Raw genomic sequence first — 72,089 nt, forward strand, 5'->3', positions numbered from 1 at the left:
TAGTATTTTTCTCAGCCTCAAGTAGTTTTATAACATGCATGAGCTGATCAATATTTAGGTGAAGAATTGAGCGGAAACTTTCCCATATCTCCTTAGCTCTCTTGGTGCAACTATCTCCTCTCTTGCGTTATATCCTACAAAATTAAGCTGCCTTATCCTCCAGGAGACACCCAGATCTTGGTACAGGCAAATGTGGCTGTTGCCTTTATGTTGAAGCCAATGCACATTTACCATTTCAAATATACTAGGACCCTTAATAATGATGCTAAATCTACTCTACCTGTGCTCTATATAAATGGAAAATCAAAGTCTGGATGACAGCATACTATTAATATCATGGTTTACTGAATATTTTTATTCCACTCTTAAGATCTATTGCTAAGAAAAAAAAAAAAAAAAGATTTCTTTCAAAATAGTACTGCTCATTAACAAAATACCCAGTCACTCAAGCACTCTGGTGGACATCTATAAAAACATTAATGTTATTTTAATGGCTGTTAACACAATATCCATTTCTCAGACCAAGAATCAAGAAATAAATTCAATTTTCAATTCTAAGTATTTAAGTAATTCATTTTGTAAGGCCATAGCTAGGATAGATAGTAATTTGTCTGATGGATATGGGTTAAGTAAATTCAAACCTTCTGAAAAAGACTCTTTGTCCACTGATTCTCTGTTTTCTCTACCAAGTTATCAACTTATGGAATTATAAAACAAATTAACTAAGACATAATATTTAGATGATGCAATGTTAATAAAATGCAATTTCAACTTACTAATTGAAATTCTCAGATATGGAGAGAAACATTTAATAATCTTTATAATATATTACTTATAATTTCACATTATTAAATAAGATATTTGGGGTTGGTGTTTTAATATGTGAGAGTCAAATTAAAATCTAAAGTACATTGTTCTGAAGATGGATTTTCATAGTTTCATTTTTTATATTTATTATGAGTTCTATAATAGTAGTACACTGTTGTTAATTTAAAATCAATGATACATGATATATAAGCTTTGTTTTTTTGAGACAGAGTCTTGCTTTGTTGCCCAGGCTAGAGTGAATGCTGTGGCGTCAGCCTAGTACACAACAATCTCAAACTCCTTGGCTCAAGCAATTCTTCTGCCTCAGCCTCCCGAGTAGCTGGGACTACAGGCATGCACCACCATGCCCAGCTAATTTTTTCTCTATATATTAGTTGGCCAATTAATTTCTTTCTATTTATAGTAGAGATGGGGTCTCGCTCTTGCTCAGGCTGGTTTCGAACTCCTGACCTAGAGCAATCCCCCCCTCGGCCTCCCAGAGTGCTAGGATTATAGGCGTGAGCCACCGCTTCCGGCCGATACATAAGCTTTTTGATAAATTTTTGGAATAAGGCCTTCTACCCATTTAGGATCTCTGAGAATAATGTACTAAGTCATACATCATTTTAAAAATTAACCTAGAATGGAAAAGTTTATGAAGAGAATATATTAGAGAGCTGAGCACAAGTAAACAGGTGTATTCTGTACCACATGCAGCTGATTTTGACTCATATTTGTGACAGGCAAAGATTTGTTGAACAGTGCAATGAAAATGGAAGAGCATGAAATTGTTGACAATTCTTTTATTAGGGAACTTGATATTTTATGTACTCACTGCATAGCTTGGTGTTGTCCCATATTTTGTGATGAAATCTTCAACTACTCTTTTAGTTAAGAGTTTTATTGCCCTGGGGGTATTTTTCATTTTTCCAATTTAGTTTAGAAAAATTCTGACTTAGTTCAACACAAATCGAAAGAAATCGAAAAGAAAAACTCAAATCGAAAGAAAAACTTGCTGACTTTTACTTTGCATTTGGGGATTCAGTACAACCACATTTTCAAACAAAATGTAAGAATTGCAAACTTAGCCAAACTGAAACAATGTCACAATAGTTCAAAAGCAATGAATAATCTGGGACAGAAAAAATGTTGAATTTCGTCCATCCTTGCACAAGCTAAAAATTGACAAGTAAACATAAGAACAAAGAAATTCCCCTAGGCTTCTGTGATAGAATTTAAAATCATATAATAAATGGCCATCATAGTGGTTACACTGTTACTCTTTAGTGAAATATATTTTGGAAATGTCAATAAATGGAATGCAAGTATAATTATCCATCCTTTTCTGTACTATTTGACTATAAAAGACCTCATGTCCTTTAACCTCAGAGATTAAAATATTACCTACGTGATCTTTGGATCTTTGTTTTCAATAATTTAATAATTATGACATAGATTTTAATGATTTTTCAGACTATATAATTAAATGCTATCAGTTTATTCAGAAATTAATTACTAAATTGCATAGACAAAAATTTATAACTATGCTTAGAATAATTATGCATAGTATTACACTAACTTTAGAGTAAATATGATATATAAGTTTCACCTTGGGTTGGGGACATAGAGGAAACAAAGCTTTAGAGTCTCAGCAATTTGATGCACACTAGCAACATTATTTTTCAGATTTGGCTTTCAATAATGACAAATGCTTTGTTGTTCTTTTGCAAATAATTGTATGACACATGAACTGGGTCCATTTTTAAATAATATAGTTACACACAACCTTTTCTATCCTGAAAACATAACTAGTTAAATATGCAGCAAAATTATTATTAGAGGTCCATGTCCTTTTGGATTGTGACTATGGAAAGATAAAGTGATAATACTGAACTCATGATGATCAACTGGTAAATATTGTTAAATGAAGAATAGAGGGCTTCTACTGCTGACATCTCCTCAAGACCACACAGAAGGCTGCAGGGCCAGGATATGGGCTTTTTTTAGGCTGTGGCACTGGGACAATTCCTCCCTCCTCATACTGAGATCCTGGAACAACAGCAATTTATTTTTAAAAACATAGGCAGGAGGTAATGACAGTTTTTCTGTTGTTTTTTTAACCAGAGATGCAAGGAAGATTCAAAATATGCAAATCAATGCAAGTAATACATCACATAAACAGAATTAAAGACAAAAAATATCATGTCAATAGATGCAGGAAAAGCATTTAATATAATAATAATCCTCAACAAACTCAACATAGAATGAATATAACTCAAAATAATAAAAGCCATATATCAAACACACAGCAGACATAATACTAAAAAAGAAAAGGTTAAATCATTATCTCTAAGAACTATAATAAGACAAGGATGCCACTTTCACTACTTTTATTCAACCTAGTACTGGAACTCCTAGCCAGAGAAATTAAGCAAGAGAAATAAATAAAAGGCATCCAAATTTCAAAAGAGGAAGTCGAATTATTTCTGTTTGCTGATAATATGATCTTATATTTAGAAAATCTTAAAGACTCTACCGAAAAATAAAATAAAATAAATAAAAACACTTAGATTTGATAAATGAATTAAGTCAAGTTTTAGGGTACAAAATCAATGTACAAATATTGATAGTATTTCTATACACCAATAATGATCAAGATGAGAATCAAATCAAGAAGGCAATCCTATTTATAGTAGCTACAGGAAAAATAAGATACCTAAGAATATATTTAACTAAGTAGGTGAAAGATCTCTACAAGGAATACTACAAAATACTTGATGAAAGAAATTTAGATGACACAAGCAAATGGAATGACATTTTATCTTCATGAATCAGAAAAGTTAATATTGTTAAAATGATCACATTGCCCCAAAAAATCTACAGATTCAATGCATACTCTATCAAATTGTAATTTATGGCCACTCTGAATGAGCCCGATCGCATCTGACCTTGGAAGCTAAGAAGGGTCAGGCCTAGTTAGTACTTGGATGGGATTCCACCTGGGAATATCAGGTATTAAAGGCTTATTTTTTACTTCATATTTTTAAAATTATTATATAATATTTCTAAATTTATATTTATTATTAATTTATATATAAAAATCAACATTATTTTTCACAGAATTATAAAATAAAATGTCTAAAATTCATTTGGAACCAAAAAAGAGCCCTAGTAGTCAAAGCAATCCTAAGCAAAAATCTGAAGTGATTACATTATCTGACTTCATATTATACTACAAAACTATAGTAACCAAAACTGCATGGTATTCCTATAAAATCAGATACATAAATCAGTGGAACAGACTATAGAACCTAGAAATAAAGCCACAGACTTCCAGCAAACTGATCTTTGACAAAGTTGACAAGATAATACAGTGTAGAAATAAGCCCTTTTCAATAAATGTTTCTAGGAATATTGGACTGCCATATGCAGAAGATTGAAACTGTTCCTCTATCTCTCGCCATGTAGAAGGCAGATCTCTACACTATAATTTCATGATTTCATATAATGTTTTAAATGTAGCCATTTGCCCAATGATAAGAAAATTAAAAAAAAAAACTATACAGTAATTTTCATTATTGAAATTTCATTGGGGAACTTTAAGATAATTATAATCAGAAAATGTATGCTTTAAAGATAAATTAAAAAATTGTTATAAGTTATGACATTTCTCTTCATAATTTTGTTCTTAGTTTGAGGATGTAATTTCCTTTCCCATATATTTCTCTGTATATTTCTATAACATGATTTAAGCAATTAACTGTATTTCATTTTTTTATTTTCCTATGATTGATAGCTAAATAACTACTCAATATAATTTTTAAAAATCATACTTCCATAGGCTTACCATTGTTACTTTTCAATAATGAAATAATAATTTTAAAATTAGAAATTATAGTACTATGTGGTATTGATATTAATGTACCCTATGCTAATTAAGTTTCAATAAGCTGAAACAATGACCCTTTAAGAAGGTTCTTGTTGCTATTTTCTCATTAAAATCAGTAAATAATCAAGTGAAAGAATTATTTACATTTCTCTGAATTATATCTGGTTGATATCAATGTGTGGAAGAACCTGGATGGCTACCATTCACCCAGTCCTATAAAGAGCATGTAGAAACAAAGTTATGATGTATAATAAGCAGCAATTCCATAAGTAGATGCTTGAGATATGATTTTAGTGACAATAATGTGATATAAAATTGTGTCTACAGTATGATTAAAATAAATTAATATGCATGATATATAATAATATGAGAAGAAATAAACCAAAAGGGTAATAATAGTGCAATGGTAGAAATTTAAGAACTAAAAAATTGGTCCTAGTAGATTATATTTTATCAAGTATAATACAGTTGAAGAATTCCTAATTTTCCTAAAAGATAGAATACTTGGACAAGATATGTGAAAATATCAGTACAAATTAATCTACTTTTCTTGTTTTTCAAATGGCAAAATATCATCTACAACCATACCATAATGAATGTGCCTGATCTCATCAAATGACAAAAAATAACATAACCAAGAATGAAAGAATGAGAGGTATTAGATCTTGCACAAATCCCAATAACTGAAGTCACATAAAACCAAAAATTTTAGTAAATGATTGCAATTGCTTGTCCATATTCTTCATAAAGTTCAAGCTCATCAATTACACAAAGTGGTCCTCATTGTCAAAGTAGAGACACCCATAATGGTAGAAAATGACCAAACAACATGGAAATGAAGGAAGTATCTAGACACAGTACCTTCCTGATAACAAAACACACAAAGCCACTGATTTTACTTTGATAAGATGAAGCCATTGTACCTCAATGATTATTCTGCTATCTCAGAATCCCAAAGGACAAAGCAAAGTGAATAAGCTCTGCTATTCCCTCAGTTTCTCTAATTTATCTCTACTCTCTGAAACTTTAGGACAGCTATAAGATAATACACAAGGTCTCATAGACTGTTTTTCATACATTCTTCAAAATATTCTTACAATCTGAACCAGTAATAGATATCACACTTTTCTATTGCCTTCTTACTTTGAAATATTTCCTTCTATTATCATTTTCTTTTCTTCTTAAAGCTATAAGTTCATAATAAATGTCCTAGGGAAATTATGGAGGGGTTCAGGAATAAACATCCATCAACAAAATAATTTCCAAGTATTTCCATCATATGAAATCAGGGTTTACATGTATTCATGACAACAAGAATAATTGAGGGTTTTGGGAATAGGTATGGAAGGAAAATTGCTGTATTATTCTTTAGCAATGTCAATAAAATATTTGAGGATTGGTTGTGAAACAAGTTTTGGTTTTTTTTTTCCAGGAAACGAAGTCAATATAATATACAATCTTTCATTGTAATGGCTTCAACAGTACAGAAAGGACCTTGTATATTAAAGCCCAAGTTATCTTAAAAATATATCTGGAAAAATAATTAGGTCAATCTAAAACAAGAACACTAACTCTTATATAAAGCTTTCAAAAAACCTAAATTTAGTTTTTCTTTGTTTTAGACAGAAAACATAGGTTTATCCATTGCTACTCAAGGATCCACTGACATTTTGGGAGATATCAACAGAATAGCAGTGTTAATGGTATTGATTCCTATTTGTTGTTTATAAACTATAACCATGAAAAATAAATATGATTGACTTGCAGGTCTGTTTATACTGCCCATTATATATGAATTAATTCATTCTAGGCAAAAGTGAAAAAATAAAGAAATTGTTAAGCCTAAAGTAGATATTATTACTTCAACCTCATGCCAATATACAATGTCTTATAGAAGAATGAGCTCTAAAATCACCAACACAAACTGTATACCAGGTAAAAATGTCAACATGGATAACAGGTAAAGCAATATAGACTAACAAATATTTGGTTTACTGGCATTGGCTGTTACTAAAATGACAGGATAGCAAAATGCATGTGGTTTACACAGATACACTCTTTAGTAGGCTGGTATATTTTATTTCTTTAATGTAAGAGTCTATTTTCTCTGTCAAGATCTCAAAATGCTCACCCTAACTTTCTTGGTCTACAGAGTGGAGGCAATACATTTAGGTAGAAGTCTCTATTCTTGTTAATGATCTTTGTTAAAAATGAAGGCCTGCCATACACCCAGTCTTTTACATAGGTCATTGGTTCTCTAAATGTTTTCCCGGGACCAGCCGCAGCAGAATCTGGAAGCTTGTAAATGGCAAATCTTGGAGATCGTCTCAAAACCAACTAAATCAGAAACTCTGGTATTAAGCTCAGCAACAATTTATGATTCATCAAGTTACTCAGATGCTGATGTATGTTATGACTTGAGAACCAGACACATAGGCTATTTGGATGATGATTTCTCAACTAGCTATGTTTTCTTTGGTAGCACCTGTATCTGTGTGTATAGAATCTCTCTTTAGAATGCAGGACCATTTATCATATTTTATTCTCAGCTTTGTTACTGAAGCCAAAATTCTGAATTCATAGAAAACACACACTCAGTATTTTATTGAATACATTTGGGGCCACATTTCTTTTACACTGAATAAGAAAGATTATACTTATGTTTCTTTTTACTAATTTGATTTTCTGCATCAAATAAATATTTAAATGAAAACAACATTTTTGTTGTTTTCCCAGGTATCAAATGTATTTTGGAAAAATACAATACCTTGAACACAGTGCATTTAAAATTATTTGTTTGAATAAAAAAAGCAATGAATAAATGTAAAACAATGACTAGGGAAGTTAAAATGTTATCTTTCTTTTCTGTAGATTAGTATTTTATAAACAAAAAATATTAAATGGAGATAATTTAATAGTCTTTTAAATATCAGCCACTGTAACATCTATGCATTTAAGAGTATTCTAAAGGATTACTAATATAAATCACTAACATTTTTGAGCACGTACTTTGTGCAAATGCAGACCTTTGGAATTTACTTAACTCTGTGTTAAGTTTCTTTCTTTGTAAATATTATCTAACTTTATATATCTAAGACATGCAAAGGGCTTTTGTCTGACAATGTATGAGTGTTGGCTAACTATTACCCTGATGTGTAAACTTGGGCTTAAAGGTTAAATAAATTATCTCACACATTGTAACACACAGATGTAGATGATTCTATAAATGGCATTAATTTATTATTAACAATATACAGGGTAAACTTATGGGGGGAAATGTTAAAATATGATAATTTGGGCATAAAAGTGAAAAAGTCTCATTACTGTTCTTGATGGGAGTGGGGGATATTTTTTATGTTGAATATTTTTACCTTAGCCTTAAACATTTTAATGCAATTTGAAAAGTCCCACTTTTCTTTTTTTTAAGGTTATCTCCTCACCATATAAATGATGAGTCCCAGCTGTAGAAAATACAAACTGAGTGATGATAGACTTTGAAAATGAACTATCAAGATTAAGTAACTAAATATTGCATGGACAAAGTAGTGAAATGAAAAGCATTGAAAAATAAGGATGACATATTTATTATGAAGACCTTTCACATTGCAAGTTTCTTCCTACTCTCAATTAGAGTAGGGGTGAATATTAAATATATTTTTGTGCTACTTTATGTTTCTCTTCATAATCACCAAGTATTTTCCTTTGTATTTTTCATTACATTCTTTTTTTTATCTAAAGGAAAAATAAATCTGTTTTTCAGATAGTTTCAAAATAAAATGAAGCCTTTTCTCAAGCCACATACTCAACAGAGACCCATTATACCAAGTTCATTCTACCAAATTCACTGATACAATTGCATCATGACATATTTGAATTATATATATATTTAAATACCCTTCCTTCCTTCCCTACTTCCTCTTTCCTGTCCTCCCTCCCCGCCTCCCTTCCTCTCTTCTTCTCTTCCTCTCTTCTTTCCCTTCCCTTCCTCTTTCTTTCTTTTTCTTTCTTCCTTCCTTCCTTCCTTCCTTCCTTCCTTCCTTCCTTCCTTCCTTCCTTCCTTCCTTCCTTCCTTCCTTCCTTCCTTCCCTTCCTTCCTTCCTTCCCTTCCTTCCTTCCTTCCTTCCTTCCTTCCTTCCTTCCTTCCTTCCTTCCTTCCTTCCTTCCTTCCTTCCTTCCTTCCTTCCTTTCTTTCTTTCTTTCTTTCTTTCTTTCTTTCTTTCTTTCTTTCTTTCTTTCTTTCTTTTCTTTCTCATTATTCTCAGTGAAGGTAAGAAAATTAGTTCAATTATCTTGTTAATTCAGTCTGCTACCTAGAAGAAAATTTTATTTCATTCTTCCTTCTTCCTCCTTCTCTCCTTTCCTCCCTTCCTGCCTTTCTCCTTCTCTCCCTTCCCTCACCCTGTTCTCTCCCTTCCCTCACCCTGTTGGATTCCCTTAATAAATGTATTGCTACATACTTTTAGAAAACTGAAGTGGACAAAAAGTAGGTGAAAAAGATAATAGCTTCTAGAAATTTTATGCAATACTTTTATGAGATACCATAGAAGAATAAATGCTATAGATGGTTAATATGTAGATGATCTCTATCATGTTGAGTGCTCTGTAATAAACAAAATTAGAAAATATGACCTAATATGCTCTTTTATCACACACAGAATAAATCTATTTTGCCTTTTTTTAGTCTTTTTTGTTGGTTTATATGTATTTTTCATTTTCATATTCTCAAGTGTCTTGATGTTGGATTAGTGTAAACATCCAGATTGTTTTCCCAGATTGCTGCTGTTTTACCTTATATATTTATTTTTAACAAGTTCTAAGTATTTTACTTGCAGCTACTTTTTAAATCTAATTATTAATTCCATTTTTTAAGAGGGGGAGGTTCCATTCTCTTCGTCTCAGAAATATCTCTCAAATTGACTTTTTTTTTTTATTCCGGCATATTATGGGGGTACATTTTTGATAATATCATAATCTTCATGTCATTTAAAACCTCTTTGCTCCATGGATATTTAGGGGAACTTACATTGAATATACTATTTCCATGATCTGCTTTTTTTATGGTACTATGATCTCAAGACCCTTTAATCTTATGTCAAATTGTCCCATGACACCATAATTTTTTTTTTATTTTTGTTATTTAAAAAAAATAAATATCAGAATGGGGAGGAGGAGACATTGTAGAGTAGAAGATTAAGAGAACTCTCCATATGGATAATATTCGGCTGGGTCAGTCACATTTTACATAGAGCAGAGAAAGCTATGATTGGGGTAATTAATAAAAATGTGGTAAGGCCATAGGAAAAACTGGAAGGTAGGGACACAGGTGGTATTAGCATAATATGCTTGGGAGGAGATAGCACTGGCACTATGTTTTATGATTTTAGAGCCACTTCTGACTCTCCTCAAAGGCTCTCCCTCCATAATATTTACTTCCCCTCCCAGAACCCTTTCTGATAATGTGTTTTACTCTCAAGGATTTTTGTCTTTAAGATAAATCATTGAAAATATCTTTAGAGAGAGGCACTTTAAGATTCATCCTAGGACTGATTAAGATGTAAAACTGAATAGAGATTCAAACTAAAATATCTGCTCTGCATATTGAACAGGTTAATTTTCAAATTAGATGTATATTTTAATTGTGGAACAAAATTTAAGTAGAATGGAAGTGAAAATTGTATAATCGGCTATCTGAATAATACTATTGGTAACAACATCCTGAATAATAGTATTTATATTCTTCCTCACTACTTAGCTTTTAGTCCTCATGTTCTGTCAAAACAACATCAAAATAACATTTTGATGAAAAATTAATTTTAGTGCTCACAGAGCATGAATTTTCTCACTTTATTCTCTTCATACAGAATTGGAAGTAAAAAAAAAAATGGAAATGACCTTGTCGATTGAACCCATACTCAAAATGATGATATGAGTATTAACTGCAACTGAGAACATAAACATAAAAAATACAGCATACTTTTAAAAACCAATATAATATCAATATTGATATGTCAATAAATGACTAACTTTATAATACTTTTGCTTAAAATGAATCAATTGTATTGAAATGTACTTATAATACTGAATCTAAAATATTTTTAAAAGATTTGAATATTTTACTCATAGAAATTCATGTAATAGTAAAGAATGTTTTATATTCCACTGAATTTCATATTTATAAACAGAATGCCCATTTATTTCTATATCTGAGAAATCAATTTTCAAAATTTTCTGGCTCTGTAACTTATTCTAAAGTTTAAAATATACTTCAGATATAAATGAAAAGATCTGTGAAAATATTGCTCAGTGGATTAAGTTCACTAAGCTCATATGTCTTTGGTTTCCACAGGGTGAAATGTTGTTCAAGGATGTGGAAAAATCTATTATTATTTTTTTCAGTGTTAGGAAAAGCTTCATGATACATAAAAGTTTCATCTGATAAATGTTATATAACTCTCAGCACACTCACAAAAATGTCCTATTGAATTTATTTTTAAAACAATAGTATTAAGTTGATTTATGCATATAATGCAATTACACATAGTTCTTCTTTCATTGCTTTATGCTGTTTAAATTACACACATCAATTTGTTCCATTCTGCCAAGTAAAATTTTCCCCAGAGTTGAAGGCACACTGGAAAGAGATTTGCATTGGAAGTCAGAAATCACTGGATATCAGGGACCATAGTGTAGTTTTAACTCTCCAGCCTTATCCCACCATTAGAGTTACTCAGACCAACCACAAAGAGGTCAAGAATGACAATGACTGGTCTAGGATTGGAAATTGACATGGGTTATTTTAGGAGAGAAAATTGGGACAATAACTCTAGGACCAAAAAGTTAACTTTAAATTTGGAAGTGGCACATAATTATTGAAAATTATAAAAAATAGATGCAAAATTCCAAGTGAGTAAATATATCTCACTGTGTCTCTCAATTTCTCTAACTTCATTTTAAGTTCTTGAACTTCTTTGAAGTTTTTATTCATTGTCATCTTTAATAATAAGAAATGTTCACTCCAAGATTCCAGAGCCATAATTTATTTTATTTTGAACTAGTCAGTTGGGAACAAAATTCATATTCTACTCAATTGCTCAATATCTAGCCATCACATAAGTATTTGTTTTTTTTTGTTGTTTCACAATAATGAACTCCTGTTTTCTGATTCTCCTGTTGTTATACAGCATAAAGCAAATCCTGACCATAACTTTCTGTATAATCTATAAAGTAAATTACATGAATGTATTTAGTTATGATTTTATAGTTGACTCATAAGTATACTGTGAATTAGGATGTCGGCATTTAGTGTACTTTTCTAATACAAACAAATCTAACTTTATTCATATGTACTAGGTTTTTCATTAAGTGGGGAAAAAAAGACTTCTTTCAACTAAATGATTGCTAGTTGGATACTGTGGAAATAATAATAATTAAAAAAAAGACCACTTAAATGAGACAAGCAAAAACTATTTATTCAAATCTTGCTATGGCAAGAGAGTCAGTCACCATCAATTATGTTTACCAGAGACTCAATTGCAAGCAGGGAAGTATGAAAAATTTATCATGGAAAAAGACTTGAGGTATGCTCTAATTGGAGGTTGTTGGCATGAAGAAGTTGAAGACAGGGTAAATAGAAGTAGGACATTTCATGAGATTGGTTAAAAAGCATATTTGTTTTTCTCTAGTTGGTTTAGTGTCTATGGTAAAGGAAAAATTAGAAAAGCAAGAGGTTATTGACCAAGTCCTGGTCCTTTTGGGTTCTTTGTTGAAGAAGTACTGATTTGGCTCCCAGGGCATTTGCTGCAGACGTTGTTGGTTAGAATTATACTTTTATATAGGATCTGGCCATTTTAATTTGTATATTTACTCTCTTAGTCCTCTCTTGCTATCATTTTCTCACTGATGAGAGATTGAACAATTCAGGGAAGCCTGGAAATCCAGGACTCACTGCTGAGAGATTGTTCAGTCATCTACATAGTGACTGTACTGCCAGATTTTCTTGACCTTTTTGTTGTTGTATCATGATGGCAATCATCTGATGAGGAAACAACTGCAGAAAAACATGTAAGATTTTGCTTAGAATACAATGGACTAGCATTATAAGCACTATAATAAAAAACAAATGAACAAAAGTAATAAATAGTCCCTGTAAGATGCTTCAGAACCAGGAATCCCAGTGGCCCAACCCATGTCAAAAGAATAAGTCCTATAGGTTATGAGGATGAATGTTAGAGAAATAATAAAAAGCTTTTACCTTAAGGTGATGTATAACCTGTTCCACCTTACCTTGTATTAATCCAAGTACAGCAAGAAGCATTATCAATGGCACAGATGCCACCATGACTAGCCAATGAGAAATGTAGCACAGTGCGATTGTCCTTCTCTACTTGTGGAAATGAATTAAGATTAATCTGTATTCCATTTAGGGCAGAGGTGATATCATTAATAACTTCTGTCATTTAGTGGTATGTTTCGTATAGTCTTTTCTATTTGTATGATTCACACCAATGCCAACACTGCTTTGATTTTTTAAAATAAACAATGAGTCAGTAACACAGGTAGTGTGCCTGAATAATCAAGGGTGGCCTTGATTTTGGAGTTCACAAACTGAATCAGAATTTCCAGGTTTGGTTTTTTATTTCATTAAGTTGCTGAGTACAGAGAAGTTTCAGAATACTATTATTTTTGTGCATGAGGAGTTAGTCCCAGGCAAACATAACCAATTGTTATGACCACAAAGAAGTATCTGGCCATTAAGGATAGAAAGAGATCAGGGTGTGTGGGGGCAAGATAAAAAAAAAAATCTGTTCACAGCATGAGATAAGATGCTACCTGGACTACATATTTGAATCCATTTGTCTCTTCCAGGTGGCAAGTATTTTGCCCATCACCCTAAAAGATTGCTGAATTTAAGCTATAACTCTTATAGTCTCTAAAAAGTTACTTGATTTTGTGTTTTCAACATGAGACATACAGTTTTTATATCAATTGATGAAGATACACGCCTAATTAGAGTCATCATAAAAAAACTCTGTACTAAAAAACTACACTGCTGACCTCCTTAAATTAAAATTAGAAAAACTCCCGGAAACTCTTGAGGTCCCTTGGCTGAAGGTACTCCCACTAGCACTTACAGGTCTCCTCTTAGGGACACATCCATTTTCTCCCTATGAACTAGTAAAAAGAAGCCCCATGTGTTTAAATATTTCACCTCCAGTACTAAAAATGCTTGTCCAAACCATCCTTAGAATACACATATAATAGCTACAACATATTCAAATTCCAGGGAGGGCAGAAGCTATATAAAATTCAACTGAAGGTAGTCCAAGGGACCTTGGCATTTGGTTCCTGGCCATGCCCCACCTTTACAGTTTTTTAAGGATTATGTTATTGACAGGTAATACATGACCTGAAAATAACCTCAGCTGCGATTTTACAGGTTTTCTACTAATGTTAATTTAAAATAGTAATCATTTTTCTCTAAGTCCTGAGTAGTAGTTTCATGGAGAAATTTAGCCAAAAATTCATTTGAAATCATCTGATGCCACTAAGCAGCTGTCTTCAGTGCCAAAGATGATCTTAGTAAAGTTTATAATAAGATTTTTCTCACATCTTCTTTTTCAAAATCAGGGGCTAAATGTGGAAGTTGTAGCATGGCCTCCTTGAATTCCTTCAGATAATTTTCCTTTGAAGATTTCGATAAGATCTTAATCTAAATTAAGACTGACTTATTTTTGGCATAATGATCTGCCAGAGCATCTCCTTTAGCTGCTGTACTATATATTTTTTGTATTGTTCTCAACCATTATAATAGTTACCTCTCTAGGTAGTAGAAGTGCATCTAAGAGTTCCTTAACTTGCTGTCCATTTGTGATGTAGGTTCCAGAGAGGTGAGACACCTTTTATTTCCAAAGCATCTCAACATCATGTATTAATTCTGAAAGTATACGTTCTATCTGCATATATGTTTAATCTCTGGTCTCTGGCTGGTTGACAAGGTCTAGTAAATGCAACAAGTTTGGCCATCTGGGCTGATATTACCTTAGTTAGAAAATTACTATAATCTAACAGTAAGCTTAAATTAGTGATAGCATATTCTACTTAATAATCTCCAGTTTCAGTTTTGAGGTAAAATTGAATAATACTAGGTCACGATTACCAACTGATGTTCCTATTATTCTAGTAGGGGCAGGAGAGTGGCAGTGTTTAGAGTGTTGCAGCAGTGAATAATAATGTGAGTGGGAGAGAATAATAGAGTCTTACTGTGTGTGAGAGAGAGCAGTAGAGTCTAATAAGTGGTTAATTGACTGGCTGAAAATTGTTGCATGTTCTTGATCAAAAGTAATGTCTGTACTGCATAAGGAAGTATCAGGCAAGCAGGGGACTTAGGAGTAGTTCTTCAGAAACACAGCATCAACAAGTTTTATAGGGACAGCTACTACCCTAAAACAAGTGAAATAAACCTTCGCAACTAGGGCAAGGGGAATTTATAGCAAACAATGGGTGCTTTTATGTTTTCTATGAAGTTGAGTTAAAACCCCGAGGACTTGCCCTGATCTCTAATGTACAAATAGAAAAAAATGGCTTTTTATAGTTAGTGATGCCTAGGGAAGGATGCTGTTGAAAACCTTCTTAATGTTAGAGAGGCTTTCTCATCTTTGGCCTCCCAAAGTAGACAGTGTGTTACCAAGTGCTTAGTTCATAAAGAGATATTGCAATCCCATAAAAAATTTGGTACCCCTTATACGAAATATCCAGTTAAACCTGGAAATCTTCTACTATCATTTTTTAGGGATATAGGATAAGATTAAACAGTCTTCCATCTATCAGGAGAGAATATTTTGTTTCTATGTTTTCTGACAAGACATGTCATGTTCTAAATAATGAACACTGTCTTGGGAAAATTGTGGTTATCTTTTGAAACTTTATGCTACTTATCTGCTAAAGCTGAGAGAAAAAAAAATGTAATAATTTTAAAAGATTTACTTGTTTTCTGAAAAAAACACTACATGTTTTCCCATAAATGAATCACAAAAGAAATTGAAATCAATGAAGTCTTGATTTAGGACTTTGGAAAACTAGGAGGAGTATTTGATGAATCCCTAGAGCATGACTGTCCAGATATATTGTGTTTCTTCCAGGAGAAGGCAAAAAGATGTTGATTTTCCTAATTTAGAGGCACATTGAAAAAGTTAGAGCAAAGATATATTATAGTGAGTCAAGTTTCTTTTAATGACAGGATATTCTTTGTGTTAGTTACTACCAGGAAAAGATGGATAACAATTTGTTAATGGTCCTGATATCTTGAACAAATTCTTATCTTCAACCATTTGGTTTCTTTCCTGGTACAAAGGGAGTGTTACAAGGGTATGAGCAGATCTTTGGATATAAGGTTTTCAACTATAAGTTTAGATCCTTCTTTTGACTCTGGATTTAAGGGATGTTGGGGATATAAGGATATATTGGTTAGCAATTTGGAAGACTCTCTCTAAATTTTATTATGTTCTGTTATAACTCTAATCCCTATGTCATGGGGAAATCCAATGCAACTTGACAGTGGCTGTCTCTCAATGCAAATCTGAAAATCTGATCTCCTCTGTCAGGTGGAAACAATGATCTCTGTGGATCACTTCAAAGTTCTGAGAACAAAAGCAATAAAATCAAGACAGAACTTCATTCAGTTTTATTAATAACCCACAATAAACTTTATCCAAATGGTCCAGGGAGAACTTTAAACTCAACATACTGTGAGGCTGACTCAAAACATGGGTTTACAGGCCTGTGCCTCTGTTCTATTCTGTGATTCATGTTTTTAAAAGACAAACAACACTTTTAGACAGCACAACACAAAACAGTAACACAAAAGACTGCAAAAAGAAATTTTAAAAAATGGCCCGAGTCTAACAGTGATACCAAACAGATGGGAACCGATAACTAAAAACCAGAACAAAACTGAGAATAAATAGCCAAAGAACTCAGTGCGAAGAGAGCACAGTTCAGGCCAGGTGCTGACTCACCACAAGGCACAAGGAGCCTTTGTGAGTACTGCACCTAGCTGAGGGTTGGGTTCCATGACAGTAGGCAATATGGACCGTGTCTAGGAATCTTCAGAAAAACTGGGAAAATGAATGAAGACAACCCAAATGAAAGCAAACAAAATTTATTTATTCAGAAGTTCCTATAGAAAGGAAGTCAGCTGCTATCACTTGCATTTGACAGACACTCAAAGGCAGGCAGGAAAATGTGAGAACTTCATGGTGGAAAACATTTGCCCTAATTGCAGGCTGTTGACATGGGGAAACTGTATGCTGGTTATTATAAAAGCAGGGATGTGTATGTGATTGGTTAGAGGTATATATTTTGCTTTCTATGGTTGCTCCTAAGTTGAAAGCAGAGGCAAAAATTAGGGAAGCAAGCTGTCAGTTATTGACCAACTGCTGGCTGTATTAGATTGACTTCTGTAGAAGTTGTGGTTTGGACTCTTGGGCTGGTTGCAGTAGAAGAAGTTGGGGGTCTAAATATAAACATGTGGGGTAGGAAAATTAGGATATAGATCTTTTTTGTCCTTTGCCTATTTGTATTTTCAATCTCTCAAGACCTTTTTGGATGACTAAAATGTATGTTGTAATTGTTTTGTTGTTGTTGCATAGCCTATTGTTCATAATAGATTATGAGAAACAAAATATACAATGGAACAATTTTTCTCCTGTTCTCTGTATGATATACTAACTTTCAAAGAAGGAGAAACCCAGTGACATATTTCCCTCTGTTTTGTGGGACTATCCTGTTCCTAATTGGAGTCATTGTCAAGGTAAAAATGAAAGGATTACATGTTTTCTCCAGAGTATGAGAGGACTAGAAAACAAAATCTTCTAAAATATCATGTGAGTTGGATCTCAGCATTTAGTTTGTACCTTATGCAAAATAAAATTTACAAAAAAACAAAACAAAACAAACCAAGAAGCTGCTGAAAGTAAACAGAATGAACGATAACAGAGTACCCATACAGGGTGCATTAAAAATTGTTGTAACATCAAAGGGCAAGTTCTTGAATGGGGAAAAGTGTAGAGAGAAAAGAAAGATGATAGAGTGGTTATCTTGACATTCAGGAGAGAATGTGATTTCTAATTGTTATCTGTTGGTGGTGCTTAGATGCAATAGGAAATAAAATCCAACTTTTAAGTGAGTATATTTAAAATTAAGAAAACTATTCCCTGAGATTAATCTACAGAAGAGATTATGGTGCCTAAACTTTAGAGCATATTAATTGGAAATGCATTGCATGTACTAAATGCACCAAGCATCAATTTAGTGTGATGACTGTTCTAGTTAGAGGAATAATAACTTGAAACTGGATAGTAGATCAACTAAACAATAATAGAATTTTTTACTGTTCCTTGTGTTGATTCAGTTTTACTAATTTTAAGTACATTCTAATATATCCAATAAAATATTGTTAAATACATTTTATGAATGTGTGTTTCTTGATATTACAAAGAATATCACATGAAAATATAGTTTGTTTAATATTCCATATTTAATAGTTTTTAAAAATGTCCTTATTTCATTTCATTTTTTTGAACTTTTCTCTGTAGCAAAATTCCTGGAATCATTTTAAAGAAGGTAAAAATTTTCTATTCCCATTAATTACCAACACACTCCTCCCAAACACATACTATTTTCTTTAGCTTTCTGTTTAAATTTCATTACAGAAAATCCATTTAACTTTATCCCACAAAAATATTATCATAATACTTTTAATGTAATTTTATGTTTTTGCTCTTAGTTAATTGTGTAATTTATAGCACTCTGAATGATTATTAAAAAGGTTTAAATATTGTTCTTCATTGCATGAGGAAAACTGTTTAGCATTTTTAAAAGCAATTTTTGTATGCAAGATTCCTCAGATTCAAAGAGAACAAATGGTTTAGATAATGATAACACCATTTTTTAAGCAAAGTTACATTGTGTACTATAAAATTCAATTTATTAGTTTAAAAATGACTCCTATCTTCAATAAAAACTGTGACCAACATATATTGAGCCACAAGAAAATGTATTACTTTATATTCAAACATGTAAATTTTGCTTGATAAGAGCTATGGGCTAATCCTGAACTCTAGAGGGCAGCATCAAGTACACACTGAAAAGTGGTGGAATATTGGACCACACACAAGGGAGAGTTTCCAGTTTTGCCTTACTATTGCTGGCGATTAGGTATCCTATTCTACTTTTTGAGGAGATTAGGTGTCTGTTTCTATTATCTCTAAATCATGTTTTAATAGAACCATACCACTGTGAATACATTTACAAATAATGTAACCAAAATGTGATAAATACATTTTTTATTTTAAAATATGGATTAGTATCTAATACAACAAATACTTCAGAAGTAAGGCAACAAACAGCAAATTGGAAGTCCATGTACAAGCTCCATGAAATAGAGATGATCAATTCCCAAGCTTCTCTAAATCCTAACAGCAAAGCATGCTATTTTTTGAAAGATGGCTGAGCTTATACTAAAAAGCAAAGTACACAAATTTATTTCACTACTGTACTACATTAATTAGGAAGGAACAACTAGAGTACATATAAAAAGTACTTGTTTATCAATAAGTATGTTGAGTTAACTATCTAGATATAAACAAAGCTGGTATTTCATGTTGGGTAGGACAATTAGGATATAGATCTGTTGGACTTTAGGAATGAAAAGGCTCTTTTACAAGTTGGATTTGCACCCAAAGTATTTGGAGATACCGTTTTTTTAAAAAAGACTGGTAAAATGATAGCTCATCATGGAGGTGGAGGGAGTCAGGGAATGTTGGGTTACTGAGAAAAAAAGCCTTTGAAATCACATCACATTTCATTGAAGTTATTCACAATTGTCAAGACATGCAATCAACCTAAGTGTCCATCAATGGATGAATGGATCAAGAAACTGGATCAATATATTTTGTTCTATATGCAAAATAGAATATAGTTCAGCACTACAAAGGAAATCCTGTTATTTGCAACAATGTTGATGAACCTGGAGGGCATTATATTAAGTAAAATAAACACAGATAGACAAATACAGGATGATCTTACTTACATGTAAAATATAAAAAAGTTGTACTCAGAAGAATAGAATGGTGGTTACCAGGGGCTTTGGAGGGGTTTGGTTGAGAAGATGTTGTTCAAAGGCCACGAAATTTCATTTAGATAAGAGGAATAAATCTGAGACAGCTATTGTACAATATAGACCACATAATTAATAACAATGTATTCTGAAAAATTGCTAACAGTAGATTTTAAGAATTCTCACCACAAAAAATAATAAATGTGTGAAGTAATACATATGGTAATAGCTTGATTTAGGCCCTCCACAATGCATCCATATTTTAAAACATCATATTTTTCATGGCTAATAAATGTAACTTTTATTTATAAATTAAAAGAAATAAATAAATGAAAGAAATTATACCACATGAGGACATCGTTAACTTTTCCACTTAATACTAAGTTATTTTGAAGAATTTAGTTTTTTTTTTTTTTCGTTTTTTGAAGCTTCATTCTCTTCTATGGAAAATGGGAGCTAATGATACTCTCCACCTCATAGGGCTTATTTTAAAAAATATTAATATTATTATCTCAGTGTTGGCACCTAAGTACTTAGATTCCTGATCCTACTTATATGACATATTTTATTAGAATCGAATTTTAATAGATGAGTTAGGGACAGGTGCAGGTTGGCAGCACTAACCACAGGAAAAATGGAAGAGGGCAAAAATGATGAGGCCAATGAGCATTTAGAATCAAACCTGCAACAGCAGGAACTTGCAGTTAGGGACTTTTCTCTGCAGGAGCATGCACAGAAACTAGGAGCTCATGTCCAAAGGTAATCTTTTCTCCATTAATATACATTAACAAAGTAAAAATCACACTCATCAGCCCAAGGACCTTTTACAATTGTCATGGCAACCCCTGGAAGTTACCATATAAGGATAAAAATGGGGAGGACCCTTAGCTCTAAGCACTCTCCCGCCTTTTCCTAGAGAAATAATGAATATTCCACCCACCATTTAGCACAACAAAAAGTATAGACATAAGAGTAGAAATGTAGTAAGACACTAACTAGGGTCTTCTTCACTCATGGAGATAGACCCGTTTCCTCTCAGGAAACATGCTTTCACTTTCTATTTTTGTACTAAAAAGCCTGCAATAAAAGCTGCTTGTGTGGCAGTGCTTGTGTCTGTCACCACTCTGTGCCTCTGGCCTAGCTTGTGAGTCTTTCAAACCAGGAGCCAAAGAACCAGGGCAACACCCCTCAAAAAGTCAACCGTGACAAAGAGACTAATATAAAACAGTGTAAATTAAAAAATAATGCAGTAATATATATGTACATTCATATATGTATAATATTTTTGCGTGTATAAACACACACACACACACCCCTAACCCTGAACATAATCTTCTCTCTGGCATTCTATGTCTAAATTTCAATGAAATGAAATTTATTAAATATTACTTCATGTGTTAGTTTCACGTAGCCCTGCAACAAAATTCTACTACTTGGGTAGCTCTTTCTTACACAAGAGAAACTCACTGTCTTATGATTCTGGAGGCTGAAAGTCTGAAATCAAACTTTCAGTGGGGCATTGATTTCCTCTGAAGAATCTGCAAGTGAGAGTCCATGCCTCTCTCCTATTTTCTGGTATCCTTAGGTGTTCCTTCACTTGTAGATAGCATTCTTCCTACTTCTTCACATCACACTCCCACTGCCCTTGTCTGTCTCTTGTCTGAGTTTCCCATTAATGACATCAGTCATATTGGATTAGGACTCATTCTCATGAGCTCATCTTAACTTGAATACCTGCAAAGATCCTATTTCTAAGTATGCTCATACTCACAGTTACAGAATGTTAGTAAAATATCTTTTGTGACGACACAATTCAACTCATAACACTTCATCAATACATTTAACCAATTATGTACATGATGAAGACACAAGAATTTGGTTATATTTACATTTAAAAATTATTTCTTCCTCTACATCTCCATTTAAATTTGAATATTCAAAAATGATTTACTATAATTATGCAGTTACATTTAGATGAAAGAAAAATGTGTAGACATATATAATAATACATATGCTTATTTATTTTTTAGCATTAAATTAAGTTTCTCTAAGGTTCTTAATTATTGTTAACATAGTTAAGAAATGTCAAATGTAGCAAAGGATTAATTCTTTGTCCATTACTGAAGCAACTGTTTACATTCTATCCCATATATTGTACCGCCATAGCTTGGAATTCAAGGAAAAGTGTCTGACATCTACTTTAAGATATAAAGTTCATGTTAGCTGAGTTGCAAGTAGTACAAACAAAAATAAAGTCAGTTAGGTTGAAGGGTTGTAATAAGATTCAGGAGATCATGTTATTGCTGAAAGCAAAGACCTGGAAGGGGCAGCAGAGGCTATGAATTCCATGGACCATAAATACAATATCCTATATAGTTAGGTCCCTATCTTTCTTAAGATCAAATTTTTTTCTTTAGTTTTGAGGAAAAAATCAAGGTCCTGAATAATTCAATTTTATCAGTGACCTGATCCGAAATAATTACAAAATGAAAGAGAACTCTGAGAATTCAGAGAGAAGAAAGTTACACATCTCCAGTGGAGCCTAAGGATTATCTTTCAATATCATACAAATAAACTACATCTGCCTTTCTGGGAAATAAAGGAAAGACATTTTTTCTAAAATTCTATATGTATTTCGCATGTGAGAGTAATAAAGAGATATCAATGGGAAAAATTTTATTTAAAGAGGTAAATTTTATAAAACTTCTATATGAATATGAAATATAAAAAAGTTTATATGGACACAAAATGGAAAAAGAACAGTGGTTACCTGTGTGTGTTGTTATTTTTATATTAAAGAACTTCAAATAAAGACATATACAATATACAATAACATACTGTATATTTTAAAATTACTGAAAGTAAATTTCAAATATATCATCTCAAAAACATAATGGGTAAGTGAGGTGCTGGATATTCTAATTAGCTGGATTTAATCATTTCATATCACTTATATATATCAAAACATCAAATTGTATCTTATAAATATGTATAATTATAATTTGTCAATTAAAATAATTTTAATAAAAAGAAATGGGCTCATGAGCTTCTCTTGTGTATTTATTAGTAATAAAGCACCTACATTGTGCCAGCCATAGAGTTAAAAAAACAAAACTCAATTGCCAACTAGTTCAAATTAATCAACAATAATGTTTTATGCACTTCGGTGTATCATTTTTATTCTACTCAATCTCATCTTTAAAACACTTCTGCAGAAGCAGTTTTAGAACGCCTTATATAGTATGGTCAGAAATATCTACTTTTCGATAGGCAATTTGGTAAGCCTGAAATGTAGAGTGCAGAGGTATAATTTCAGAAATATGGCAGTTCTGGGCTATGAGGAAAGTAAGGCGTGGTTGTGTGCATTGGTGCATGCGGCAAACTATGTTAACAAGACCATTGAAATTTATTGTTTGCTCACACTCTCTATATATTTTAATATAAATTACTTGCAGTGTGTATGTATACATATGTAGTAAAAACAATAAATTTCAGCATATTGAATAATGATATATTATATAATCTGTAATGTATAATTAATAATTATCAATGCATTATATAATATATACACACATATATGTGTTTAACTCACCATAATACAACAGATAGTGATATCAATATCAGGAATTTAGTATGGATTTTGGTATGTGAAATATGTACCTTAGATATATCTATGTTATCTAATGAAGTGTGCTTTACTGGAAGTTCTGTGGTTGCTTTGAAACTAGAGTGGAGGAAGACAATTTTTTTTTTCAAAAATCATATAGTTATGATTTAGGATTTGTGGTACAAATGGCAAAATCTAGATTAATATGTTAGGTTCTTATAAAATTATTTAAAATGCCACCATTTACAAATCTAAAAGAAAAAATCAAATCATGGCTATAGAAAACAGGAACCAAGTCAAATCTAGTTAGCAGTCTATAGTTTTCCAATTCTTGATCTAAACCACAAAAAGTTGACTATATCAATAAAAATCATTGATATTAAATATATGTACAGTTCCTCAATTATAGAAATCTCCATTTTTTATTGCTAGGCTTTCATCAAAGATTTTTCTCCTCTGCTTATATGTTTGAAAAGTATATATTAGTCCCCCATATAATTAAAGTGACAATATAACCTAGATTTTCTGGATCCCTGTCAGTCTATGATGGTCATACATCATTTTTATTAATAGTAGCATTTCTTACTCTCAAATGTGACCAGGTTTGGGTGATAAATTATACATAACTTATTTATGTATAATTACATAATTATACATATGTGTCATTTTGTTGCAGTTATTTTTATACACCTCATGTATGTTTTGCTTTGATGCTTCATTGTTACAATCTAAAATTATTATCAATGTCTTAAAAGATATAATTTAATAGATTTCAACCCCCTGTTCCATGTCATGTTTGACATAGCTTCACTCCTGTCAAGTGACCTACTCTTTTGTGCTGTCTGCTGTGTCTTGACCCCTGTCAAACCCACTAGCCACATTGCACATGATTTTTCACTCTCTATGTTGCAGACAGTTATCCCACCTCTCAGAATTTTCCACACAGATGATGGTTGATTCTTCCCTTACTATCATAAAGTCCTCTGCACCTAGCCAATAGATGACTAAGGAAAGCATAGACAATCCCCATCCATACCATTTAAAGATGACCCTGAGGAAAGAATATGGGTACAAGTACTTTGGTGAAGTGAATTCAGGGAGTACTGTGCAAAAGTGAAAAAAACAGTGAAGGGAGACAAGCTAATAAAAAGTATTAGGTTGATGCAAAAGTAATTGTGGTTTGGGACCCTGAATTTTAAATCATCATAACTAGGCTCAAACATATCTTTATTAATCAAAATAGGAATCATTACAATCAGCATATTTTTGCCAATAAAAAATAAGTTTGTTTATTTCTGTAGAGTAAATGCCCTTGCTTTGGGATTCACTGAACTCTTGGAAAGCATTTTCTGCATCCTGCTGGTTGTGGAAGGATTTTGCCTGTAAAAAGTTGTTAAGATGCTTAAAGAAGTGGTAGTCAGTTGGCAAGAGTTCAGGTGAATATGGCAGATGAGACAAAACTTCGTAGCCCAATTCATTCAACTTAGGAAGTGTTGGTTGTATGATGTCATGGAGAAGAAATGGACCCTTTCTGTTGACCAATGCCAGCTGCAGGCATGGCAGTTTTTAGTTCATCTCATCGATTTGCTGAGCATACTTCTCAAATGTAATGGTTTTGTTGGGATCCAGAGAGCTATAGTGAATTAGACTGACAGCAGACCACCAAACAGTGACCATGACATTTTTTTTTAATTTTTTTTTTATTATTTTGGTTCAAGTTTGGCTTTGGGAAGTGCTTTGGAACTTCTTCTCAGTCCAACCACTGAGCTGGTTGTTGCCATATAAAATCCACTTTTCCTCACACATCACAATCCGATCGAGACATGACTCGTTCTTGCTGTGAACAAGAAGAGAAGACGACACCTCAAAACGACAATTATTTTGACTTTTGCTAGGCTCACAAGGCATCCACTTATTGAGCTTTTTCACCTTTCCAATTTGCTTCAAATGCTGAATGACCATAGAATGGTTGAATTTGAGTTCCTTGGCTTCTCACCTTCAAGGCTCTCGTTCGCTTTGCAAAACTTTCAAGTTGTCTCCGCTGCTTTATGACCACAGTTTGAATTCTAATAAGAAAATCACTCGAATTTGCTTTTTGTCTAATATCATTTCTGTAGTCTAGAATAAATATTAAAATAAACAGTAAATAATAATACATTTAGCAAAAAAACTTAATGTAAGAAATTCTTGCTAAAATAATGTATAACATAACCACATTTGTCTAGGAATGTATTCCAATATCAAATGGCAAATTTCAACACTGCTAAAACTGCAATTACTTTTGCACCAACCCAACACATATCCATAAAAATTAAAAATTAATAAAAAAGAGATTTTTTTAAAAAAGATTTAATGACAGTGTTGACACTATTGTTAATTTGGCTCAATGACACTAGAGACCTTATGAGAAACTTCTTGAAACATATTTCAGACTTGTGCCCCTGAAGAGTGAAGAAGCGAAAATTATTTACCAACTCATTTCCCTTCTTTATTAACCCCCAAAACATTAATTATCTTGCACTCTCTGCCTGCCCTACCTGTAGGCTAAGTTGCTTCCCTAGCTGGAAAACTCTTAGAAGGACACAGGAGCCATTTTTCATATATGAAAAGTATCTGAAAATGACATCTGGAGGGCATGTGGGCACTCAGTTGACACAGTTTATGATAGTATGGAAGTTATCTGTTAATTACCATGGGGGATTAAAAATTAAATTACCAGGACACAAATTTTAACTCTATATTTTTCTAACAGCATTTGCAATTTTATTGTAGAAATTTTGAAAACTTAGAATAGGGAATATGGTATACAAAATAAAATAAATTTTACCACCTTGAAATACAGACTATATGTCTATTCACATGTTAATATTACTATAAACGTGTGCAATCACACGATCCTTCTATTTTACAATACTATTTTTTTCTATTTTACTTCATTTTAGTTTTCTATTATGCAAAGTCATTTGCAACCACATACAGTTATTTTGTATTTAAGACGGTGTTTTGATAAACCCACACCTAATGTTTATAAGTATTGAATTGAAATCTTTGTCCAAATATTTGTGTAAGTTCTCTCTGTTCTCTTTACCCTGTATTATGAAAGTTATCAATCACTTGGAAACAAATTAAAATTATTTGAACAGAGATGTTTCTAACTTCTGGAAAAAATTGTATATGTAATGCAAGTTAATTGTAGCCATTATGACAGACTCAGTATATGTGAACCATCAAAATAATGTAAAACTCAACTACCTAGAAATAACCACTTATACCACAAACATGCAATTCTATAAAGGGTAGAATAATAATTATTACTGTTTGTTTTATTTTAATCTATTATTACACAAATATCCAAATATGCATTCTCATTTTAATTTATAACGTGATTTCTTAAAAAATCTTGCATTCAATATTTCATGTTTTTAATAATTATGTTTGTCAGAAATATTTTATAAATCTTATTTACATTAATTATCCAACTTTTAGAGTCCATAATTATATACTTTCACACACATACACATACACACCCCTATCATCACCACCACCACCAAAAAGAAACAAAAAAACATGAGTTTATCTTTTTTCTTCTAACCTTTTTTAGAAATTATTATTGGCAGTATCATATATTTTGTTTCATTTTTTCCTATCAGAATGTCAAAGTTTTTTTAGAATATATGTATGCCACACACTTTTATATATTTATTATTGAAAGACTGATTACATTTTTTGGAATGTGAATCTGAACTGGCACAATATTATAATTTGGCACAATATTCATACAGAATGTAACATTTACTTAAAATCAAGCCAAGTTGTCTTGACAAAGTAATACATTACTGATTTAGAGTAGATAAAGGAACTCTATTCAGCAATGTTGCTTTAAATATTATAGAATAAAAAGGAAATAACTTAAAAGTTGTCAAATCAAAAATCTATATAGAAGCCACAATAAATATCAAACTTAAGCCCAATGGACTCACAATTTCATAAACTGCACATGTGAGCATGCACACACACACACACACACACACACACACACACACACACACACAGAAGCACTAATTCCCAACTATCCCACATATTCTAGCCCACTAGCCACAAAATGACTGAATTTTATTTCTCAACAGTCAGATTTCTATAAAAAATCTTTGCCCTTACTTGTTTGGGGAGCTAATTAATTTTAAGACACTTTATTTTTAAAAAACTTTCTATTCATTATGACCTCTTTTTTACCTTAAAAAATGCATTATTTGTGAACTCCATAATTTCACATATGAAACACTAATGGAAAATTTAGATGCCAATGCAAATATTTCCAGAGCATTTGGAAGTAAACCCAACAAAGGAGGATTAAAATAACAAAATATACTTTATGTTGATAAAATGGATATATTTTTAGGCTACCACCAGCTATATTACTGGTTGAGGATTACATGACATATTTTCCCAAATGAGAACATTTAAGTTAGTGAAGGAGAGGAAGAGAAGAACCTTCAGGCATAGTCACTGTTTACATAAGACTAATAGATTTATGAGTATCATCAGTAATTTTCTACTTTAAATAGTCTTCAAAGAGAGAAATGACTTCTAGAGTGTATACATGCCAAAAGCAAATCTGAAAAGTTTTCTATGAAAGTTATAAACTCAATATTATACTAAGAATTAAATGAAATGTCAAAAGTCATTTAAAAAAAACATAATTCTAGAAGTACAAGTTAAATAGAATCCTAAAACAAAAAAACATGGTTATTCTCAGAACCATAGTTTTTGAAAATGTTATTAACATTATATCAATTATAAACATAGCCTTGTTTCCACACACACACACAAATGCTATAACAGAAATGTCTACAAGTTTACCAAATCAGTCAATATTATGAAGGTTTTAAAATATGCAATTCATTGCACAACTTCAAGAAATCAAAGCAATAAAAAACAATGTTCCCAAAGTTTCTTAATTTTTTATTTTAGTTGCAAAAAAGAAAAAAAGAAACAGAAAAGGAAATGAGATCATAATACAATAAAAGAGGGTGAGTATTTTCTTGGGAGATAGTATAATTGACTTAGCTCACACTGGTATAACAAAAAAACAAACAAACATAGACTTGGCGATTTTAACAATGCATACTAATTTCTCACAGTTCTAGAGGCTAGTAACTACAAGTTCAAGGCACTGGCAATTCTGTTGTTTGGTGAGGGATCCATTTCCTGTTTCATAGATGGCAACTTCTTGCTGTATTGCCTCTTGGCTGAAATGGCAAGGGAGCTCTCTGGGATCTGATTTATAAGGGTACTAATTATCTCTGAAAAGTCCCTTTCCAAATGCCATCACTATGGGGATTCAGTTTCAAAACATAAATTTTGCATGGGCATATGCATTCAGTTTATGGCAATATTGATATTTTGATGATAAAGGAAAAAGCAGCCCAAGAAGGCCTGAGGTTTCCTTCTGCTTGGCTTGATCTATGAATAATCTCATAAAACAGTAGACACAATGGGATATGCACTTAGGAATATGCACAATGTTTTCATACCACTGATTTATGCTTGATATCCAGGCACAGTGATAGATAGCTGGTTTCCAGAAGAGTCAGAAAGTGGCAGAATAGTAAAAAGAGTTATTGAGAAAAAGGACCACAGCTCCTCACAAGTGCTGATGATACTTCATACCATCTGGCAATATTATCAGCAGCTATGGATCAGTGTACCGATTTTAAGACTAGCAAAATCTGTGTTTATGTCTGGTAGTACTTTGTTATAGTATCTATTCCTTGTAGCCTTCTCTGAGCAGATAAGCTTCTATGTCCTTTACATTAAAGTAACTTGAATCTTTTCTTACCTTGTTCTGTTATCTTTCATTTAATCATCAGTTAATCACCATTTTCTTATCATAGTCATGCAAATTCTATAGCAGATATGTAATTCTTATCTCACTGCTAATGTGTCATTACTGTTATGTATCTTTATCGCCTATTTTATGCTTTTAACGAAACATTTCTTTTAATATCTTCTTTTTTTATTTCAGCATATTACAGGGGTACAAATGTTTAGGTTACATATATTGCCTTTGCCCAACCCAAGTCAGAGCTTCAAGCATGCCCATCCCCCAGACGGTGCACACCATATTCATAAAATGTGTATATACCCATCCCCTGGTCCCCCACATCTGCCCAACACTCGATGAATGTTATTACAGTATGTGCACTTAAGTGTTGATCAGTTAATACCAATTTGATGGTGAGTACATGTGGTGCTTGTTTTTCCATTCTTGTGATACTTCATTTAGTAGAATGGGCTTCAGCTCCATTCAGTATAATACAAGAGGTGCTGGATCACCATTGTTTTTGTGGCTGAGTAGAGCTCCATGTTATACATATACCACATTTTATTAATCCACTTATGTATTGATGGGGACTTGGATTGTTTTAATATCCTTTGACCATCATATTTTAAAATGTTGTTGAATATAACTATCCTGAAACTAGCTTTGTTTTTCCATTTTTCTAAACCTTTTCAGAAGTTTTTTCACTCACTTAGAGTTCTTTTTAGTTAAATTTATCTCTGAATTTCAGCAAAAAAAATCAAAAAGTATTAAAAACCAGGAATCACTATCAGAATTTATCATTATTAAAATATTAAATTTATTTTATAAGAATTAGGGCTTTTTTCTAAGGCCATCTAGGTGTTTTCCAAGGAAGTACCAACTGAATTGAATTTTGAAGAATGGATTGTGGATAGTCTGGAAAAGAATAAGATGCAGAGAAGATGGAGATATGGTGAGAAGAGAAATGTATAGGATAAATTAGGATAAGAAAGTTGAGCACATTCAGTGATCTGTAACCATTTGATCTAGAGGGTGATAGGAAAATAAATAGTGGCACTGAGATTCAAAGCAAAGGATAAAGAACTGTGGTGAATGATACTGTTAAATATACAAGGGATTGGGATTTCCTGTGAAGAGTCATTGGGAGATTTTTAGACATAACCTACATTATCAGTATTATATGAAGAACATTTTATTAAGTGTGGTGAAGGCATTTGGATGACATGGGGAGTCAATGAACAAAATCAATATTATTGCAATGATAGAGGGAAGAATAATCCTGCCAGAATCAAGATTGTAGCATTAGAAAAGGAATAAATGGATTAATGATACATAAAGTATTAATAGAGTAATCATGAGTTTCTGAATGGGTTTGGGTAGGGTAGAGGAAAGAGAAGCTGAGGATGATTTTCTTTTCTTCTGTCTTATGCAACTGATTTTATATGGGCCTATGGATGGATTTATTTATACTCTCAATCATTCACACATTCATTCGCTTAGGCAACTTTTTAAATTGAATATATCTTATATACCAAGTACTGGGCAATGCACTAGTTAGAATCTCTTATTTCATTATATTATCAAATCTACTTTTTATAAATTTTCTAATTAGTTCTGATAAAAGTAGAAAGTATATCAAAATTTGTGATTTCTGAGATGATTATGACATGACTTATGACTGATAGTGACTTTTTTTTTTTTTTTTTTTTTTTTACATACTGTGGCCTATCCACCTGGCTATTTCTTCGGGGTAAACCCCTGTGGTTTCATTTATATAAACATTATTACTGTGAGTATATCTCTGATATCCTTTCTCTTTCCATCTGTTATGAGTTATAATGAGCAATGATCATGTTTTGAATATGTATCTAAAAATGTGGTTTTTATGGATAGCTTGAATGAGTTGGTAAGTAGGAAAAATATCTTATGAGAATAATTAATAATGATAACAATTTGGTACTTTATCACATTAACAAAAAATTATATATGGTATGTTTTATTTGCACTGCAAAATAATAATTTCAGTTAAAAAGATAGTTTCTTATTTTATAGAAGAAGAAATAAATGGTCAAAATATGTAAGTGATTTTTCCAAAATAACAATGGATAGACAATGAAGCCTAAATCTGGAACTTAAAGATAATTCTTCTAACTCCTTTCTTAAGACCGTTTCACATATATCATACTCCTTTTCTTAAAAAGCACATGCTCTCAGGTGTATATAAAAAACATTGCATTAATTTTTTTAAAATGTGCCAAGTTATAACATGGAATCAAAATGTTTGTACACTCATAATATCCTGAAATTTAAAAAAATGAAACAAAATAAACTTGATTTGTGAATTAGGTATATTGAGTTTAAAACTTTGATCTTTGTTGGCAATGATTTAAAGGAGTACTATCTCTGTTTCTATAATTTGGGCATACAATTGGATTTGAGAGATTTTGCTCAGCTATGTCTAAGACAAGTAAATGAAAATAATTTGAAGTAGTATAAGAATGAGTAAAGGAATATAAAATATACAAAATTTAAATTCATTTTATTTTTTTCTTGTGGCTAAATATAAACTTTGCCAAGTTTTCATTGTTTATTCAGTTAGTAAATTATAAACATTTTTTAAAAATTGCATTTCCTCACTTTCTTACATTAATAAAGTAAATTCATGGATGCACATTATCATTTCTGTACAGTGCTAGATTAGTGTTTTAACTAAGAAAAAAATTTTTAAAATATCCAATGAGGCACTCCTTCTACATGTTGTATAAGTGGGAATTCAAATCATGGTCTCAAGTACATCCACTTTTATATTTTTCCCTAATAAGGTAAAACTTGATTCATCTGCACTACAGGTTCTATTTTAAAACATGCCCCCTGTGGCAATCCTGTTTTAAGCATCAGTGTTATGCTGACACTGCATTACTAAAATGAATGATTCCTGACACAAGGAAAAGTCCTAGGCTACTGACCTAGAAGAAGCTGGCTCTTTTTAGCCCATTTCTTTTCTCTCAGCTGTTGAGAAAAAATACAAAGTCAGATGCTCCTAGTAGCCAAACTTAAATCTACTCTGTCATTGGGATATCTATTAAACTTCCCAAGTCTCTTAGAGAAGATCTCTACTACTTGGTACTGTATTGAAAGTATTCAGTCTTTGTCAAAACATCAATGATATAAAGAATCTTTACTATAAAAAGTCATGAATGTACGTTATGAATTTAGTATATATAAAAACTGTGATGATAGTAATTCCAAGTATTATAGCACACCTGAATATAGTTTCTCAAATTATGAACATCAAGAAAAGTATGGCTTACAAATGACTAAAGATAATTTAGCTCCCTAAACTGTACATTTTGATCAATTGACCTCCATAATCAAATTAAAACACTTTCACATACAAAATATTATTTAAAATATTGAACTGAAATAACCTCTGATACTCATTTATGTTTTTATTGTTTAATAATGATGCCATCTTACAATTTAAAATTGATTTGTGGAGAAATTTATATATATATATATTGAATTTAGCTTAATTGTGTTCAGGTTTTTATAATAATGTGTGTTTCTCATTTGATACTAGATAAAATAGTATAGTAAGCTCTATTTGGTATATAAAAATAAACTCAGATTTAATCTTTGACTTAAATGCTCTCTTTAGTATTTCAAAATATGAAATGTTTGTTAGTGCTTTGATCTATTGAGTAGCATAAAATCTCTCATACATTAAAACAAATAAAATAATGGGATAATAGCCACGGAGAAGGTTAAAATTTAGTGTAGATATTTAAAATAGGAAATTTATAGAAAAAATAAATATCCATAGCTCTTGTTATATAGTGTTCTCAAGCATAAGACAATGAATTTAAAGCATATATCCCTGTACATAGTTAAAACAATAAAATAAACATGACTTTTAAAATTTTCCTTGCAAACCTCACAAGCATTAAAATATTCTGAAATTTTAGGTTGTATTAGTAATATTTAATGTCATATGTATTAAATCAAGTCAGTATGTATGTATTCATTAAGAATCTATTTTATGTATAAACACTGGCTAAATGATAAAGACAAACTGAAGCAGTAAAAATAAATATGTAAATAAATAAACAAATAAATACATAATTAAAAATATTTTTCATCAGGAGCCCCATAATATTGCTGGAAAGCCTAGGTGTACAAATAAACAGAGTAAATATATGTGAAGTTATAAAGCACTTTTGTGGGAGCAATGTAAATATTTCAAATTATTGCAAATACCCAAAAAATATGTTTTAAGAATTGGCATAATCAATAAAGATTAAAGCCACATTCATATTTAAAAACTTGAGATTTCTTCTCCTGGATTTAATTTATTATGCTATGCCTGTGACTTTATTTGATGCTTGACATTTCCTTCTTTCATTTCCAATTTGAGCCCTTATCTGAACCACAAAGAATGAACAAACTAGCAGTCCTTGTCAGGAACTAAGTTCAATGACACAGCAGAGAATCCAATTTCCTTTTGAGGTTTAGAGGCCAAGGGCATGATCAGTTTATTTCCAAGGGGTCACCTTTGAATGGGTGTTCTTTGAGTGACTTGGATGGAAAGCAGAAACTTCTTATCAGATTTCTCAGTCTAACATACTCAAAAGAAAATGGAAGAGAAATTATCTCTGTGTTGGTACCTAGGTTGAGTCTTTTCAAAATACTCTTGTCTCACATTCACTGTATTTATATTGTGTTCTTTAATAGGTAGCTATAATATTTTAACAATGCTCAGATGCCAATTCTTCAGCACCATTCTATTTTATCAAGCTGACTTCTCAAATCAAGTACTACTTAGAAATACTAGTCATAAACTAAGATAAATTCGTTGGGTGAAGAGATAATGTGTCACCAAAAATAATGAAATATATTCACAGAAGAGGTAGATAATGGTGGCTACAGTGTCTAAGGTTTGGAGATGACAAAAAACAAAACAAAACAAAAACTGGATCATTTTCTTAATTTTTTTTTATTTGGTAACTAATACATTATAATGTATTATATGATATTATGTTAGATGACCTTAAGGAAAGGCTTTCAATGGGCACCCTTTGCTGAAAGCCAGATTACACAGAACTGAACACTCAGTGTGATGTGAGAAGTAGTGACAGTGGATAAACATACTTTTAAAATTTTTAGTTTTCAAGGTGATAATATGTACTAATCAGTTGTTCAATAAAACTTAGGATTCAAAGACAATTATTTTATTTTGCTTATTAGTCTAGCACAGGGTCTATGTCTATAGTGTTGAATGAGCCTGTGGAAAGCAAAAGAACATTTTAGCTTAATTGATAATTAAAATAAAATAAATCATTATTAATCTGTTTCTAATTTATGATTTCTAAATCAAGTTTCTAAGTTTAAATTTAAATACTAAAAACTAAAAAGTACATTGTTTCTGTATGTATCTCCAATATATTCTAGCTCAATCTTGTAATTCAACTTGAATATCTATATCTTCATATTATACTTTCTAATTTTTACAATTTTGCTTCTATTAAAAATCTGGTTTTGCCCAATTAATAAAAGTTTTACATTTAGTTCTATAATGCCAATTTCTACTGATGCCAAGCTATGATTCTTAAGAAAAAACTTTTTATTTTAAAACATAAATCAAATTTAATGGTATCATTGTTAATATTTCAATTTAACTGGAAATCTGTTTGCAGGGAAATAACATGTGACTAATATCATAGATAGACACCAATTTCTAATCTTAACTATATAAATAAAGACAGAAATATGAAACTTAAATACTAAAGGTGTTAAATGAGCTCAGTTGAAAATATCATGTTTGAAATAGCACTGTTATGTTTTGAAATGGTTAAATAAGTCATTTTTTAATGATTCTTACAAGATATATGAGAAGACTTCGAACAAATAATAGAGAAAAGTACTTAAAACAGTAAGTGAAAATTAATTTACCAAGTGATGTGTGATGCAGGAAAATGGAGAGGGGGCTAATAATTTTGGCTATTAGCAATAAACTAGTAGGTTAATTTCTCATTCAATTTCAGAGTTGTCTCATTAATATCTTAATTAAATACATAATGAAATTTGATGAGGCATGATCAGGTTTTGCAGCAAGATGTTTTCTATGCACAATTAGAAAAACTGAAAATGAAATGTTAAATGAACATTTAAGAAGTACTATCTAATAAAAATATTAAACCATTTGGGAACATGCAAATTGATCCTGGCCACACGAACAGCAATATTTATTCTTTTCCTTGCTGCTACTTGATTATTTGGACATGGTAACGTTGACATGCTGTTTAAATATTGATATGTTATTGCCACATGGTAAATTAGAAGACACAGACTTTGGAATTAGTCAAGGTTGAATTAAAATTCTAGTTGTACCAATGATTGTTTAGCCTTGAACAACTATATAGATTCCTAAGTCCTTTATTTGTTCTGAATATTCATAACAGCATCTTTAGCATAGTAGAAAATTTGAATTTTAATAATGTCAATTTGTTTCTATTTTCATTGATCATGCTTTAATGATGTGTCTAAAAACTCATCACCACCTGAAAAAAAGAAAAAAAAAAGGAAAAGAAAAAAAGAAGTAAAAACTCATCACCAAACCCAAAGCCACCTACATTCTCTCCTATATTTTCTTCCAGTAATTATATAGTTTTACATTTTATGTGTAGACCTGTATCTATGAACCATTTTGAGTTAATTTTTATGAAAGATGTAAGGTCTTTGCCTAGATTTCTTCTTCTTTTCCCTTCCTTCCTTCCTTCCTTCCTTCCTTCCTTCCTTCCTTCCTTCCTTCCTTCCTTCCTTCCTTCCTTCCTTCCTCCCTCCCTCCCTCCCTCCCTCCCTCCCTCCCTCCCTCCCTCCCTCCCTCCCTCCCTCCCTCCCTCCCTCCCTTCCTTCCTTCCTTCCTTCCTTCCTTCCTTCCTTCCTTCCTTCCTTCCTTTCTTTTATATAGAAGACCAATTGCTCCAGCACCACTTTTGGGAAAGATTATTCTTTCTCCATGAAATTGGATTTTTAACCTTCGTCAAAGATCAACTGACCAAATTTGTGTGAGTCTGTTTCTGGGATCTCTATTTTATTCCACTGATCTTTGCTTCTATTCTTCTGCCAATACCACCCTGTCTTGATTATAGTAGCTTTAGATTGAATCTTGAAATTGAATAGTACTTATTTTTTTTTATCCTTAGTATTGTGTTGGCTATTCTTGCCTTTCCACATTATCTGCAAAACCATTTGTCAGTATCTGCAAAATAGCACCCTCTGATTTTAATTGGAATTGTATTGAATCTATAGATCAATTTAGGAATAATTTGTATTTTTTTTTTTTTTTTGAGACAGAGTCTCACTTTATTGCCCAGGCTAGAGTGAGTGCCATGGCATCAGCCTAGCTTACAGCAACCTCAAACTTCTGGTCTCAAGCAATCGCAAATTATATAACAAAAACATGTGTAACCCTATTATATTCTGATTTTAACAAGAAACAATAGGCATTTGTATAATGATCTTTTATCCTATGACTTTACTTACTAATTTTTGGAGCTTTGGGATATTCTTCAGGATTGTCTTCATAAAGCATCGTATCACATGCAAATATTTGATATTTTTTCTTGTTTTATTTTCCTTAGTATAAATGTCTGTACAATATTGACCAGGAGAAGACATTTTTGCTTTGTTATAATCTTAGGAGGACAGCAGCTAGTTTCTCAATACTAAATTTGATGTTATACTTAAGTTTTTATAAATGATATTTATAAATTTGAAGAAAATATCTTTTATCTGTAGTTTGCTGATAGTTTAGGATTTTGTGAAAATGATTTTCTGTGTATATTGATAGAACCATATGAATTTTTTTCCTTGTTTATTCTGTTGATTGATTTTCCAATGTTGAAAGAGCTTTGCATACTTGAAATAAACCTCGCTTGATATGGTATATAACTATTTTTATTGATTGATAAATTATATTCACTAATATTTTCTGGAAGATTTCTGCATCTGTGTTTTGGAGGGTAATCAGTCTTTAGTATTCCTCTCTTGTGATATGTTTATCTAATTTCATTTTTAAGTTAATAATTTCATAGAATGAATTATTGAATGCTCCCTCTACTTATATATACTGGAAAATATTATGGAGAGTTAATATCATTTCTTCCATAAATGTTTAGTAGCATTCAGCAGTGAAAACATCTGGATTTGGTGCTTTCTTTTTTTGCATGGTTATTTAATATTGATTGTTTTTGACAGATACAGAGCTATTCAGGATATACACATTCCCTTGTGTGGATATTGGTAGTTTGTGTCTATTGCATCTAAGTTATCAAATTTATCTGCATGGAGGTTTTTTTTTTTTTTTTTTTTTTGGTGTGTGTGTGTGTGTGTGTGTGTGTGTGTAGTATTCTTTGATTATCCTTTTAATGTTCCTGAGATTGGTGCTGGTAACAAGTATTTTATTTTTAACATCAGAAATTTATGTTTTTGTGTGTTTTTTTCCCTTGGTTAACCTGACTGGAGTTTTATCAACTTTATTGATCTTTTCTTAAAACCATTTTGTGGTATTTTTGAGTATTTTTATGATTTCTGCCGTAATTTTTAGAAATTTAGTTTCTTCTGTTTTATTTTAAATTTAAATAACTGTTATTTCTCTGGTTTCCTGAGGTAGAAACTTAAGGTATTTCATGTCACCTTATTAAGCATGAAAAAATATGAAACTCGTAACTATAATTGCCAACCAATTTTAGATAAGGAATTCTGTACGAGTACATTAACAATTATTTTGAGTAAGACACAATTATTTTCATAAGTTTATTTTATTTTTAACACATATACAAATGTCCTTGTGCTTTATTTCATCATTTATTTTGGTGATCCTTGGTTAATTTATTTCAGAAAAGAGTATGCTAATATTTCTTCACAAGTACACAGCTTTCCTTTCCTTTCATCCAATTTATCTTTCCTCTTTAGTTCTAATTCTCATTTGTCAGGTACTATGACTTCTGGGACTGTCTTCCAACTCTGTTTTTTTCTGATGTTTTGTGTTTGAGTTTTGTGCAAAAATTCATTGCTTTAATATTCCAGCTAACTAAATCGTTGTGTCCAATCATGTACATAAGGAATCTAATGAGTTTGGTGTTTCAAGTATTATATTTTACCTTCCAGATATCTACCATTTTCTATTTTACATTAGCCAGCTTAAACATTATGGGGATAAAATAAGATTTTTCTTCTTATACTATGACCTATGCTTACTTTAAAGTTTACTCTATGACCTGTTGTCTCTGTTTAAGTATTAGAATTTTATATATAATTTATATATTATATTAATTTTATATAATTATCGTTTTTTGCTTCTTCTTCTCTATGTCAGTAATTGTAAAATCAATGGCAACTCAGACTTACATGTTCATAAAAATAATCAAAAATACTTATTTCCTCATTACAGAAATTGCTTATATTAGTCATAGTCTTCCTCTAGTAATTATGTAGAATAGTATGTGTTGTTAGGGTTTACTAGTGCTTCATTTTCTTAGAGATGCCACCCTGCCTCTCTGAATCCCATGTCTTCACTGCCTTACATTAGTGGCATGCAAACTCACTACAGATACAAAGTAGAACACATGGAAAATAAATCATACAATCTATGCTGTCATAATGATTTTTCTACTAATTTTGTTCTACAGTGTTATCTTTGCAGATTCACTATATCATCACAAATGGATGGTGAATGCGTTTATAAAATATTATGATTAATATGATTAGGGATTAGAGCATGGACTTGCATATTTCTTTAATTATACCTATACAAAGAAAAATGATATAGCTTCATTATACACAATATATTAAATAGAAGCAAGCTTAGTACTTAAGGAAAATAGCTGGAAAATATTAGAATAACATGCACATAAATATAAGATGGATTATCCTAGTTCCTGAACATTGGGAGAACACAATTTATAGTAGATTTATAGGGTGGTTGTCTTAAGAAATGATAATGCTTGGGTTGAGTCAAATATGGCTTTAAGATTTTAAATGTTAAACAAAATTAAAAAATTGTTTTCAACACAGGGAAACAATTTGATAATTCCACATTGGATACATGCTATTTAGGGGCAAGTGAATCTTTAAACATATTTCTACAGCAGAAACAAACAAAAAAGTTAACCATGGAAAGCATTATATAAGATACCTACAATTTGTTTTTGTACTTAACTGAGAAAGTAGCATCAAGTGCCTGCCATGTTTTGAACACTTGGTTCTGAAATAATGATGAACAAAGGTATTAAACCCCATATTCACCCTTTAAAATGTACAGTGATATGGTTTACACAGGTAAAAATAAATCAGTATTTAAAGCACAGCATGAAATTTGTCATAAAATGATAAATATTAATATAATGATTTATAAAACTATAAAAGTAGATCAACTAGAGAGGCAACTAACGAACCCTGGTGCTAAGGTGAAGACTACAAAGTTTTAAGAGCACATGCTACTTGACATAAATCTGGAGAGAAAATGAGGACTGTTATGAGCATTATTAGTGTAGGCTCTCTGGGGAGGAATGAGGTAGATTTCATGAAAAGCAAATAATTTTGAACATATTTCAGTAAGGATCTATCTATCTGTCTGTCTGTCTATCTATCTATCTATCTATCTATCTATCTATCTATTCAAACTCATTTTAGGGATATATTAATTTCAGTATTTCAATTATTATATTTTACCTGAACATGCACACACACACACACACACACACACACACACACAAATATGCATGTTCAGGTGTAGGAAAATATATATAAATTGAGATTCATAATACTTCTAAAACTTTCTATGTAGAATTTAGAATATAAGGGTCTTTAAAAATTAACAAATACAAAATTTTAGAATGTTAAGACCTGAGTGTGGTGGCTGCAACTGAAATATGATGAAAATTGTCAATCATATCTTTGATAAAAATAACTCATATCATTTCCTTCACTTACCTCAGTTTGTTGGGGAAAACTTTTCTGCCATGTTGAGCTTTTCCTCTGTATATTAAAGATGAAAAAATATTTCTGTGATTGTGTTTACTTATTTCATTTTGTTTTCTTTTTCTTTGGCAGAGGTTCATGCAACTTTCTAGTTTCATGTTGTTAAGTAGTCACATTTGATTGCTTCAAACAAAATATTCTTCTGATTTTATTGGAAACGTAGATACAAAATACTAAAAGAGATAGCATACAGGATACAATTAAATAGACTATGAAGAAGAAAATGAGGGCTCTTATGTGAAGTACACAGTTCTCATTCACAGTTCTTATTATATTTCCTTTTTCTAACTTTTTAATTTTTATGCTTCATTTTTTATAAATATATAATATTTATACATATTTATGGAGTACATGTGATATTTTGATACAAACCTGTATGTATAATGATCAAATCAAGGTAATTTGGATATCCATTACCTCAATCACCTGTCAATTCTTTGTTTTGTGAACATTCCAAATCCACTCCTCTGGTTATTTTGATATGTGCAATAAATTATGGTTAATTATACTCTCCCTATTGTGCTATCGAATACTAGATCTTATTCCTTCTAACTCTTATTTTTGTATCCATTAGCCAAACCATTTGTTTACCTTTGTTATTTTAGTCTCAAATCTATTTCTTTTTTGATCTTTATTATGTCTTTTCTTCTATTAATTTTGGGTTTATGTTGCTCTTGCTTTTCTAGTTATTTATGCTATATCATTAGGTTGTTTATTTGAAGTCTTTCTACTAATTTTCATGTAGGTGTTTATTGCTATACAATTCACTCTGGTACTGCTTTCCTTTATCTTATAGATATTATGTGTTATTTCCACTTTCATATATTTCAATCAATATTTTAATTTATTTATTTATATTTTCATTGACCCAATGGGCATGCAAAAACATGTTGTTTAATTTCCATGTCTTTGTGTAGTTTCTAGTGTTCCACTTATTATTGATTTCTAGTTTTATTCTATTGTGGTCTGAATAGATACTGGATAGGTTTTGATTTGTTCGAATTTTTGAGACTTGTTTTGTATCCTACCATATAATCTATCCTTGAGAACGTTCCATGTGTTGAGAAGAAGAATGTGCATTCTACAGCTATTGGATGAAATGTTCTGCATGTGTCTATTAGGTCCATTAGTTTTATAGTGCAGATTAAGTTTAATGTTCCTTGGTTGAGTTTTCTATATAGATAATCTTTCCAGTGCTGAAAGTGAGGTGTTCAAACCCCCAACGCTTATTGTATTGGGGTCTATCTCTATCTTTAGCTCTAATATTATTTGCTTTATATATCTGGGAGCTCCAGTATTGGGTGACTATAAATTTACATATGTTATATCCTCTTACTGAATTGATTTTTTTATCATTATATAAACTTTGTCTCTTTTTTACAGTTTTTGTCTCAAAATTTATTTTGTCTAAGTGTAGCTACTCCTTCTATTTTTTGGTTTCCATTTACATGAAGTATCTTTTTCATTCATTCATTTTCAGTCCATGTATGTTTTTATAGGTGAAATGATCTTCTTGTCAGCATACAGCTAGATTATATTTTTAAATCCATTCATCAACTTTATGTCTTTCCATTGAAGAATTTAGTTAATTTATATTCAATGTTATTACTGATAAGGACTTTATACTGCCATTTTGTTATTTATTTTTTGGATGTTTTGTAATTTGTAATTTGCCTCTTCCTTTATTTACTTGTTTCTCTGGTTGATGCTTTAAACTTCTTGCTATTTAATAATTGTGTAATTATTATAGGTTTTGTTTTGTGATAACTATGAGGCTTGTGAAAAATGTACTATTACCAATCATTTTAAGTATATGGTAATTTAACTCTTATCACAGGAAAAGGGGGAAAAAAAGAAGCACTGAGAAAACTAAAAAACTCTGCCTTTAACTCCATCCCTCCCCAACTTTTGGAAATGTTATTGTCTCTATTTACATTTTTATAGTTGTCTATCTCTTAACAGATTGTTGTAGTTATTATTTTTGATACGTTTGTCTTTTTATCTTCATACTAATGATATAAGTGGTTTACATACCACAACTACAGTATTATTTTGTACTTTTTTGTGTGTACTTACTTTTACCAGTATTTTATATTTTCAAATCATTTCTTGTTACATGTTAGCATTCTTTCTTTTTTTTCTTTTCATATTTAAGAATTCCCTTTAGCTTTACTTTTAAGACAAATCTGGTGCTAATTATTTCCCTCAGTTTTTATTTATCTGGGAAAGTCTATATTTGTACTTTATGTTTGAAGGATAACTTTACTGGACAGTATTCTAAGTTGAAAGTTCCTCCCCCTTCAGCACTACGCATATGTCATCGCATTCTCTTCCGACCTGTAAGTTTTCCACTGAGAAATCTAATACCAGGCATATGGGAGCTGTCTATTCAGCACTATGGAGTTCCCTAGACCAGATACACTGTGACTCTTGAAGACTATAGACAGAATTTTATCAGTGCCCACCCAAGGAGCATTTAGACCAGCCTTGAGATAGTAAGGAATCCTCTGCCCCAGTGAGAATAACCCAAGTCCTGGCCACTTTACCACTGGCTGATTGCTGTAACCTGAGGGCCTACATAAATCTGAGTGACAGCCTGGCCATGCCAACTGTAGTCCTTGAGAAAGTCCTGGTGCTGCACTTGTGTCAGAGCTTATGGACCTGAGGTATTGCCCAGCATGACACCAGCTGTGGCACCATGGTGGTGCCTGCATCAAACCTCCCCAACTTCAGGCAGCACAATGTTGATCAAGACTCCTTATGCTTGAAGGAAGAGGAGGGAATACACGTAACTTTGCCTTGCAACTGGATACCACCTCAGTCAAAGTAAAGTAAAGCACTGGATAGAATCTTGAAGCCCTACATTCTTGGCCTTGGCCCTCAGATGACATTTATAGACACACTGCAGTCCAGAAGGAAATCTGGTGTCCTGGACTGAATTCTAGCAGGATTCACCACATGCTGACTTGAGTGGCCTCAGGCCTCAAATAAACATCAGTGACAGCCAGGAAGTAGCAGTTACAGGCATTTGCTGAGCCCTAGTACTGTGCTTGCTGGTCTGGGAGGCCATTGGCTTCAGCTGTGACCCAGTGTGGAGCCAGCTGTGGTGGTTACTGGAGTGCCATGTCACAACTTCTTCAATGTCAGACAGCCCAGCATGGAGAGAGACTCCTACCACTCAGGGAAAGAGAGAAAAGTGGGTGAGGGACTTTATTTGGCAATCCACAGAATTCTCTCTTATTTTCCCCAAGTCCACCATGGCTGTATATCTAGGAGACTCAATTTTTACTATTCTTCAGAAGTATCATGAATTTCTGCCATATAGAATGATGTTCTCTATCTCAAAAATTACTTGATTTCTCTTTCCTTTCAGCAGTTTTTTTACCTTTCCAGTATATAAAACACACAGGGGTAAGAAAATAGCAATATTTCTAAAGGATAAAACTGAAGAGGACATTTTGATGTCTTCTAGACATTCTATGTGTTGGTTTTAAAAATCAAATGGAATGCTAATAGAAGAAGTAACTAATTGCATAACTAGAGTATTAATATATTAGGTGAGATCTATATATAAAACAGAAAAGAATGTTATCTCTGGATTTTATTATTCTTATTCTTGTTAGTTCAAACTATAATATCTTAAAGAATTTTTATCCCCAGAAACAAGTTTATTTTGTGACACAAAATTCTGTGATTCAATGTAAAAAAGATATAAAAGAAAATGACAAAATTGACTATAAGGAAGAGTGATAGGTTATGGTAAACACAAACTTTAAAGGAAATACCATTCTGGAAATAGAAAAACAGAAAACACAGATATAAATCTGAAAATGAGGTCAGATATTTTTATCATAGGGTTAGGCTCCAGTAACAATGTTCTACAATAATTGTTTATTCCTAACGTATCACATCAGCTTACAGAAGTATGTGTTTACTCTTGTCTTCAAAGTTTTGTTGCTGACCCATACTCTAAAGTTTGGTTTTATTTTTGATAATTTTTTAAATATGGCTATGCTTTTCATTAGAAATTTTGCTGAACTATGTGAATACATGTTATATATAAAAATAAATATTGCTACAAGGAAGTTTTACAGATATGATGAGTGGCTCTCTCTTTTTCTCCAAACGACAGCAAGCACATTTTTTAAAAATAATCTGGTTATCAAGGGCATACTAAAATTCATGCAATATACACTGACTCCTAGATCTAAGAATATCTTCAGGTATATTATAACACTGATGTTGAGGGAAGAAATCATTTGTGTTTTACAATCAAGGGTATTTATCAATTTCTTCCTTACATTATGACTATCTGTTTATTTTCCTACCTTGTCTAAAACATTTTGAGCTAGATCACTTTGCAACCTATTAATCTATTATTTCCTGACATAGCCATTTTCTTACCCTTAAATTGTTTTCTTTCTAAGAGAGTATTCAAATGACTCAAATATATAAATGTTTTACTGATATGTGAAAATACAGATTTATGAGAAATTAGTTGTTATAACTGAACATAAATGCTCAAATATATATGAATTTTAGTATCCAATAACACTTGTTACAACTTTAACTGAATATATTTAATAATTTACTGAAATACACTCATATATGTACACATATATGTATACACGCAAGCAAACATGCACACATACATGTATACACACATACTTTTTGTTGCATTTTTTAATGACCAAGGAGTTATGGGCCAATTTTGAAAATTCAAATAAAACCGATGCAAAGACAAATAGTAGTTAGAGACATTTTATCAACTTAAACTATGATAAGAGTACTATAATAAAATAACAAAATGCTATGAAATCCAACTAAGAGAAAAGAAATTTTTTTGGTAAGTGTCAGAGAAATCTTTACAAAAGAGATGTCATTAGAAAGATGAATAGGAACAATGGAAGCATTTGGTGCATGTGGCTGCTTATGTCTGAGGGGAAGATATGCACACAGGGGTGCTAAATAAAGGAATGGCAAGCTAAGTAGTTAGCATGTAATTTTAACTATTAGTTATTTTAACTAAAGTCACTTCACAATTAATGAAAAGAGGACTTTTTTTAAAGTTAAGCACATTGATTCTATTAACTTCTGTCAAAACATCTCTGACTTTAAAAGGGGCTTTTTAAATTTCAAAGTGATAAAAATCAGATTATAATTTTAGTAGTTATCAACTAAAGTACATTAAAATATTTTTACCTTATTAACTTGGCACTGTAATAATAATCATATAATTGCAATGTCACCCTTCTGATTGTATTATGCACACATACATATAAGTACATATAAAAAACAAGTGATGTGATAATGAAAGCTGTGTAGAGAGAAATGATCGATTACAGCTTACTTGATTAAATTGTTTGCAAAGATAAAATACAGCTGTAGTAAGACATAAGTGATAAATACCACTCATTTTTCCAGTGTAAATTCCCCTTCATTTTAATTATAGATAGAGAGATGGACTTAGAGATAATGCTGGAGATAGACATAAAAATATATAGTAGAATTTGCTTCATATTGTTTCTTACTGAACTAGAGTCCCAAGATATTTGATTATAAATTTATTTGACGATTGTAATCATTTTAATATTTGTTAAGACTTTATGAAAATCATGGTTTTGTTTTGTTTTGTTTTTGTTTTTTGAGAGAGATTCTCACGCTGTCACCCGGGGTAGAGGGCAGTGGCCTCATCATAGCTCACTGCAACCTCAAACTCATAGGCTCAAGCGATCCACCTGCCTCAGCCTCCCAAGTAGCTGGGAATATAGGTGCATGCCAGTATGCTCTGCTAATTTTGCTGTTTTTATAGAGATAAAGTCTTGCTCTTGCTCATACTAGTCTCCAACTCCTGAGCTCAAGTGATTCTCCTGCCTCCGCCTTCCAGAGTGCTAGAATTACAGGCATGAGACACTGTGCCCAGCCCCTGAAAATGTTAACACATAAAATATATGCCATCTACAATAATCACCTTATAACTATTTACATACGTCAGCCTCTGATTTTTAAAATTTTTTTGTTTTATTTTTTCATTCAAAAATAATAATTTTACATATTGCTGTAGTGCATATGAGGTTTTCATGCATCTAATGTATCATGATCAGAACAAGGTAATTAATCTATCCATCACTTCCAACACTTATTATTTCTCTGTATTAGGAAGAGTCAATATCTTCCTTCTAGCTCTTTGGAAATATACAATATATTATTGTTAACTACAGACATCCGATAGTGATACAGAGCACTAGAACTAATTCCTCTTATCTAGCTGTAATTTTGTACCCTTTAACAAATCTGTCCCTATTCCTCCCTTCCACCTACCCTTCCCAGCCTATAATATCCTCTGAATTACTTTACATGTTTATGAAATAAATTTTTAAGCTTCCACATAAGAGTGAGAACAAGTAGTGTTTATTTGTTCTTGATTTGTTTCACTTAACATAATGTCCTCTGTTCATCAATGATGCCATGAATGACAAGTTTCATTTCTTTTTTATGGCTGAATAGCATTTTATGATTTATATATACCACATTTTCTTTATCTATTCATTTGTTGTTGGACACTGAGGTTGATTCCATATCTTGACTATTGTGAATAGTGATACAATAAACCTGGGGGTACAGATATCTCTATGTTATAATGATTTTCTTCCTTTGAAAAAATTCCTAGTAGTGGGATTGCTGTATCATATGGTAGTAAGTTCTATTTGTAGTTTTTGAAGGGCTGTCATACTGTTCCCCATAGGGGCTGTATTACTAATAGTTTAAAATCCCACCAAGAATGTAGAAAAGTCCTCTTTTCTCTACATTCTTTCCAGAATTTGATATTTTTGTCTTTTTGACAATATTCATCCTAACTGGAGTGAGATGATACCTCATTGTAGTTTTGATTTGCATTTCCCTGATGATGAGGGATGCTGAGAATTTTTTATGTATTTTTTTGTCATTTGTATATCTCCATCTGAGATATGTCTGTTCAGATTATTTTGCCCATTTTTAATCAGATTGTTTTGTTATTTTACTGTTTGAGATGTTTTTATTCTTTGTATATTCTGAATATTATTTGTCAAATGAGTAGTTTACAAATATTTTCTCCCATTCTACAGCTTGTCTATTCCCTCTACTAATTATTTCCTTTGCTGTGCAGAAGCTTTTTAGTTTAATATAATCTCATTTGTTTATTTTTGCTTTGTTGTCCATGCTTTTGAAGTCTCATTCATAAAAGCTTTCCCCATTACAATGTCCTGAAGCATTTTCCCTGTTTTGTTTTCTAGTAGTTTTATTTTTTCATGTCTTACATTCAGGGCTTTGATCTATTTTCAGTTGATTTTTGTATTGAGTAAGAAATGGGTGTCTAATTTTATTCCTCTGATTTTATTTTCACAATCATTTTGGTACTACATAGTACTATTCTAAATACCATTATATATAGAGAAAAATAACTATAGAAGGAGAAGCCGGAGAGTGAAGGATTGACATCATGCTTGGGCTGACATAACTTGCCTTGGAATGTACTAAAGTTGTGTCTTCACTGAGTACTGTTTCTTTGAAAACTACAGAATTAATTAAGAGTCTCTATTACAGGAGTGTGGGATAGTGTTGGAGGGTACTATTGCTCTTTAGGGGTAGCTGAGGGTTGGCTTCAGGCATTTGGCCTACATGATTACATGGTATAGAAGGTTGTCATAACACTGGGACTGGGAGTTTGTGTATCAATGTCACTGCCCAAACTAAGTAAATGTGATATTATATCATATTCATATCATCTGATGTCCAACTCAAACCTGTAACTATAGGTGTGTTGCCACATAGAGGTGTTAGGTGTTGAAGAATAAAAGGATAGGGAGGCTGGGAAGGTGTGATGAGACTATGATGTCTCACTGGCTGCTTTTCTATCCATGGTTTTACTGACCACAAGCTCAGTAACAAATTACCATTGAAACATCTTACCAAAGAAATACAGATGACAGATTTTTCCACCAGCGAATTGTTGAAATAGAAGGTCACAAATAAATGAAACACAGAGGCAATTGGCTGATAAAATTCTTTGATTTCTTTTTTAAATTTCCCACATGAAACTGAATCCAATCAAAGGACAGGGAAATAACAAAGAAAAATTAAATATGTTCTTTTATTGTGCTTGAGACAAAAACAGATGCACATATTAAAGCAAAAACCATATTGTAGACTAGGGGGACAATATGCTTTATCCTAATGCTATCTTTAAATGAATCATCCAGGGACAGATGTGATGAGACCATAAATCTGCAAAGCAGGGGCTATAATGTAAAAATGCTGGATTATTTTGCTAAGAATACCAAAAGATGCCTGGAGAATTCCTCCTTTCTTATATTCCCAGGTCAATTCTTAAGATTATTATTGTATTATTATTTATTACTTTATTTTTATTATTACTGTATTATTATTATTACTTTATTTCTGGACACTGAAGAAAGAAGAGGAATGTTTGGTATGAATATTAGTCCCTAACTTTCTGTAGTGTTTGATGTTTACCAAAAACCAATAAGGTAATCACCATGTCTTTTTTCAGAGGGGGACGCGAAGATGGGAGAAAGAAAATTTTATGTAAAAAAAGAAAAATAAAAGGAAGTTTGCATTGCTCTCATTGGCTGTGAAAGGGAATATCTCCACCACAGAAACAGTAATAATGACATCATCCCTGAACTGACTATTTGATAATGAGAGCAGCTTCTCATAAAATATGCACCTGATCCAAACTATGGGACATACCGGGGATGAGACATTCCCTCCACCATGTGGTATATACGTGGCTCTCCTACTAAGGGGACAGGACAGTCTATGGAATGCCATGGCATATTTACTCTAGTATAGGTTTTATTGAAAGAAATAAAATCCAGACTCTTCAGAAAAGTAAAAAGCCAGAGGCTTGATGATGCTCCAAGAGAAGTAAGGAAACAAAGGAATCAGGTGCAGCTCTTTAAGTGGCTATTGAGACAAATGAAAAAGAGGGAATTTTATAATATTTCTATGAAAAATTAACTAGTAAATTATTGCACTTTCACTGGTTGGGAGAAAGGAAAACTGCTTTAGCTCCTGCACTACCTCTTCTAAGAAACTTTGTCAAATTCACACTCTTTGTCTCAGGCTAGAAGAAGACAAATCCAGTCGTCAATACAAAAGAAAAAAAAAAAGAAAGAACACTATAACTGATACATGGTTGTTATTATCAGGTAACCTAATGATACATCTTTGCAACAGTTTCTTCAGTGTAATTGTATGTGGAAAAACATTCACTCTCAAATATGCCTCAGTTTAGATGATAAATTATATATTTTATTCAATAAATTTTCTTATATAGTGCAAGCAGAATTCTCAAGTGTAGGTGTCAAACTACAGCAATGGTTCTCAAGCTGTAGCAAAGCAGAATCACTAGATGCATCTTTAAAACACAAAGTACCAGACCTCAATCTCAGACTTTATAATTCAGTAGGTCTGTGATGGGACCTGAAAATCATCTTCTCAACATTATCACAAGTAATGCTTATTCTCTTAGCTTGGAACTCAGATTTTGAGAACCAGTGTTTGCTGTGTTTGAGGTAGTTTAAATCAAGACTGTACCATGTCAAAGGATAAGAAGCATAGTTTGAATGCAGAGCACTCTAAACACAATATTTTTGATTGTTCTCTACCTTACCTGAAGGAAAACAGAAGTGTTCAAACTGCTTATTGTAGAATTTATGGTTTTCAAAACCTAATCACAGTTTTGCTGTTTATCATCACCAGTTCTTAAATCTCAAGTAAAAGTTGGAAAGAACTATGCATTTATAAACCCACAATATGACTTCTGTTTTCTATATCCAAATACTTAATTTACACATCTGTAAGTTTTAAAATACTTAAAAATGTAATTTTTTTCAAACTAATATGATGTCATAAGACTTAATGACATTTTTTCTTATCTTGGAACATGATACAAAATTTTTCACTGTTTATTTATGTGTGTCCTAAACAAAACTGAAATTTTCTTGAGGAGGAGACTTCATCCAAATGCATTAGCTAATTTTCTTTTTTACCCATTGGACATCCAAAGAATGATGTATGTTTAACAAAATAATCCTGCTAAGAAACTAGTGAAAGGATAAGAATCTTTAAACATACTCATCTGTTTTTCTTTTGCTCTGTAGGAGGATAACAAATGAACATTACTATAAAATAACATAAATGTATACAAATGAACCTTGTCTCACTCTACCCTAAAAACTACTTTAAATACACTATTCCAATGCCCACACATTAAAACACAGAGAAATTAAAACACTAAACTTTTTACAATATATAGCAATCCCTGTATTTAATTAGTGCATTAATTATAATGCATTAATTATAATTATATTATATTATATTATATAAATTATGTATTGTATGTTATTATATTAATAAATTATATATTATATTATAATGCATTAATTATAAATGCATTTATGTATTTTATAGTGTATAAAATATCAATTCATATTCATAGATTACAAATATGAATAATCTTTGAACTAATGGCTGTCTTAAGAAATTAAATGTATGTGAAGAGTTATATATTTTGTTTATGTATATCATGAGTAAATCTCTACATTTCTTCCTGTAGATTTTACTAGGTTAGCACAGTATGTGCTAAATTAATAAGCTTTTTCCTTAAAACTGTTTTTAGGAAATAGAAGCAAGAGTCAAACAGAGGTGAAGTTTTCAGAATGGACCTTTCTCTGTAGATCCCTGACAAAATGGTAATTAATTCTATATAAACAATTCTAAGATGTATTTTGCTGCTGGCATCATAAACATGTTTTTGACCCTTAGTTTCATTTATAAACCTGTTCTTCTAGGTAAGCTAGTCTTTGCCGCTGAAAACATTCTTCCTGAATAAATAAATAAGTAACTTTCCTTCTGGCATGATTAATGAGGGAATTACATGATAAGATGATAAATGCATTTTTTACCTGAAGCCAATATAGATAATTTAGATGGAAGAACATTTGTTTTGCTTTCATTTTTCAATATTCTTTCTTACTTTTTTTGCAATAAAACTCAAAAAGAAATCTGGTAGATACTTTCTAAACAGCCTATATATTTATTAACAGTACTATTTGTTGGAGACTCCTAAATAGTAATCAGACACCTGCTTTGATCCCTAAGGTTAATAATAATTTTATGAATTTAATACCACCTTTTATTTCAGATGAGTGGTATTTTTTTCTTTCCTTAAGTGGAACATTGGTTATTAAATAAAATATTTCTTTTAGATCATATTAAATTTTAATTAAATGTTCAAAAGAAAATGCATACATACAATATTTTATTGTCTTTATAACTGTTTAAAACATTTTGAGTACTTGATCTTTATTAAAGGGTAAACACTATTTATTTGTTTCTTAAGTGTTAATTAAATGATCCCCTTTATACATTTTTCTTTGGTATGGAAATTTCAGAAATCATGTGGTCTGCTTGAGAACTCAGTTACTCTTTCTCAATTAGTAATTATAATGTGTGTGATGCCTTGAAGTGGTTCTACATTCACAAAGTAGTGAACAATAATATAGGTACTGAAGATAATCTGGCTGGGTTACCATCTATCTTCACCATAATAAAATAACTTAACACATGATTCTGTCACAATGCTCATTATGCAGCTGAAGAAATAAATCTATATCTCAAGATATAGAGCTGCATTATGTCTGTCCAATATGCTTTGGGTCATGACATAAAGCTTTAACTTTTATTCTCTAAGTCATATTTTCAAAATGACTAATTCACAATACTGCTTTCAGCAAGCCACTAATACTTTCAAAAACTGATAGGTCAGTGTTGAAAGGAGTCTAAAGACAATTTATTCAATGATGGAAGGTTTTAATGTATTGAGTGTCAAGCTTCTGTGCACTGTTTCAATTTTTCATTAAAAATATAGGAGGGTTAAGAAAATTATTGTGTGTAATAATGGCATGCTTTATACAAAGGGCTTGAAGTACTGATCTTTCATTTAGGAAAATGATGCATGAAAGGAGGTAACCATCCACAGCGTCTTGGCTCCAGCAGATGGTACTAAAAAGGACCAAGACATATGGATTTATCACACAAATTCATATATTCTAAAGCAAGAAACTCCATGCATATTCTGAAACCTCTTACACTGCACTTTGTGATTGTTTTCTTTAAATATGACCCTGCCTCTCATTTTAGATTAATTTGATCTGTGTAATGTTCCTAGTGAATGCAGAGAAGGGGTTTGATTCAACAATACATGATGATGCCTAGGCAGGGTTGTAAACCACTTCTAGTAAGAGATGATGGCTATGATTATTGACGAAAAGTTCCTACACATATTTTTCTACTATAGCCAAACGGTAATGATGAGTTCAGTGTGAGAGAGGCAAGAAATACCTCCATGATTTCTTCATTTTGTGCTGTATATTTTTGTGAAGTTTAACTGGAATGAAAGATCACATAATCAGTGTAAAGCTGCCAGTGTGACAAAGCTTTTACTCACTGTTTTCTAGAGGGATATACCAACCTGATTAATCTTTGAAAATAAAGGTAAAATCAGGCTGGTATAGCAGATTTAGAGTTCAAGGATAAGCAAAATCAGACCGAGTTTGACATGCTTGGCAGACTGAAGCAGCAGGTCACCAGATCAGATTTACATCAGGGTTAGTAAGTTCACTGAGATTCAGGTACACTGCATGACCTAGTGAAAAATTTTTGGTTGTTAGAGGGAGAAAGAAGATGCTGAGTTCAATACAGTGCTTTTTATCCAGACTGTAACTGTGATGGGTTCCACTCCATGGACTCATGCTTTATGAGTCCCTTGTGGCAAGTATTTGTGGAAAGAAAAAGTAGAAATGAGTACACCAACAGTGAAGAGGCACAGACTGAACTTGGTGTATGGTTCAATATATATCAACTGTAGAATCAAGAGGAATAAAGTATTCTAAATCAGAAAGCATGCAGGTGGCATTCAAAATATTTACAATTGTTTAACACATTTTTAGTGTTTATTCTTCATTATGGTTAGTTAACTCTTGCTGCTGACGTTTCTTAAGTTTTAGTTAAATAATCCTTATTGAAAACTTTTGGTATAGAAATTCCTGCACCTGTGTGGACTGGAAACATGGAAGGAAATTAGAAAAAAAACCAAACAAACTGAATTTATAAAGGGTTATTTTATAAACAATCTAAGTATAGATATTCTAAAATGTCACCCTATTATAATAACCAAAGGAAAAGGAAAAGGAAGGGAAAGTAGGGAAGCAAAGAAAAGAGCTTTGGTATTCTGGAAACTCTGCAGCTAGTGCTTGAGCAGAAGATGAGATGCTTGTTGGATAAGATTGCCCTGAGCTCCTGCTTTTAGGAGCAGCAATGACTGGCAGGAGAAGCTGTGCTCATGAGCACACAAAATATGCCCCAGAAATATTTAGAAGGATTAGTTTGACAGACTGCAGTTCTTATATCTGGGGTTGTAGGAAAGAGGCTGTGACATCCTTGTTAATCCTATTATGAAACCCTATCTGGAAAGACAGTTGGGGAGGCCTGAGAAACCTGTATTTTACTTAGTCACTAAGAAAAAAAAAAAGATAAAATAAAAAATGTGTTCCTCTTTTGGGTCTACGAAATATTTCATATTTTAAAAAAATAAAATAAATAAATAAAATCTTGATTCTTTAAAAAAGAAAATGAAATGTTGATTATTAACATCTACAAGCTGCTGGAGTAGATACAGGTTGACCCATTTACTCCTTCATTATTTTTCACCATCCTAATTTAGCTATTCCTAAACAAATTGGTTGAGCATATTAGGCATTTAGAAGGCATTTAGAAGATTGTTTTAGAAAAGTTTTATACATGTCTAGATTTCATTAATAAACGAAATTTCTCCTTATTGCTTGTCATCAAGAACTGAAAGCAAAATCAGAAATTAATGATAGGGGGGCATTATAATAAAAATAGCTGAACCTGAATCTTTTACAAAGGTTAAAATAGTTTATGACTTATTTACCTGCTTTATTCTTTTTACCTCACTGCAGTCCTTACTGTTTGTCAGTATCTTGCTGTTCTTCTGATGTTATAGGTGCAGAGCCTTGGTTTGTTTTTTGGAAACTCTGTAGTACTCAGCACACTGCTGAGGCCTCAAGCTCTTATCATCATAAGCAAAACTGTCAGTTCTGAAACACTGCTGAGAAGGAGATGCAAAACAAGCACTTCACAGGGAAGATGGCCAGGTACTGCTAAAAAACTTATTAATGAAGGATTAAATGCATAAAAATAGTGTTTTGACTCCCTAAAGTTTATCTACAGCTCAAAAGTATGAAATTAAAAGTAATCATGTTAGCACAGTTTGAGAAAGTTTGGGAGAGCACCCTACATTAGCTCAGCCAGTAAATATTTTTATTTTAGTCATCTTTTATTCATCATATAAAAATAATATAAGCAAACAGAATGCATATATTTTAACACTTTTAAGTTCTTTTGTATATGTAGACAGAGTAATACAAATTTTTAAATATAGAGATAAAACATTATTTTGGCAGACAATAAATATGAATAACGATATTCTATAAGAAAGCTTAAGAAATCTAAAATAGATACTAATGTTATTATTTAATGTTGTGGATCTTTCATCTGATCCATTTTTTAGTAACAGGGCAAAAATAGAATGGGGTGATCAGGGGTCCTGTAAATGTCAGAACTACAACATTAGCAGGCATCCTCACACTACAGCCCATGAGCCACATGCAGATGTCTTTGCCCATTTGTTTTTTTACTTCAAAATAAGATATGTGCAGTGTGCATAGGAATTTTTTCATAGTTTTTTAAAACTATAGTCCTGCCCTCCAATGGTCTGAGGGACAGTGAACTGGCCCTCTGTTTAAAAAATTGAGGACCCCTGTATCTAGAGACTATCATTGTCTGCTTTTTATTCAGCAATGTCTTAAACATTTCAGCCTATTTCCTATTCATGAAATGTTTCTTGATGTGATGTGTGTATTAATTAAGAATCATTTCAGGCCGGGCGCTGTGGCTCACGCCTGTAATCCTAGCTCTTGGGAGGCCGAGGCGGGCGGATTGCTCAAGGTCAGGAGTTCAAAACCAGCCTGAGCAAGAGCGAGACCCCGTCTCTACTATAAATAGAAAGAAATTAATTGGCCAACTGATATATATATAAAAAATTAGCCGGGCATGGTGGCGCATGCCTGTAGTCCCAGCTACTCAGGAGGCTGAGGCAGAAGGATCACTCAAGCCCAGGAGTCATTTCAGCACCATAAGTGATTAAAACTCAAACTGTCTTAGGAGTAAAAAGGAATGTGGCTTTATTGTACCATATGAATATAACTACCTTAATGCTTAAAGTGGTTTAAAGGAAAGTGTCAATACGTTATCATTTAATTTAATCAAGTCCCATTTATTTATTTTTGTTGTTCCTGTAGGACCTTAGTCATAATTCTTTGCATACGCTGATATCTATAAGAATTTTTCCTACATTTTCTTCTAGAATTCTTATGGTTTCATGCCTTACACTTAAGTCTCTTATTCACCTTGAATTAATTTTGGGGAGTGGTGAGAGATAGGAGTCCTGTTTCATTCTTCTGCATGTGGCTATTGGCATGCTTTGTCTATCTTTTTCTGTAGATCTGTTTGCCTCTATTTGTTAATTTCATTTTTAAAGATATTCTCAATACCTGGGAAGAATTACAACTGTTTGCTACCCTAATAGCTTAATGATTCAACTGCTTAAAATACCTTATCTTTCTCAGAGACCATATGTCAAATACATTGAAAGGTTCACATTGGGTATACTTGGTTAATATGCTGAACCCTGAGCCTAATACTTTGGCCAAGAGAATAAGTTGTCTATCTGATTGACAAACTCTTACTCGCACGAGTTAGAAAAGGCAGATCACTGTTATTTATAGCTACAGGTCTGGGTCACATGTCTTATTCCTGTGGCCTGGGAAGGCCAAGCCACTGTGACTTTCAGCCATAGGCAATGAAGTATTGTCAGGTAACGAACAAACAGCAGTTCCATAAGTGAAAATTAGAGTAGTATATCAATGAAGGCATATGGGAAAGTTTTATGAGAAGAAGAAAACCATCAGTACCATAATCTAAAATGTTCAGTGATCTGGGGATTCAATAGGAAAATTCACAAAATTAGCATTTTATTTATTATTGAAAAGGACTTGACATTGTATTAAACCATAAGTTAGATATGTTTATGTTTGCAAAAGAAAAATATATGAGCAATTTTTTTTTATGGAGCATGAAAAAAAGTGGCTATTTCTGAATTTTATTTCCCCCAGTTGCCATCCTCCCCCTTCAAAATATAGTATTTTGAGTTTCTATGTTCAGGGTATAGATCTGGCACTAATACACAGATAAGCTCATTGCTTGTTATGTGACCTTGTTCTAAAGAATCCATTCATACACGCTGCCAGGTATTCTTTTTCAGCAATCTCAAGATATGAACTCAATTGGCAAAAGGCTTTATTGTGAGGAACTTTGGACATTGTTCTCATCACTCTTAAGGCATTTCAAAGCCTGCACAGCTGTAAAATGGTTTTATCTCCTCTTCTTTTTCCCAATAAGGATTAGCTGAGGTCCAAGGAGTATTACAAGCCAGATAAAGCCTCAAGTGCTTTTACACTGAAATCAGAATGAGTCCAAATATTTCTAACTCCAACTTATCAAACTAAAAGTATCAGAGACAGCTCAAGTGGTTCAAAAAAATCCTCAACTGCCTTCAGAACTGAAGTACTCATTTTTTTCAGCTGCTAGGGGTATAGTCCTTCAGCTGAATCCCTCTGAAGAAATTATGCTCAATTTTAGAGAGGCCAAGGAATCAGAAGTCCCAGAGAGACATTTGGGAATACAGCCCACATCCAATGACTACCACACACAGGAATGGGGAGGTGGGTTGGAGCTGAAGAACTGCTATTATATAAGCCCTGATTCCTTTCCTTCCATTCAGGACAACTCTGAAGAGTCACTTCCGTTCTAGTGGGATAGGGAGAGGTCTTCATTGCCATTGCCATGCAGTTCTAATTATCCTCTACTCAGTGCCGTTCTTTTACTCCCCCCATATGTTATTCCTGAGGGCAATACATTTCTTGCACGCAAGTCTCTGTAACAGAGCTTATTTCCCAAAGACACTGACTTGCAACATGACTCATTTAAAGTAAGAATATGCAATTCTGTCATTTTACCAAACCTTGAAATTAATTAAGAAAATATTTATTACATTCACACATAAATAATTTTACTATAATTAGTAAACAGAATGAAAATTATGTGGTAACTTTTGAGGTGGTATTTTTACAAGGACTAAGCATACATTTAGTTCATTTATTTGCCTTAAATTATAATTCAATGTCTAATGTTCAAAATAAAATGCAACTGTTGAAGTTGATACTTTATAGTTGAATATATTCTTTCAAAGTTATCAGTCTAAAAAATTTTATGAACCCCCTTTGTGTGTGTGTGTGTGTATGTAGGGGGCAGGTGAAAAGTTTAAAATGACAGTTTTAAATCATACATTAGATTCCAACTTTGACATCCACTTTTAGCATGGGCTTAAAATATTCCTTTGATCTTATCAATTTTTATTTATATTTTCAAAGTTAAAGAGATGTTAAAAAATATTGTGTGGCCTAGTTTCTCCCTTTCCCTCATTCAGTTATGGGTAGTTTTTTACTCAGCTCCAGAAACATGCTAATTTACCCTCCCCTAGGCAGTATAGGAGAGTGTCCATTTTACAAGGTTAACTGCATTCTGTATTACCTTGATTTTGTTTAAAGTTTGCCAGCATAATAGATGGAATACAATATAGCTTAGAAACTACCAAAATTAAAACTGTACATTGACTTACAAAATAGCATGGTAAAATGACTCACAGGTACTATGCACAATATGAGTTAATTTGGAAATTGTTTCTAAGCTACACCCAAGTTAATGTCTTATGGTTGTCCTGTGGAAGGCAGAATCAACTTCCCACCCCAAATTTGGTTCAGATATTGAGATTTATGATGCTGCTCAAGTACCAAGTGGATGTAGAAATATACTTAATCACATTGTAAAGTTTTCTTGGGAGAACAAGGCAGGCTTTACCTATGAGGTACAATGCACACTATTTGGGTGATGAGTACAGTAAAATTCCAGACTTCACCACTATAAAATATATACATGTGACTGAATTCAACTTGTACCCCCTAAATCTATAAAAATTAAAAACAAAAAAGAAAGCTAACATTGTTGCTGGTAGGCCTTTCCTTAGAGAAAGAGTGAAAGAAATTCTTGAAACAAAAGAAAAGGAAACTGGGAACATCAGGAAGATAGAAGGAATATGATAAGAAAAAATATAAATACAAGAAAAAATGTAAATACAATGGGCTTTTCTTTTCCTCTTGATTTTTCTGAATTATATTTGATTTTTGAAGCAGAAATTAGAGCACTGCTAGATATGGTTCAAAGTGTATATAGAGAAATATTAAAAATAGTTACATGAAAGAAACTTGTCATAAATGGGAGAGGTAAAATGAAGGTAGCTTATTACATATTCTGAGGTCATTTTGTATACCTAACATACATGTAGAGAACAAACAGAAAACAAAAGAAAATTGACAGCCTAATCTCTATTATACCAATATGTATATTTATATAAATGGTCTAAATATATAAATTAAATGACAGAGATTGGGATGGTGGATTAAAATATTACCCAACTCTATGCAGTCTATAAGAAACTCACTTTCACTATAACAATAAGGCAAGTTGAAAGTAAAAAGATGGGCAAAAACCTATTATGTAAACATTAATCAAAGGAAGGTAGGAATGGCTATATTAATATCAGATTAAATAGCCTTCAGAGTGAAGAAAATCATAAGAAACAGACAGGAACATATCTTAATGAGAGATACAGAGAAAGAGAAAGAGATAGAGAATAAAGCATACTAAATAAAAGTAACATTACATTTGCTATTATTATCTCTGTACTATCATTGTGTCTATTTTATTGATTTTACTTGGTATAATGTAGCATTTTAGAAACACTCATATGAGCACCTATACCATGGAATACTACTCAGCCATAAAATAGATAAAAAGGAAAAAAGCACTGATATACTCAACAACCTCAGTAATTCTCCAAAGACTTAATGCTGAATGAACAAAAGCCAATCCCCAAAGTAACACAGGATACGAATCTATTTCTATAACATTCTGAAAATGAAAATAGATCATGGGATTGGATAACAGATTATTGATTTACAGGGGTTAAGGAAGATTTCAAAGTAGGATGAAGGTTGCTGTGGCTATAAAAGTATAATAATTATATATTATAATATATTATATAATATTCTTAAGTTAATAAAAATTATGTAGGTTTAATATTGTGGAATGATAATCTAATGATAGATCAATATATCTTTTTCATGGTCAAAATATTGGACTAGCAATTTGGATCTGTAAACAGTTACTAGATTTAAACATTGATCTAGAAGACAAAAAAGTGAGGATGAGGAACAGTGGACAGAAACAAGACAAGGAGGAGAGGAGGGAGGCCATATGAAGAATTAAATTCATAGGTTTCACTAACCTGTTAGAGATTTTTTGACACAAGCTTGCCCGTATGAGTATTCTATCTACATCAAACATAAGTGCTAGACAGTGCTGATATTATTCAACTTTCTACGTAAGTGTCACGTAGCAGGAGATCCTTGATTTACCTGAAACCACTCTGATTATCAGACCTGTAGATTATCAGACCTCCTCAGTGGATATATTTAGTGAATGAAAAAATAGCTCTGCAGAGACAGTAGATGTAAGGAACACATAGATCCATAACACTGTGTCAGAAATGACTATAAATGAATAGGCCATCTGTTAATACAGCATAGGAAGAAGATGTCTTACAATCTCAAAACCAGAAAAAACCCAAAAAAACCCAAATATATTTGCTCATCTAAAAACCCCAGACAAATAAACTAGAAATTATGTGAGAGTATCAGTCTCTTCCTAATTTAGGCAGGTATATTTATAAGTGTGTCAACATTGACACCAAACAGACTGGCCCTCACTGTTAGTTTTTTATTGCATTAATGTGGAACTGATTAAGAAGTAACTAGAATACTTGCTTATCTCCTAAAAATAAGGTTTAATAAGATACATTTTTTCAGCCTTTGTTTTGTGCTATTTAGTGTGGTATGAAGCTCTCCTCTTTTTAATGGAGATAAAAATAGAAAATACTAGCATGATAAGAATGCATGTTTAAGGAAGAAAAATAAAACCACTACCAACAAAAAACTGTACAGTAAAAAAGTCACTACCTTTGGCTCTTCACGGATTTTGTTATGCTACAATTTAAATGAAAGGAGGAAAAAAGTCTCCAAAGGTATGATTACCTATCCACTTGACCACCAGTAATGATTAATTTAAGGACCCTTGTTTAGGAGAAGATATTGATATTTTCTGGGAATTTTAAATGAACACTATTCATACCAAAAACAAGATTAAAATCTACAACCTGAAACATACATAGCAGCCAAGTTGAAGCCATTAAAAAGGCAGTGTGCAATTGGCTCATAGATTCTCTTCCCTACTTTCCTCCAGGCTCCTCTTAGCCTCCTACTTTCCTCCAGCCTCTTCTAAGCTCTACTCTCATTCAGAATTAATGCCATGTTTTATAATATAGATGACATAATGAAAGCCACATAAAAATTTAACAAAAATGTCTCGTATTAAAAAACAAATAAGCCTTTAGCATCCTATCTTCTCAATACGTAGTAATTTCAAGTAATTATTTTTTAAAAAGCGGGAGTCAGAAAGGGAAAACAAATCTTTCATAAAGCAATATTAACATTTATTACACATACTTTCATTTCTTTCTGACTGTGAGAATACAACAGCAAAAAAGGCACTTGGTAGTGGATGATCTGCTTAAATAATCACTTCTCTCTGAAAACTACCCTCTTGTAGGACTGGGTAGAAACCACCACATCTGTACTTCCTGGTCTGCCATACTCTCTGGCTGTGGTTTATGATAACAGGAGTGGACATCTGCTGAAAAGAAAAATAGTGACTCATGTTGTAGTGATTCGAATTTCAGAATGAGAGATGCTAGTTTCTTCTGAATATCTTTTTAAACCGTGGTTTCTTTAAATATGGCATGCCATTTTATACCATAAAGGAGCATTCAGACTGCTAAGAAAGATATGGGGAGTGAAGTTTTGGCATGATATTCCAAAAGAAAGAGGCTGAAAGAGTGTCTTCCTGATGGAACAAAGAAATTTGTTCCTGTTTTTCAATTCCATTGTTTTAGTGGTCAAAATGCTCAAACTTCTAATGAATTCCATTTCCTTGTTTCAAGAATCTCAAATTTGTTTCTTGGTACAAACAAATATGAAACAAGATACATTTTACTTTATAACTTACGTTTGTCAGTACTCACTTTAAATAAGCATTGATTGTGTAAGGGAAAATTACCTAAAATTGATATATAAGCTGCTTTTATATGTGAAAATCTCAAAAAGGACATATTTCAGAGTGGGGAACATCTTGGCAAATAGTCTCATATGTAAATGCACATAATTAAAAAAATAGGCATTAATTAAACACAACATCACATAAAAATACAATCATTTGTCCTGACAATAGAGGTATAAACAGAAGTCTAACTGCAGTTCCTATCAGAATTTCTGCTTAAGGACTTATTTAGATGGAAATTTATTCAGATCTTGGCTAAGCTGAACAAATGATAATATTTTAACCTATTCACTTATAAAATAGTTTGATTCACGATTCACGTGTGTTTGTTTTAAGAGGGTGATTAGACATCAAGGGAAAAATATTTTTCCTATTATGCAGCCAAGATGATAATCTAGTAAGAGCAATATTATTTGACTGACGTAGAATTATTTTGCAAGAGCCTGAGATGCCAGACTGAGTTGGAGCCACCAGAATCAAGAATGTTCCAATTGACCTGAAGCACCCTATGATGGATAGTCAAAGAATGATTTAAATAGTTTCAACCTGGTAACCTAGTTATTGTTTGCCCAAGTACCTTTATTCAACATATGAAATCAATTGTAAGAAGCAACTCAGAAAAAGTGATAATAAGAAGGAATAAAGTTGTGTAAGGAAACCTATTGCACACCTTCTATACATTAAGTGGGACACTTACTTCTTTTTTTTTTTTATATTTATTTATTTTTTTTTATTTTGGCATATTATGGGGGTACAGATTTTAAGGTTTCAATAAATGCCCATTTCCCCCTCTCCCCCCAAAAGTCTGAGTCTCCATCATGACCATCCCCCAGATGTTGTGGAGAGAGAGGAACACTCCTACACTGCTGGTGGGACTGCAAACTAGTTCAACCTCTGTGGAAAGCAATATGGAGATACCTTAAAGCAATACAAGTGAATCTACCATTTGATCCAGCAATCCCATTGCTGGGCATCTACCCAAATGATCCAGTGACACTCTACAAAAAAGACACCTGCACTCGAATGTTTATAGCAGCACAATTCATAATTGCAAGGCTGTGGAAACAGCCCAAGTGCCCATCAATCCAAGAATGGATTAATAAAATGTGGTATATGTATACCATGGAGTACTATTCAGCTCTAAGAGACACTTACTTCTTTAAGGCAATATACAATGTAATGATTTTTTTCTGAAGAGATTTTTCTGAAGAGATTTTTTTGAGTAGGTTTTTTCTGAGTAGATTTCCATGAATCTTTTATGAAAATGTCCATGTATCTGCCCATGAAACCTAGTTTCATGTTTTAGCTTATTCAAAATCCATTGTGTTTTCACTTTATTATAATAATGTATATTATGCTCCATTGTTTTATTTAAGATGTTTATTTTATTCATTAAAAATGAAGATAACTGTGTTTCCTTGCTTATTTCCTGAAACATCCTGGAAACTCAGTAGATGTTTGCTGAGTAGATGACTTGATGGCTGGACTGGGAGAAGAGTGGATAGATGAATAAGTGCTTGTTATTTTTTATCTCTATTTTTGAAAATTACCTGCTAAAGTCCTTTTATTTTTGTACTTATATTTTTAATTAATGAATTTTAAAAGTATATTAGATATATCTGAATTTTAACATTCCAACTTTAAGTTGTATTTATATTTGTGGAATTTTAACTATTATTTTGTCAGTTTTAATAATCTCATTTATTATTACCTTGTTCTTATATTTGAAATGCCTGCTGTCACTGAGACTAATTATAACCTAAAATTTATTTTTGTTCTTAAAATTTTCTCATATTTAAATCATTAATTTACTTCAAATCATTTTAAGTCAATCAAGTCCTCAGGAAGCATTAATCAATCAACCTCTAGGTCTCTCTCTCTGGTCATAGTTTTCAAAAAAAGTTAAATAAATGTACTTCCCATCATTAACCTATTTAAATCATCACTTTAAATTAAATATTTATATTTTGGAAATTCCCAGCCTATTATGGAAGGAAAATTACTTTCTCTTTCCTGGGTTGAAAATTAATTTATTTCATGTGGTTATGTGTGAAAGTTTCAGAATATCAAAAGACAGAACTCAAATCAGATCTTTAACCAATTTTCTTTTACAGAAAGTGATTTTTTTAAAAGTGAAAACTAGACATTACCTTCACTGATTTCTCAGGCCTTTTCTGGTGACTTTTCTCTTACTTTTGGAAATCTGAAAAGTACAGACTACTCTGCCTTATGTAGGGCAAATGGAGCAAAGTTCATCTATAGACAAGTTCCCCAGAACTCTCTTTTTCCAGGGTGAAATGTCATGACCACTTCCTGAATAAGCTAGATGATTGACAGCTTTTGATGATAATATTCAATTCAAATTTCTCATTTGTGGTATGAATATCAGGCTTATTCAATGCTCCAATAATTCTTTTTTGTAAAATCTATGCATAATCCCTTAAATTGTAAAGAAAGCTTGAATTATCTATCAAAATAAATCTATGTAGTTGAAACATTGAGTAATCTTGTTGTCTGTGGCTCTCACAAGTGCAAACATAATTCCCTCGACTCCTGAGTGGCTTCCAGTTGCAGCAAATAAACACCATTTTTATTTTTTAAAAACAGTTTCTGATAACTTCTGAGCTGTTGAAGTAAAAATATACTGGGTGACTTGAGGCTGTAATTGGTTTCCTATTTATGCTGCATATTTTATGTATGTCTTTGCTACAATTTTTGACTTATGTAACCATTGCTGTTTTTGTTTTTAGAGGATTCTGCTAATGGTAGTCATTAAAGATGACCTTATATTCAAAAAGAGGGCTGTTACCTTATCAGCAGCATCTTTCACAGCAGTGTAGCACAAAACAAAGTTGCAGATTACATGCTTTCACTGCTTTACTGCAAATACCTGTAGATTCTATGTAAAAGAGCACTGTAGTTGCTTCTTTCTCCACTAGTGAAAGCAAACAACCTCCTGGGGAGGTTTTCATTTTTTCCCCTCAATAACTTTGATCTTTGTCCTCTCATTTATTTCTTTCTGAGTCATTTCTGCTGCTGATAGTGACATATCCATTCCTCTTGCATGAATCATTGATGACTGAAATAGAGCAGTAGACGCAGACACTGTGAGTATAAGTGACAAAAAAACAAAACTGAATTTCCAGTCAGAAAATATTAATATTCTCTTTAAACTAAGCCTTTCTTCTTCCATTTTCATAAAGAGTTTACTTACAAGATTTTAAATAATATTAATTTAAAGCACTTGGTCAACTCTGTGGCACATAGTAGAAATGATGAGTATCAGTTTCCATTCCTTTACTTTCCTCTTGTATCTTATTATAATTCATCCTCTCAATACTGGTTGTCAGGTTAGATATCCAATTTCTTATAAAGAAATGAATTAGAAATTAAAATTGAAATTCAAGACATAGCACTAATATTACTAGAGGTTATAATTATGAGTGAAAATTAGCATTAAGTGTTCATAAAATGTTTGTCATAGGGGTTGTGGTTCTGTATGGGATAATAGTCTCTCATTGCCTATATTCAGTGTTAGGTTATTAAGTATAAAATGTCCAATTTCCTTCCATGCTAAGTTTGACAGTTGCTATCTCTGACATTTATTTCACTTTGACATTTCTTTTTTAATTTTTATTGTGAAGATACTTCCTCATTCTTTCAAAGGCACATTTTTGGCTTGTGATTATCTTTCACATTTTTTTAGAGCTATTTTTGTGAAACCATGGATAAGTACAAAATTATTGTTATTTGTGAATATGAGTTCTGGCGTGGAACAAATGCAGCGCAGACAGCTCAACATATCAACAAAGGGTTTGGGAAGGTTGTGGCTAATGAACACACAGTATGATGATGGTTTGAGAAGTTCCATTCCAGTGATTTTAATCTTGAAAATGAGCCAGGCGGGTGAGCTGAAACCAAGGTGGATAATGATGAACTGAAATCTGTAGTGGAAAAGAATTCATCTCAAACTATGTGTGAATTAGCAGCAAGGTTTGGCATTACTATTACAACAAAAATTGGGCCATTTGAAACAATTTGGCAAGGTAAAGAAGCTGAATAGATGGGTTCTGCACAAATTAAGCAAACATCAGAAAGGAAATTGTCTTGAAGCTTGCCTTTCTTTGCTGTCAAGACATAAAAGCAAACCATTTCTACGTTGCATTGTTACCTTCGATGAAAAGTGGATTCTTTTTGACAATCACAAGCATTCAGTGCAATAGTTAGATAAAGACAGTCATGAAACACAGTCCAAAACCGAATATTCATAAAAAAAAAAGCCAATTGTGTCTGATGATCCAGTGCTGGTATTATCCATTACAGATTCATGAAACTTGATCAATTGATTATAGCAGATGTCTATTGCAACTAATTGGATGAAATGATGCCATGAAGCTGCCATGTAGCAGCTGAGACTGGTCAATAGAGACAGGCCAATCTTCTTGCAAGACAACACTAGACCACATTTTGCACAAACAGCACTGCTCCTCAAACCACAGCAGCTGGACTTGGAAACTCTCTGTCATCCACTGTATTCACCAGACCTTGCACCAACTGACTACCAATCATTCAGGCTTTGGACCACTTCTTGCAAGGAAAACTATTCAATTCTCAACGAACTGTGGAAAATGCTTTTCATGATTTCACCAACTGTTCTTCAGGTTTCTTCATTGCTGGCATAAACAAGCCACCGTGAAGATGGCAAATTATATCCATGGTTTAGGTGAACACTTTGGTTATTTGTACTGCCTCTTATTTGAGATATAATTAACTAACCTTTTGATTTGAAATTGGACATTTTATATTTAATGAACTAATATTGCTAGATTAGAGATTGACAAAAACAGTTTAAGTATTAGGACTACATAGATGAGATGGGAGAGGACAAGTGTATTGTGTTCTAAAGAGGAATAAATGATGTGTGGGTTCTCACATCAAATTATCTGTGTTTGAATTGCTGGCTGTGTGGTAACCAGAGCAATTTACTTAGTTTTTCTTTCTGTTCCTCTATCTAAAAAATAGAGATAAAAATAGTGCCTACCTTATGGCATTTTATTAGTTTTAAATAAATAGTAAGTGGCAATACCTTACACACATATAAAGTACTCAGACAATATAACAACAACTTCCATCTATGTCATCATCATCATCTTCTTTTCTTTGTCATACTATTACAACAGTAGTATAAAATTAGATAGATTTAATATTAATCCTTGATGTTATCATTGATTCTCTGTTATCTTGAGCATGACTACTAGCCTTTTTGTGCTTTGGATTGCCATAATTCAACTCATAATTAATGATAGCTTTCTTGCACAGATTTTTGAAAAGTATTATGTAATGTTGGTAAATTGTTCAGTGAAATACTTGGTACTCAGACACTTGTAGCTATTTTGACATAATTATTAAAAGCCTCCTCACTTGTTTTGATGACACTTGTTTTCTGCAACCCTCCCTATCATTTTCACTTCTGCTAGAATTTTCTTTCTAAAAACAAATTAACTTATGTCAAATTTCTTCATAGTTATCTTTGGGTTAGACATAGAGAAGGAAAGTAACTAACATAAATGTAATGGATTATTTTGGTCAGATGCTAAACATGTTAAGTTATCTTGGTTGGTCCTTACAATAGCTATCCAATGAAGGTCACTGTTTTCTCAATTTTAACCACTGACATGAGGAAACAGAAAAGTAAGATAAATGAGGTCCTTTTGGCGACCTTTCTTTCTTCCTTATTGAGATCTATTGTTATGAGGATTTTCTTGGCAATTCTCTGTTCCTTGCAACTGACAAATTAACAAGATTTTATGCATAGCAAATGAATATTAAAAAATGAAAATTATTAGAAATAACATGTGTTCAATAAGGGGGTAGCACAATAAAAACCTCCAAGTTTCAGCAGCCTGACAAAGTGAAAAATTAATTTTAGTATCTACATTGATATATCTGAGGATAATGTGAAAAGTAATTATGTTAGGTACTTAGAGCTGTAAAACTTTATTGAGATATATAAATCTAATGCTATATTGCTGTTTTAGGTGAAATAAACACTCTAAATATGTTAAATTCTAAAATAATTTTAGGATTAATGAATAAAATATGATAATATTAAAATAGTTTTAATTTAATAAAATTATTTATATAGGATGAACAAGTATAAGCAGACATAACTGAGCATAACAAGGACGGCTAAACAATACACAGGTAACATGACTGAGTAGTTCTGCCAAATATTTAAATAAATCATAAAGATACAGGAAGGAAAGCATGTGATATGGACACGAAATAACAGATCCATTAAGCAAACAAAACAGTGGATAACTAGAAAAGATTTTAACCTTTTTGAAAAATGAGTCTGATATTCTATTTTTAGAACTTGAAACTATTCATACCATATACTCAATTCCACTTCCAGAAATATGGCCTAAAGGACAAATTCCTAAATATTATAAAATAATTTATACAATGTAAGACAGACTTACTTGTTAGTTACTCAGCATTGGGAATGGAAAGGTAAGTTTTAGATAATTCCATAAGATAAATATGATTTTTTATTGAATACTAATACAAATAATTTGAAAATTAATGTTTATTTAAGAAGCAAAACGATCAGCACCAATGAATCCAAAATGCTTCCATAACTTAGATGTATGAGTTTGCAGCACTATTTAGCAAATTCATTAGCCTTTTTTTTTTTTTTTCTTGAGATAACGTCTCACTCTGTTGCCCTGGCTAGAGTGCTGTGGCATCAGCCTAGCTCACAGCAACCTCAAACTCCTGGGCTCAAGCAATCCTCCTGCCTTAGTTTCCCAGGTAGCTGGGACTACAGGCGTGCTCCACCATGCCCAGGTAATTTTTTCTATATATTTTTAGTTGTTCAGTTAATTTCTTTCTATTTTTTTGGTAGAGATGAGGTCTCCTTCTTGCTCAGGATAGTCTTGAACTCCTGAGCTCAAATGATTCACTCACGTCGGCTTCCCAAAGTGCTAGGATTACAGGCGTGAGCCACTGCCCCTAGTCTTTTCTTAATGTTTGGTCTTTTCCTATTTTAATAAACATGAATCTTTAAAAATATATATGTCATTCCTTTTTTGGTATCTATTTGAAAGCGTTCACAGAAGAAGTAATGCTATATTTTTCATTGTTTTTCATTTTGAAAAACATTTAAAATAAAGCCTTATTCTTATATTTGGTGTTTTGGATTATGTTTACCAATTTTATTAAGAAAACCAAGGCAAGTTTATTATTTTAAATTATATTAAAATAAAAACAAGTGAAATTATTATTAGAGTAATAAGATTTAGGATACATGAGTGAGTTCTTATAATTATCATTTCTTTTCAAATATGTGATTTTGGTCACATCATGCAACATCTCTCAACCTATTCTAGTAAAAATGAATAGGTTAGTATAAATTAACTCAAAGTGAAATATTCCAGTTCAAAATCTGTGATCCCTATTAGTATTAAAAACTACTGAAATATTTATAAGAAAACTTCTCACTTAGCAGGTCTTGTAACATCAGATTAATGTTAGACCTTTCAAAACTTTTCAGTTAACTTTGCAGTAGTTGAATATGCGGAAATAACCTAAAATTTAAAAAATGACAATAATGCTGTAGTTATTAAGCTATATAAGTACCTCAAGATATATTTTATATTGCTATAAATGATTCAAAATCTATGACATACATTCATATCATACCTTATCTATAAACACAGATAAATGTATAATACATTAACTTAAAATGCAAGAATGTCAAAATATACTTGATATATAGTTTTCCAATATACTAAGTATGGGAAAATTTTCTTAAATGAATCTTTTAAATAATTTTCTTCCATAAATTTTCATACACATATTTTCTATTTTCTTTTCTTTTCTTTTTTTTTTTTATTGAGACATAGTCTTACTCTGTTGCCCAAGCTAGAGTGCTGTGGTGTCAGCCTAGCTCACAGCAACCTCAAACTCCTGAGCTCAAGCAATCCTGCTGCCTCAGTCTCCCGAGTAGCTGGGACTGCAGGCATGTGCCACCATGCACAGCTAATTTTTTCTATATATTTTTAGTTGGCCAATTAATTTCTTTCTATTTTTAGTAGAGACGGAGTCTCACTCTTGCTCAGACTGGTTACCAACTCCTGACCTTGAGCAATCCTCCAGCCTCAGCCTCCCAGAGTGCTAGCATTACAGGCGTGAGCCACCACGTCCGGCCTACAAAGGGTATGTAGGCCTACAAAGAGCCTACAAATAAAAATTCAGGTGCCAAGAATATCACTTGGATTTTTTTTTTCTATTGGGTATTGCAGAGAAATGAAATTACAGAAACTAAAATTATCACCTAGAAATCCAGTAACTATATGACTATTAATGCTGAGGTTGACAGATAATCAAATTTAAGCCAGCTTAAGTCAAAACAAATATATTGAATTAATCGTTCAAAGAGAATTTATTATACTCAAAGTTCAGGGATAGTGCTGACTTTTGGGAACCATATTATCAATTTTTTCATATGATTTTACAAAGAGTAAATATTTTTCTTTTTCCATTTTTTGGATCTGTATCTGGATTGGTATTATTTTCATATGGATTCTCCTCCTAATAATATCAAAACTACATTAGTAGTAACAAACGTGACATCCCCTTACATTTAAGCTCAGTACGAAAGAGTGATAATATCTTTCCCAGAAAATCCAGCAAAAGTATCATTGCATCCATTTGACTCTTATTAAATCCTGTGCCCATCCTTAGTTTGAAACTTTGACCTTTACACACCTTTACATACACATAAATATACATGTATATACACACACATACACATATACATATTTAACTTAATAAAATATACAGAATCTGAACCGTCTTTCATATGTTTATTGATAGTAATAAAGGCACTAGGTAGTAATAAATGCATCAAAGGCAAGAATACGATTTCAGGCATAGCATGTTCATACGAAGCTATAAATAGTTATTTATGAAAAAAGCAAATCATAGGAATCTTTAGTCTCAAGGTGAAGAAATCAGATCATCAACTTGTATTGCTATAGTAAAAAAAAGTGTTTTGGTATTCTAAGAATGAATGCATGCTACTGTATTGTAGTTTAAAGAACAGAGAACATTCATTGTGCTTTCATTTTTATTTGCTTTTTTTTTCCAAAATTTTTTCAAAGGGACATCTTAAATCGGTATATGCTATAAACAGGAAATGTTTTAGCAAATTACTCCTGGGGATAGAATCTCGCTTTTTGTTTTCTTTAGTTTCCCTCATAGAAGTTATTAAGATTGGAGTCTCAAAAAGTTATTACCACCTCTAAAACACACATTAAAATAGTTTATATTAAATACTATTAATATTTTAATTTTTCTACCATAGAATAGATAAAATGTCTTATTAGAACTGTGACATAACAGTATGAATTGCTAAAAAAGGGAATATAAAATAGAGCAGGTTAAGTTAAAGTTGATGCAAAGGTGACATTAGAACTTTTGCACTAAATATACAAGTTATAGGTAGACTAATTTCAATAGCATTATCTCCTATATCTTTAGAAGAACTGCATTAAACCTCAATAAAGTTTAGAATTAATGCCCAATTTGTTAAGGCTATAATAATTTTACATAATTTTATCCACCTTCTCAGAAATGTAAATCATATTTAGTTTTGTCTGCCATAAATGTAATACTAGTATTTCAACTTTTACCGTATTTGCAGAAATATGATATGCTTGCCTGATCACAGTGGGAGCTTAATATATTTTGTTATAATTTGTATAACATTTATTAAAAAATATTATTTGCATTCATTATTAGTAGAGATTAGATTGTTTCCTGAAAACTGATGTTTAAAACAAATGATGGCATATTTGTTTGGTCTCATATTTTCAGATATGAATCTATATAAAACTAAATTTCTGCTAAAAGTAATAAAAATATATACTTAGATGCAAGGCATATTACACAACTTTCAAAAAACACTAAAAGTACGTACACATGTAAATATATTTGAGCATACATACATAAATATTTTAAGTATATACATATACATATGTATGTTATACAATGCAGCATTTTTAATGTTCTAGAAAATAGGGAAATCTTTTAATTTCAATAATACTGAATTCTGAATACAGAAGTTAAAATTAATATATTCTTTGTCTCTTAAAACAATACCAACCAATACAAATAAAGACATTTTCTATGGCTTTATAATTCTTTTAATGGCGCATTTTATTTTGAAATACTTTAAAGTTTCAAGAGTTTGGATCACATGTATCTAACCTTCCCACAGGCAAGCTCTGCCACTGCCTTTCTA

This window comes from Microcebus murinus, chromosome 7 (assembly GCF_040939455.1).
Source record: "Microcebus murinus isolate Inina chromosome 7, M.murinus_Inina_mat1.0, whole genome shotgun sequence".
Lineage (NCBI taxonomy): Eukaryota > Metazoa > Chordata > Mammalia > Primates > Cheirogaleidae > Microcebus > Microcebus murinus.